The 72,089-nt window shown below is 34.5% G+C and overlaps 1 protein-coding gene across 1 annotated transcript; it reads left to right on the top strand.

Annotated features, from left to right (window-relative positions):
* The first annotated feature begins 40,877 nt into the window (after nucleotides 1-40,877).
* HNF4G (hepatocyte nuclear factor 4 gamma) lies at nucleotides 40,878-67,225 on the top strand. The gene is made up of 10 exons (XM_078071676.1): nucleotides 40,878-40,995; nucleotides 43,766-43,937; nucleotides 48,494-48,588; nucleotides 51,834-51,940; nucleotides 53,792-53,947; nucleotides 57,011-57,098; nucleotides 59,516-59,668; nucleotides 59,799-60,035; nucleotides 60,964-61,086; nucleotides 64,893-67,225. Exons 1-10 carry the CDS (start codon nucleotides 40,878-40,880, stop codon nucleotides 65,012-65,014), a joined length of 1,371 nt encoding a protein of 456 aa, XP_077927802.1. The 3' UTR covers nucleotides 65,015-67,225.
* Nucleotides 67,226-72,089: the final 4,864 nt, after the last annotated feature.

Genomic DNA, 72,089 nt, shown 5'->3' with positions numbered 1-72,089 from the left:
CATCAATCGTGTTTTAAAGACACATGTTTTATTTATTACAAGCATTAGTATTCAAGATAAACTTAGCTTTCAAAAGTTAGTTTTGTTCCTGAAAACCACCAAGGTAACATAATTTAAAATTTACATCTATAGTTTTCATCATACTTTTTCTTTTGACTTCCCTTTCCATGATTGCTATCTTGAAATAGATACAAATGAGCAAGGACTATAAATAACAACAGGTTCCTACCACTCTACTTGTTAAATACTTTTAACAGGAAAGGATAAAGTATCTTGGGATATAGCATTTGATAGGCATGGAATTAGGTCATGCTGCCTAAACACAGATCCTGATGATTGTCATAGCTGCTGGCTCCATACAAGTCTACTTCAGCTGCGCTTTATACACTGGGTCCTAAGTGATTACACAGGGCCTATTCTTACATATTACTTACCAGTCTTGAATGAATGAATGAATGAGTGAATGAACGAACAGCCTGTACCCTAACTGGATTCTTTATTTTTAGCTGTTGTTTCTTGATGATCACATTGGACTTTTTGGCCCTGACCTTACAGATGAACCTGATTATTCTTCCCTTGTACATTGTCCTTAAAGACCAGCCTTTGCCAAATTATTTCCCCTTAAGCCCTCTACATGTCTTAAAGTAAAACTTTCATTGCCCCTCCTAAAGGGGCCCCAGCATAATTTCTCTCTGAACATTGGCAGGAATTTTAGTGTATTTTAATAACTAGATTTAAATAACCTGACTTGGCTTTCCTTTCTTCCTTCATTGATCATATGCATGTTGAGTTTGTGTTATCTGAAGAGGAGTGAGCTAAGCCTTAAGAGGGAAGACAAAATACACTTAAACAATAGTCCTTGCCTAACAGTATTGTATACGTTGGTTAAATTAGTAATAATTTGCTATGGTTCATCTGCAGAAATCAGTCTGTATCCTTTTGGATGGAACCTGGCCAAATTCAAGCAAACAACAAACAAAAACTTAAAAACCTTTTCTAAGCTTAAAATTTTAAAGTTGATTTTGAAAATTCACTCTCCAAAAGTGAATTCAAAAACTGAGTAATTTAAAATTCTTATTTAACATCTCAACAATTTAAAATATGACAAAACTTAGTTACCTACTTGTTTCTTCACTCACTCTTTTCTGAATAATGTCAATGTTATAAGACTCATTTTCAAAATCTTTAATTTCCTTCCTGATAATGTTTACCTTGGGACGTGCTTCTTTTGCCAATTCACAGAGAGACTATTCTTTTGCATGCAATTGTATGTATGGATCAGCCATTCTTTTTTTTTTTTTTCTTTTTCTTTATTTTACTATACTCGTAAAATTTATAATGTGTTCTTGGCTCCAGGACCTGCCACATTTAAGACTTCCAAGATAGATAGATATTTGATCATTTTTTTATCTTTTGATTTGTACACTGATTTGCTCAAAAAACCTTTAATGGCCTCCAGTCATTCATGGAAACAAATCTGAAAATTTCTGCCTAGCTCTCTCTAAACCTCCATACTATGATCCCACTCTAAAGGTCCAATGACATTTCTCACACATTCTTTCAAACATACATTACTTGCTTTCCTTTTACCCCAAAATCTTCTTTTCTTTTGTTCACCAATCAAAATTTGCACATTCTGTAAAGCCTAGCTTAGAGCTAATATCATTGATCACTCCAATCTTCAATTATGAGTTGTCCTCTGAATTTCAGATGTAACTAGAGTTAGAATAATGTAATTGCCCAGTTATTCATGCTAATTATTCTTATCAATTTTTCTCTCCACAAATAGGTTAAGACTCCTTGAGAGTAGAAAGGGTGTTTTCTATCTTTATGTCCTCAGACCCTAGCACAGTGGTATTCCTCACTAGGGCCCATTTGATAGGGAGTTTAGAAATTGCTTCTGTTATATATAATTTGACAAAATTGAAGATTTGGACATTTTGAACAATAAGCTTAGAATCATGCAATCTTAGAACCTTTAAGCATTAGGAATTTTAAGGATTAATGTAACAAATTCTTCATGGTACAGGTAAGACTGAGATTTAAATGGAGACAATATGGATCACACATTCCTGGTAGATTTTGTCTTTGATATCCTCTCTTACTCTGTTTCCTCAAACTTTAAGTGGAATATATGTGTTGTGATGGGTTTCGTCTGTTAGAAGATATTAAAACACAGTGTCTCATTTATGCTTTGGTCAGAAAGGCAGAAACCACTTTAGGAATTTGAAGCAGGAAGGGATTAAATTCAAGAAACACAAGGCTCACACCACCATTGGAAAACCTAGAGAAACAAAATTCAGGAAAGAAGGCTATTAGCCTTCAGGTTCACTGCTAACTTTGGAGTCAGGGAGCTGCCATCACTGATCAGACTATCTCTAACACCAAGGTGGCTGAGTTCCAGGAAAACAGCAGAGGCCTTTATAAGAACTTCTGTATGGTGAAGTTCAGGCATTTATTTGCTTCCTACTGTTGCATGAGCAATAGCATCTGCATCTCTTTCACCTTCTAAATGTTATGCAAGTGTTTCTAAATCGCAGAATCTGAACTGGAAAAAGAAATTTATTCTTCTATTTGCATCTTATTAGTTTTCTATTCCAACAGTTTGGTGCCTTTCCACACACCTCAATAGCTCACAAATGATCAACCTGCTATGCCACTGAACAGTAATTGATGTTTATAATAATAGAATTGTTAGTGCTGGAAGGAACTGGAACTAAATTGAACCCATCTTCTCATTTAAAAGATCAAAATGGGGTTGGAGAGCCACCTTCTTAAAACCTACTTCCTTGGCTAGAGATGGAGGGTTTTCCACTACATGTGGCTCTGAACCTACTCATTGCTCTATGCTTACAGTCAATTTAATTTTATGCCTTTCTGATTTAATGAGATAAATACTTCTTATGCCTGATTACTTAGTGCTAAGACCACATTTTAGTTTTTATGACACACTTCAGAAATTTTTACTCGATCTTATCCCATACGTACAGACTAGAAAGGAGTTAAGACTGCTCATTGCTGTTCCAAGATGAACCCACCATTTTATCTGATGACTTACAAACGGGAAAGTTGACCAATAAATCTATTTAATCAGATCTCTCAATATTGTGAATGATCCTCCTGGTAGCCAGATATTATAAGTCTATTGTGGCCACTTCTCATTTTTACTTGTTGTTCTGGATGGAACTTGCTGTGGCACTAGGGCTTTCTTAAGAATAAACCATTCCAAAATCACACTGTTATTATAGGTTGCTTTGTCCTCAGGCTTTCTAGTATTCCTTTTGGGCTATTGGTCTTTCAACATGCAGTTAGGGGATTAAAGTAAATCATTTAATCCATGCAGCATGTCACTCAATAGTATACTTTTGGAAATTGTTTCCACAGGAGCACCAGTGAAAGCAGCCAGTCTGAGATATTGACACTATAGAAAAAACTGACAGCTTACTCCTTGTATTGATTCTACTCTTCTCTACAAATATAGACTCCGTTCCCTACCACAGCCTTGTAACTGGTGACTGCTGAGGTTTCTAAATTGCTTTGTAAATTATTTATTACTTGACACCTTGTAAAGACCTCTTTTCTTCTTGTCTGACTTGCTTGTGATTTCTAAGGTCTCATATAGATTGAAAGGTCTCAGTGTATACTGACCACACCTTCCTATAGGTTTTTCTTATTACTTTATGTTGGAAATATGACTTGTTCTACCATATCATGATCATACCTGTTGTCATTCTTCTGTCTGCTATGCTGTCTACAGATTGTCAGAAATGCTTATATACACATGTACCCCACTGAGTGCTGGACACGCTGGTAATTTGGAGCCTGGCCCTGGGCAACTAAGTAACACATTTTCAAATTTAAAAATTTTAAAATATTTGAAGGCCATTTATTTAATATTGGAGGAAACAGCTTTTATCAGTAAAAATTGTTTGTCAGATCAGATACACATTTAATTCACGTACACTGATATAGTAGAGTCAATATTCTGAAAAAAACTTGCAGATGCTTTTTAAAAAATTTTTCCCTTTTTACTTCAGTTTTCTCTTGTGATTCTGTGTACCATAAAAATTTTAAGGTTCATAATATAGATAATAAAAAACAGACTTTTGTGTCAAGTAAACTGGGCAGTTTGGAGATTGTGACTGCCTGATTTTAGCTGACTGAAATCATACACACACATATAAAAATACTCAACAGACAAAGCTCTGTGCTTAACAGTATGAATTTCTTCCTCCCTTTCTCCCTGGTTTCCTACATTGGTAGCCTCAGGACCACTATACACTTTGTGAATCAGGACTGGAGTTACTGTAGCCCCCCTTATAGTGTGGAAGTTCAAGAAGTTTCTTGTTCCATCCATTCCTTAAAATTCATTTGATTATGTTTGAAGAGTATGGACTTTTCAAGGTCATCTCCACCACTTATGAGCTTCTGTGACTTGACAAAAGTAACTTAGGCTTTGTACATAACAGTTTCTTCTATAAAATGAAATAATAATAATAACAACTACCCAAAGGGTGATTGGAAGAATAAATGTGATAATATAAAGTCTCAGAACAAGCACATATTAGGTCTATATCATGATTATGATATAACTGGTACATAATTTTTGCTAAAGAATTTAATTTTATGATGTTTATATTTTTATAAAATACCAATAGATACTTGTTGAGAATAAAGAAAATATGCAGTGAATAATGGTACATTAAAACCATAGCATCTTTTAGGAAATTTTTTCTAATTACAGAAATTTAAGGGGCATGAAAACATACTTGTAAGATCACTGTAATTCTCAATGAAATCAGGAATACAAATCTGCTGGAACACACAGGTTTAGATCCATTGTGAAGATTTATAAGCAGAGGAAGCCAGCTATTTCCAGACAAACTGCTGTGGGCAAGAGAGAACACAGGAAAAGCAAAGCTGGAAACCAGCAAGCATCTTTAGAGAATGAGGCCATCATAGCCATTACACATCAAGTCTGTTTCAGTGATATTCTTCGAGGCAAAGTTTGGTCCAGGGCAATGCTAATTTTTTTGTCCACTGTTTTGTGCCAACATACATTGTTATGACCTTGATTCATTCTTTCCCTGCATACTTTAATGGAAATTGCTTTTTTTTTTAAATTTTATTATGTTATGTTAATCACCATACATTACATCATTAGTTTTTGATATAGTGTTCCATCATTCATTGTTTGCATATAACACCCAGTGCTCCATGCAAAACATGCCCTCTTTAATACCCATCACCAGACTAACCCATCCCCCCACCCCCCTCCCCTCTAGAAGCCTCAGTTTGTTTCTCAGAGTCCATAATCTCTCATGGTTTGTCTCCCCCTCCAATTTCCCCCCCTTCATTTATCCCTTCCTACTATCTTCTTCTTCTTCTTTTTTTTTATTATATATAATGCATTATTTGTTTCAGAGGTACAGGTCTGTGATTCAGCAGTCTTACACAATTCACAGCACTCACCATAGCACATACCCTCCCCCGTGTTTATCACCCAGCCACCCCATCCCTCCCACCCCCCACCACTCCAGCACCCTCAGTTTGTTTCCTGAGATTAAGAATTCCTCATATCAGTGAGATCATATGATACATTTATTTCTCTGATTGACTTAATTCACTTAGCATAATACCCTGTAGTTCTATCCACGTCGTTGCAAATGGCAAGATTGCAATTTTTTGATGGCTGCATAATATTCCATTGTATATATATACCACTTCTTCTTTATCCATTCATCTGTCGATGGACATCTTGGCTTTTTCCACAGTTTGGCTATTGTGGACATTGCTGCTATAAACATCGGGGTGCACATACCCCTTCAGATCCCTACATTTGTATCTTTCAGGTAAATACCCAGTAGTGCAATTGCTGGATCGTATGGTAGCTCTATTTTCAACTTTTTGAGGAACCTCCATACAGTTTTCCAGAGTGGCTGCACCAGCTTGCATTCCCACCAACAGTGTAGGATGGGTTCCCAGTTCCCTGCATCCTCGCCAACATCTGTCGTTTCCTGACTTGTTAATTTTAGCCATTCTGACTGGTGTGAGGTGGTATCTCATTGAGGTTTTGATTTGGATTTCCCTAAGGCCGAGCGATGTTGAGCACTTTTTCATGTGTCTGTTGGTCATTTGGATGTCTTCTTTGGAAAAATGTCTGTTCATGTCTTCTGCCCATTTCTTGATTGGATCATTTGTTCTTTGGGTGTTGAGTTTGATAAGTTCTTTGTAGATTTTGCATACTAGCCCTTTATCTGATATGTCATTTGCAAATATCTTCTCCCATTCTGTCGGTTGTCTTTTGGTTTTGTTGACTGTTTCTTTTGCTGTGCAAAAGCTTTTTATCGTGATGAAGTCCCAGTAGTTCATTTTTGCCCTTGCTTCCCTTGCCTTTGGCAATGTTTCTAGAAAGAAGTTGCTGCGGCTGAGGTTGAAGAGGTTGCTGCCTGTGTTCTCCTTTAGGATTTTGATGGACTCCTGTCCCACATTGAGGTCTTTCAACCATTTTGAGTCTATTTTTGTGTGTGGTATAAGGAAATGGTCCAGTTTCATTCTTCTGCATGTGGCTGTCCAATTTTCCCAACAACATTTGTTGAAGAGACTGTCTTTTTTCACTGGACATTCTTTCCTGCTTTGTCAAAGATTAGTTGACCATAGAGTTGAGGGTCCATTTCTGGGCTCTCTATTCTGTTCCATTGATCTATGTGTCTGTTTCTGTGCCAGTACCATACTGTCTTGATGATGACAGCTTTGTAATAGAGCTTGAAGTCCGGAATTGTGATGCCACCAGCTTTGCTTTTCTTTTTCAGTATTCCTCTGGCTATTCGGGGTCTTTTCTGGTTCCATACAAATTTTAGGATTATTTGTTCCATTTCTTTGAAAAAAGTGGATCGTATTTTGATAGGGATTTCATTAAATGTGTAGATTGCTCTAGGTAGCATTGACATCTTCACAATATTTGTTCTTCCAATCCATGAGCATGGAACGTTTTTCCATTTCTTTGTGTCTTCCTCAATTTCTTTCATGAGTATTTTATAGTTTTCTGAGTACAGATTCTTTGCCTCTTTGGTTAGATTTATTCCTAGGTATCTTACGGTTTTGGGTGCAGTTGTAAATGGGATCGACTCCTTAATTTCTCTTTCTTCTGTCTTGTTGTTGGTGTATAGGAATGCCACTGATTTCTGTGCAGTGATTTTATATCCTGCCACTTTACTGAATTTCTGTATGAGTTCTAGCAGTTTTGGGGTGGAGTCTTTGGGGTTTTCCACATAAAGTATCATATCATCTGCAAAGAGTGAGAGTTTGACTTCTTCTTTGCCTATTTGGATGCCTTTTATTTCTTTTTGTTGTCTGATTGCTGTGGCTAGGACTTCTAATACTATGTTGAATAGCAGTAGTGATAGTGGACATCCCTGCCATGTTCCTGACCTTAGGGGGAAAGCTCTCAGTTTTTCCCCATTGAGAATGATATTCACTGTGGGTGTTTCATAGATGGCTTTTATGATACTGAGGTATGTACCCTCTATCCCTATACTCTGAAGAGTTTTGATCAAGAAAGGATGCTGTACTTTGTCAAATGCTTTTTCTGCATCTATTGAGAGGATCATATGGTGCTTGTTCTTTCTTTTATTAATGTATTGTATCACATTGATTGATTTGCAGATGTTGAACCAACCTTGCAGCCCAGGGATAAATCCCACTTGGTCGTGGTGAAGAATCCTTTTAATGTACTGTTGGATTCTATTGGCTAGTATTTTGGTGAGAATTTTTGCATCCATGTTCATCAAGGATATTGGTCAGTAATTCTCCTTTTTGATGGGGTCTTTGTCTGGTTTGGGGATCAAAGTAATGGTGGCCTCATAAAACAAGTTTGGAAGTTTTCCTTCCATTCCTATTTTTTGGAACAGTTTCAGAAGAATAGGTATTAATTCTTCTTGAAATGTTTGGTAGAATTCCCCTGGGAAGCTATCTGGCCCTGGGCTTTTGTTTGTTGGGAGATTTTTGATGACTGCTTCAATTTCCTTAGTGGTTATAGGTCTGTTCAGGTTTTCTATTTCTTCCTGGTTCATTTTTGGTAGTTGATACATCTCTAGGAATGCATCCATTTCTTCCAGATTACCTAATTTGCTGGCATAGAGTTGCTCATAATATGTTCTTATAATTGTTTGTATTTCTTTGGTGTTGGTAGTGATCTCTCCTCTTTCATTCATGATTTTGTTGAATTGAGTCATTTCTCTTTTTTTTTTGAGAAGTCTGGCCAGGGGTTTATCAATCTTGTTAATTCTTTCAAAGAACCAGCTCCTAGTTTTGTTGATCTGTTCTACTGTTCTTTTGGTTTCTGTTTCATTGACTTCTGCTCTGATCTTTATTATTTCTCTTCTCCTGCTGGGTTTAGGCTTTATTTGCTGTTCTTTGTCTAGCTCCTTTACGTGTAGGATTAGGTTGTGTATTTGAGGCCTTTCTTGTTTCTTGAGAAAGGCTTGTATTGCTATATTCCCTCCTCTTAGGACTGCCTTTGCTGTATCCCAAAGATTTTGAAGAGTTGTGTTTTCATTTTATTGGTTTCCATGAATTTTTTTAATTCTTCTTTAATTTCCTGGTTGACTCATTCAATTCTTTAGTAGGAGGCTCTTTAGTCTCCATGTATTGGAGTTCTTTCTGACTTTCCTCTTGTGATTGAGTTCTAGTTTCAAAGCATTGTGGTCTGAAAATAGGCAGGGAATGATCCCAATCTTTTGGTACCAGTTGAGACCTGATTTGTGACCTAGGATGTGATCTATTCTGGAGAATGTTCCAAAGACACCCCCAGATTGAAAGTGAGGGGGTGGAAAACGATTTACCATGCTCATGGACACCAAAAGAAAGCTGGGGTGGCAATCCTTATATCAGACAAATTAGATTTGAAACCAAAGACTATAATAAGAGATGAGGAAGGACACTATATCACACTAAAGGGTTTATCCAACAAGAAGATCTAATAATTGTAAATATCTATGCCCCTAACAGGGGAGCAGCCAATTATATAAGCCAATTAATAACAAAAGCAAAGAAACACATCAACAACAATACAATAATAGTGGGGGACTTTAACCCCCCCCCCCTCTGAAATGGACAGATCATCTAAGCAAAAGATCAACAAGGAAATAAAGACTTTAAATGACACACTGGACCAAATGGACTTCACAGATATTCAGAACATTCCATCCCAAAGCAACAGAATACATGTTCTTCTGTATTGCCCATGGCAATTGCTTTTAAAATGAGTTGTCTATACCTATTTTTGGACTTTATTTCTGGCGTGGAATACTTGTTTCTTAAAATTGTTTCAATGTTTCAAGGTCCAACTAAAGTGCCACCTTCCGTATAATCTTTCCCTATAGTTCCCACCCACTTGTTTCTTTTCTTTCTGAAGTCTTTCGGCCTCAATACTATGAATCGCCCTAACCATTATCTGAGATTAGATACCATCCTATTTGGTTAAACAGGTATTTATTGTAAAACTATTCTTCCAGCTAGAAATATGTAAGGCAAGGAAGATACTTTTGCTGTCCCTTCTGTAGCTATATAATGAAAGATTAAAAGGAGAACTGAAAAGCTGGTGAAACCAGAGAGTATTTTAGATAAAATGCACATTCTAGCACTAAACTGGAGCTTTCTAGTAATCCTCTATGTTGTACAACATTTTACATATATATCCTACTGTCACCTAATAATAACTGACTTTACCACACTACTTCAGAGAGTACATAAAGCTTTCACATAATTTATTTCATTTATTTTTCAAAACAATTTTATGAGATGAATATATCCTCATTTTGCAGAGAAGAACCAAAGCCCATATGAGGTTATATGATTTGTTCTGAGTTGCACTGAAGTCCCTTGCTTTTCTGTTAATCCCAGCTGACCTTACATAGTGGCTCCTTCATCCTCATGGTAACCACATGAGGAAGGCCAGAAAGACATTTTCTAGCTTTGATTAGTAAGCAATGAGGTTGATTTCTCTTGAGAAAAAGTGAGAGAATAACTACCCATCCTAAGCAGTCTCTGCCTGTTCCCTCTTGGAGGCAGGAGAGGTGGGGGCAATTCTCTGAATAGGACTGATTTGACACAAAAAACAGGTAGAAGCCTGTAGACTTACTATCTGCAAGAGATGCATGACAGAACAGAGTTGGGACATGATTTAAAATGTATATATATAATATAATATAATATAATATAATATAATATATATATACACACATAATAATATATATATACACATAATAATATGTATATACACACACACACATGCACATATACAGATATATATGAATAATAACATATTAAAATATATGTGAAAACATGTATATCTATATTTCTATTGTTAAAAATAAACTGAAGCATATTAAATATCTTAAGAGTTTATTTGAGCAAAAATCAGTTCTTTGCTACTAATTTCTTTAAACCTGATTATGTTTTTATTGTGATTCATTTCCAAAAGAAATTTGAAAATTTGTCCCAAGTAATTAGGAGTATGTATTCTCTTATGTTCTGTTACTACATTTCCTATTTCAAGCAAATTTGCAGACGTAAACATCAATGCCAGATAATAGAATGACCATCCTCACTATATTAATATTTTACAAAGGTGAGTTTTCCAAGCAGCATCCCATTGATATTTAAATTATAATACTCATTAGGATTACTAACTAAATGATTATAAACTTTTGAGTTCATTCATGAAAATTCCTTGAGTCCATACTTTGTTGAAAAAATTGTGGGAAAATCCAAGTCATATAAAGCATTGAACCTTTCTACAAAAAACAGAGTGCAATGAGGCTATGAACATGTATTCAGTAAATTAACAGACAGCGTGAAAATAAATGATATAATAAAGTCAGATGAAGTATTTTTGCAGGGAGTGAGGAAAAAGCATTCCCTGTCTTTCCAGTACACACACACACACACATACATGCAGCTGACAATGTAGAAGGAGACTAAGGAAAAATCATGTGGTAGATAAGTGAAAATTTAAGTCATTTTTATTGCCCAAAATAATGAGACAAACATTAATAAGGTTTTTATTATAGTTGCATAAATTGGGCTTTAATTTGTGACCATTGAAAATACTGCCACTGACTGGAGATTGAATTTGTTTTTATTGAATGTAATAAATAAAGATTGTACATCCAGATATCATGAATCATGTGTATTTAGAAACAATTTTATCAAGGGCAGGTAGTATGACTTATTAATCCTTGAAATTATTGCCTAGATTAGTGCCTAGAACATAAAAGTGGTCATTAATTTTTTTTGAATTAACAAATGATGGTAAAATGTAATATTTGAAAGGGCCAAATTTAAGATAATGTCATTTAACTCAGCATATGTAGAAATAAACATGCACTCAAATACAAAGTCCATAGAAAAATGTTTTAGTTTAACAATAGTCATCTACCTTAAAAGGTGACAATAGCAATTTTTATTTAAGTTGATTATAAATTATGGCCTGCCAGTTATGTACAAGGTAATGTTTTTGGTGGTAAGGAAACTACATAGTTTCATGAAGTTTCATCTCCATCAAGGAATAATTATGATCCAGTAGGAAATTAGTACATGTCATCAAATAACAAAAATCAAGGGCAGAATGAGATGAATATCATAGAAGAGGGGGGAAAGGCAGTGATTTTGGAGCAAAATGAATTTATGCTCAATTTATTCATACTTGTGTGACTGGCACAGATTATATTTTTAAGATTTAAAGATAAAACAGTGTCCTCCTACCCCCTCATCTTGTCCTCTTCTTTGAAATTGTCAACAATAGTATTTCATATCATGCAAAGTCATACAGAAAACTCTAATATAATTATAATGTCTCTGAATCTCCATTTGTGATATCCCCATGTGGTGGTGGCATTCACTATTATCACTTTTGTTACAGTTGTTAAGAATAGGAAGAAAGGACTTTAAGGTATTAACCATTAATATGAGTGTTGGCCTCAGAAATCACTATGCTCAGGAGGTGGCAGGTCCCTGAGCATGCTGTCCACTTTGGAATTTGTATAAGGCAGGCACAATAACTTACATAAAGAAAAAACATTTCACGTTTTTCATAATGAAGTAATATGTACAAACATATTTTATATATACAGTGTAAAAAATAATACTAAAATAGGCATAGGAAGCCATCTCCTTACCTAAGAAATAGAACATTATCAATATTTTTATATTTTCCTCTTTGCCCCTTTTATTTATCAATTGCATACTCCCTTCCTCCTCAACAAAGCCTTTGAATTTTGTGAACTTATATATTTATATTTATATTTATAAGGATGTACTATTAATAATTTATAATTGAAAGACGTATAAATACCCACAGGAAAAAGAACAAAATATCAAAACTAACATGCAAAATCTGTTACTTCTTCAAAAATAACTTCATATTTAAATCCAATTTTAATATTGCAAGTGATAATGCAGAAGATGTGGAAGGTACAGAAAATTATTCACAGGATAAAACTAAATTGACAATAAAATATACTTAAAAGTAATTGTTTTTGAAAATATTATTCTAATCACTGTTAGTCTTCATTCTTTTGGTTTTTGTCATGAACTCTACCTGACAGTTACTGGTGGGGTTCTAGAAGCTTCCGGAATGTATCTTAGTATTCTGATTTCTTTTCAACTTTGTTGATGTTACATTACCTTCACAACACTTGGCATATTTTTAATTTCCCTGCAGCCTTCAACTATTAGCTAAAAATGTTTGCTATTACTATAGTTTCTCTTAGAACATTTATAGCCTCCTAATTATTTTGAACAGCCTGTGCCAGAATTCTCCATCACTTAACATTAAGAAGGGATTTATTTTCAAATGTTAGAATTCTTAAAGACTCTCGTACCTGTCATTACCATTTAATTTATAAAAAGGGAGAACCTCCCCTGAAAAGTTCAAAATTGGTGTTATAACAGTTCGTAACTGTCATGAAAGAGTTCCTGCAACATTTGGCTTTTGTTTCACAAAAATCAACAGGACTTAATGTTACTGCAATCAGAAAAGTAGGGAAAAGATACAGAAAACATAGAAACAATGGAAATTATACTATAATGTGGAAATTATACTATAATGGAGCAATATCAAATATATCATTACTACATGTGTAAATGACATTAAAATAAGTCTAGAAAAAGTTTTGCTTGTCTCAGATAATCTGCATAATGTTTTATGATTATGAGAATTGCAGTTTTAGGGAAAATCTAAAGTAATGTCTACTAGATTTTGACATGTTGTCTTATCAACCAAGTATAAATTTTGTTGTAGAAAGTATATGTCCTCGGTTCCAGTGACCTATGATTCAGAATAGCCTGGTTAAGTAGAGTCCACAGCCCTTTGCTTGCTTGCTACTAGATTTGAATGAGTATATAAATGCTGTGTAGATGAGAAGGGTTTAATGACTGAGAACAAAACAGAGCTGTGTATTTTTATTTGAATCCACATTAAAGCCATCCAAAGTTCCTTAGGTACATAAAAAGACTATTTTAAAATAAAATCTGTTCCCTCTATCGGCAGAAAGAAATGCTTTTGTGTTTGTGTGTTGTTAAAACCTATTTAACTTTAGGCGCACCTGGGTGGCTCAGATAATTAAGTGTCTGCCTTCAGCTCAGGTCATGATCTCCAGGTCCTGGGATCAAGTCCCACATCAGGCTCTCTGCTCAGCAGGGAGCCTGCTTCTCCCTCTTCCTCTGCCTCTCCCCACCACTCATGCTCTCTCTCTCTCTCTCAAATGAATAAATAAAATCTTAAGAAAAAAACATTTAACTTTATTAGGCATAGGACATCACATCTGATTCGTTATAGAAAGAAGTCCTAACTGTGGACATAATAGAGAAATTAAAAGAGGAATAAATCTCAGTACATAATATACCTAATAAATAACACAGAGGCAAAGATAGCATTGTTTCCTATAGCTACTGAAGAGGAGCACATCATTATAAATTCAGGGCAGAAAATCTTTATTTCATCTTAATTCCTATTATCAAATCTATTTTCCTCCTGGTTGTTCCCTGATCTTTCCTAGGTATCCTCATTTTCATTACAGCACTGAAAGAATCTCTCCAGATACTTCTGTGTTTCTAGCTTTTGTTACTATGTGTTTGAATTTATTCATAGGATTCCTTAGAAATTATTGTTTTAGTAAAAGAAGATTATGCTATGATATGCCAAATCAACTTAGAAACTAAACTTAATTGCATTTAATATTAGACTGGGGTCTTTGTTTTTAGTTATAAAAATTTTCAAAAAATGTACACTTTAATATTTTAAATATACATATTAAAGGAGACCTCACTGGAAATTTCAAAAGAAACTTAAATTATTCATACTGCAGGCAAACACTAAGACATTTGGGAACCACATAGGATCCTTAAATTCCATCACATAATTACTTCTATCAGAGCATCAATACATAACTCTTAGAAATATCATGCTTAACGCAAGAAATGCATATATACTCTTATTCAAACAACATTGTCTATAAATCAAATTTCTCCAAGAGAATTGTATTTTCCCAATTATGATTATTTATTTTGGAGTATACTATTCAAAAGCCATATCTACCTTCTGGATCTTCTGTGTCAAGATAACAGATAAGAGAGAAAAAACAATGAAACTCCACTATGAACAATTACATGCCAACAAATTTAATAACCTAGATGAAGTAAATAAATCCCTAGAAAGACACCAAGTATACAAACAGAGTCAAGAAGAAATAGCAGATCTGAACAGAGTTACAATAAGTAAAAAATTGAATCAGTAATTAAATACTTTCTACAAAGAAAGCCCACAATCAGATGGCTTCAATGATGAATTCTGACAAGGACTTAAAGAAGAGTTAACACAAATCCTTTGAAAAAGCTTCCAAAAACTGAAGAGGAGGGAACACTTCTGAATTTATTCTATGAGTTCAGTATATTGCCTTTATAACAAAGATACCACAAGAAAACTACAGACCAATAACTCCATGAATAGATACAAAAATCCTCAACAAACTACTAGCAAACCAAATAGAGCAACATAAAAAATGATGATGCATCATAACCAAGTAAGATTTATCTCAGAAATGCAACAGTAATCCAACATACAAAAATCAACTACAATCAATGCATACAAAAGGATAAAGGACAAGAACCACATAATCATCTCAGTAGACATAGGAAAAGCACTTGACAAAATCCAACACCCTTTCTTGAAAAAAACATTTAACAATCTAGAAATAGAAGTGAAGTTCTTCCACCTTATAAAATGCATCTGTGAAAAGCCCACATCTATCATCATATTTAATGCTTGAAGACTGAAAGTTTTTTCCTAAATATCAGGAACAAGACAAGGATGTATGTTTTTGAGACTTCTGCTTAACATTTAATTGGGGCTTCTAGCCAGGGCAAATAGGAGGATGGAAGGAAGGAAGGAAGGAAGGAAGGAAAGAAAGAAAAGAAAAAAGAGAAAAGAAAAGAAATGAAAAGAAAAGAAAAGAAAGAAAATGCATCCAGGCTGAAAGGGAAGAAGTAAAACTATCTCAATTTGCAGATCATGATATTGTATATAGACAATTCCAAGGAATCCCCAAAAAGCTATTAGAGCAAATGTGAGTTAAATAGGATTACAGGACACAGGACCAATATAAAAAAAATAAGTTGTGTCTTTATGCACCAGCACTGAACAAACCAAAAATGAAATTAAGAAAACAGTTCTGTTAACTCTAGGATTAAGAAAGAATAAATATAAAGAGTAAATTAAATAAAAGAGTATAGACTTGTACACTAAAAACTCTAAAGCATGATTACATGAAATTGAAGAAGACCTAAATAAGTGGAAAGACATCCCATGTTCATAGTTAAGAAGACTTAATATTATTAAGATGGATCAAATTGATCTACTGATTCAACACAATTGTAACACATTCCAGTTATCTTTTTTTCTGCAGAACTAGAAAAAGTGATTCTAAAATTCATATGGAAATGCAAGGGACCTAGACTAGACAATCTTGACCCATGCTTTCTGACTTCAAAACTTACTACAAAGCTACAGTAATGGATAAAGAAGATGTGGTATATATACAATAGAATATTATTCAGCCATATAAAAGAATGAAATCTTGCAAGTGGACCTAGAGGGTATAAAGCTAAGTGAAATAAATCAGTCAGAGAAAGACAAATACCATATGATTTCATGCATATGTGAAATTTACAAAACAAAACAAAGGAACAAAGAAAAAAGTGACCAAAAACAAAACAAAGCAACCAAACAAAGTAACCATCTCTGTTAAATACAGAGAACAAATTATCGATTGCCAGAGGGGAGGTGGATGAAATAGATAAAGGGGATTAAGAGTGTTATCTTGATGAGCACTGAGAAATGTATAGATTATTGAATCATTATATTGTACCCCTGAAATTAATATAACACTATATGTTAATTATACTTGAATTAAAAAAATGTTAAAAGAAAAAAAAAGACTGTAGATACTGGCATAAAAATAGATATATGGATCAGTGAAAAAGAATGATGAGAGTCCAGATAAAAACCATACATTTAAAATGGTCAATTGATTGTGACAAGGACACCAAGACAATTTAGTGGGAAAAGAATGGTCTCTTCAACAAATGGTGTGGGGACATTTGGAAATTCATATGCAAAAGAATGAAGTTGAAACCCTGCCTAACACTATATCCAAAAATTAACTTAAAATGATCAATGCCCTAAGTATAAGAGCCAAAACTATAAAACTATCAGAGGAAAACATAGCTTTACATCTTCATGATCTTGGATTAGTCAATGTATTCTTAGATATGACATTAAAAGCACCGACAAAAGAAAAGAAAAACAAAACAACCAACAAGAACAAAAAATAAATTGGACTTCACCAAAATTAAAAACCTTTGTGCTTCAAAGGACACAAGAAAGTGAAAAGGTAACCCACAGAATGGGTGATAGTACTTACAAGTCACATATCTGATAAGGGTTTAGTATTCAGAATAAAGAACTCTTATACTACAGTATATCATACAAAAGCCAATTACAAATGGACAAAGGATTTCAATAGATGTTTCTACAAAGAACATATGTAAATAGCGAATAAGAATATGAAAAGATGCTCATCGTCTTTAGTGATGACGCAATTAAGGAAATGCAGTTTAGAACAATAATGAGAGAAAATTCACACCTACCATAATGAAAAAGACAATAGCAAATGTTGGCAAGGATGTGGAAAAATTGAAACCTCATACACATAAATGGATGAATGTAAAAAAGTTGCGGTTGCTCTGGGAAGAAGCTTGGCAGTTCTCAAAAAGTTAAACGTATGGTTACCATATCACTCAGCAACTCCACTCCCAGGTATGTCCCCAAGAGAATTTAAAATATATATTTGTAAAAAAATCATAAATCAATGTTCATAACAACATTATTCTTAATAGGCAAAAGGTGGAAACAATTCAAATTTTCATCAACAGATGGATGAATAAACAAAATGGGGAATATCCATTAAGAGTATTATTAAATCATAAAAGGAATGAAGTACTGATATATGTTACAGCATGGATGTATCATGAAAACATGCTAAGTGAAAGCAATAAGACACACACAAATATTGTATAATTCCATTCATGTGAAATGTCCAGATGGGGAAATCTAAAAGAGAAAAAAATGTAATTAGTGGTTTCCTGGGGCTGGTAATGAGTATGAGTTTTGGGGTGTGATAAAAACGTTCTGGAATTAGATAGTGATGATAGTTGTACAACCTTTTGAATATTATGGAAACCATTGATTTATAAATAAATATACATATATAAAATATAGATTCACTACATATGTATACACATATATATTTATAAAATTTAATTATATATAGGTGTGTGTATGTATGGACAATACCTGGTCTATTCAAATAACTAAAGAAATGCAAGTGTAAACAAAAACATAATATTTCTAGTGTTCAGTTTAGCAAAAACAAAAGTGTCTGATAATATTTGATGAGGTTGTGAGAAAACAGGTATTCTGTTACCATATAGTGTTGGGGTGAGCATAAATTATTACAGTCACTTTGAAGTAATTCGACCTCATCTCTCAAAAAAAAGTCTCTGCCTGTCTCTACAGAAACACAAATTGTTAGGAAAGATGTTTGTAGTTGTTCATGATAACATTATCTATAATAGGAAACCCCTTGGAACAACCTAATTGTTCATTGGACGAGTGATTACCCACTAGAGGATGATATGGAAACATTTCCTGGATATATTCTCAAGCAAAATAGACATTTGTAGACATAATGTATATTTATTTATTTGTATTTTTTTTAAGACTATTTATTTGTCAGAGAGAGAGAACACAAACAGAGGGAGAAGCAGACTCCTCGCTAAGCAAGGAGCCCGATGCCAGACTCGATCCTAGGACCCTGGGATCATGACCTGAGCTGAAGGCAGATGCTTAATTGACTGAGCCACCCAGGTGTCCCTATTTATTTGTATTTTTAAAGTACACAAACATACTACACACACACAGTTTGTTTTTTGTTTTTTTTTTTTTTTTTATTTTTTAAAGATTTTATTTATTTATTTATTTGAGAGAGAGAGAGAGAGAGAAACAGCATGAGAGGGGATAGGGTCAGAGGGAGAAGCAGGCTCCCCGCCGCGCCGGGAGCCCGATGTGGGACTCGATCCCAGGACTCCAGGATCATGACCTGAGCCGAAGGCAGTCGCTTAACCAACTGAGCCACCCAGGCGCCCCACACACACAGTTTTGTATGCATAGACTTTCTCTGGACAGACACACAATAACTCAAAAATAGTTGTAGAGCCACTAGGAGGGGCGATTTGGGATCTGGAAGGAGGGGGAGATTACTTTCATAAAGAAAACTTCATAGGTAAATAATTATCAAATATCTGAAGGAATTTCATGTGGTAAACGAAAGTGTTGGTTAAGAGAATAGACTTTGACATTATGTAGCCCTATATTTGTGTTTGATTTTGTCACTGAATTCATTTTGGGCAATTACTTAAACTCTCTATGCCTCAGTGTTCTCATAAAATAAAGATAAAAATGATGGTCACCTACAGAGCTAATGTAAGTATTAAATAAATACAGAATGTAAAGTAACACCAGGCCTGGTAAAGAGTAATCATCCTATAAATGCTATATAATATTTTTATTAGCAATAGTAGTAGCTCAAACTGATTGAATATATGGAGGTTTTGGCTTCCAGTGAGAGATGTTGTCAAAATATTCTCGCAGTAGCAGCTGGTCTAGACAGAGTTTCCTACTCATGGTGCCATTACAAGCTGATGAGTTATAATTATTGTGTGTTTTGTGAGTAATTGGTTTCTTATAATACTTTACCAAAGTTAGAGGATTGTTTATGTTAAAACAGAATCATGGCTGTGCCTATAAAGACTCTCACTCTCCTGAATTATGAAATGCATTTTTTTATTATGTTCAGTTAGCCACTGTATAGAGCATCTTTAGTGTTTGGTGTAGTGTTCAAGGATTCATTAGTTGCATATAACACCCAGTGCTCATCACCACATGTGCCCTCCTTAATACCCATCACGCTGTTACCCCTCCCCCCACCCACCTCCCCTCTGTAACCCTCAGTTTGTTTCTCGGGGTCCAGAGTCTCTCATGATTTGTCTCCCTCTCTGATTTCTTCCCATTCAGTTTTCCCTCCCTTCCCCTGTGTGAGGGAAACCATATGATAATTGACTTTCTCTGCTTGACTTATCTCACTCAGCATAATCCCCTCCAGTTCCATCCATGTCGATGCAAATGGTGGGTATTCATCCTTTCTGATGGCTGAGTAATATTCCATGGTATATATGAACCACATCTTCTTTATCCATTCGTCTGTTGAAGGGCATCTCGGCTCCTTCCACAATTTTTGAGTGGGATAGAAAGGGAATTTCTGAGAGCTCTGGGTGTGCCAGTGGGAGTGTATGGGAACATATGGGAAAATCATGTCATCACAAGCTGTAATCCTTTGCTATGGATAGGAACTAGTTCAAAGTCAGTAAACACAAAGTTCCAGGTGATCTAAAGATCTAGGAATCATTGTAGACTATTTTCAGAATACATGAGCCTGTGTTGCCTCCATAATCCTAAAGGCCAATAAAATTCTAGGCATGATCAGGGAAGAACACAGAAAATATAATCTTACCCTTTATATTAAACAATACCGTTTCTGCTTTTAAAATACCAGTGTAGTGAGGAGCACTGGGTGTTATATGCAACTAATGAATTGTTGAACACTACATCAAAAACTAATGATGTACTATATGCTGGATAATTGAACATAATAATAAAAATAATAATAATAATAATAAAATACCAGTGTAGGGGCGCCTGGGTGGCTCACTCGTTAAGTGTCTGCCTTCAGCTCAGGTCATGATCTCAGGGTCCTGGGATCGAGCCCCACATCGGGCTCCCTGCTCGGCGGGAAGCCTGCCTCTCCCTCTCCCACTCCCCCGCTTGTGTTCCCTCTCTCGCTGTGCCTCTCTCTGTCAAATAAATAAATAAAATCTTAAAAAAAAAAATACCAGTGTAGTTCTGGTTATCAAATCTCAAGAAAGGCACATTCTTAGAACTGGCATTACTAGGGCAAAGGTTATAAGCATTTTAATAGCTTTTGATATATACATGTTCATATGCATATACATGTTTGGGGGAAGGCAGTTTACATTGTTATCAGCATTGTATGAGTCATATTGGTTATCTGCAGCACATAGCGTTGTCATTTACCAAGTAAGCTAATTTACTAGGCATAAAATTGTATTTTGAGATGAATGTCCTTTGATTATTACCAAATTTGGACATTTTCCCATATTTTAGTTTTCTATTTACATTTCCCTTTGTCTAAATTGTATATTTATGTTCTCCTGATGACTATTATTTATTAGGTTCTTGATATTTTTATTACAAATTTGAATGATCTCTTATTACTTACATATAAATAACCCTGAGATCTTATGAATTGTGGGAGCTAGTTTGAGTCTCTTATCTGCCTGACCCTATAGTGTGGTGATTTTGAATTACACCTTATCATATTTGGTGGGCTACAAGTGGAAAGGAGGGTAGATGTTTCTTAATTCCATTCACTAATGAAAGTGATTATAGAATTTTACCAGAACCTGGGATATACTCAATGCTTAACACTTACTATGATTATCACTGAGTAATTTTCTTTTCAGAGTATTTTATTTTAGGGTTTAGAGTATTTTAGGGTTTAGAAAGAAGGAACTAGGATCATAACCTGAGCCGAAGGCAGACGCTTAACAACTGAGCCACCCAGGCGCCCCGAAACTAACCAATTTTAAAAGTGCAATTTTACCTCCAAGAATCTTGAGCTCTGGGGATGTCTTTTCCCAATTAAAAAAATAATAATAATTAAAATGCACCATGTTAGTTATTACAGACTGTCAAGGGTCATTCCACTTAAATCATTGAGTAGTAAGCAGAGTTAATTATTTAGAGTCTGTGTATCTACAAAATATTTAAAATGTAACAGAGCTAAATGAATTCATCACACTCTTCTTCAGAAGATTTTTAAATTAGTTTAACAAGTGGCAAGAATCCCCAAATATGTATATTTGCAACTCTTGTATCATGTATTTTCTGCAACCTGTCTATTATGGAGATTGCAATATAATTCTCTCCTGCATAAGGCATGTTTGTGTTTATGAGTAATAAGACAGTGAAACTGACTCAAAAAGACTGCAAGATAAAAAGAGTTCTTACATATTTTGCTTTAACTTTGTCCATATTTTAGTGAATGAATATAATTTCAAAACATTGTGGTTTTTGAGTTCCAAACTTCTGAAACCTTTATGCTACTTATCTTGTGCTGAAAAAGGGATTAAAGAATTAGATAAAAAGAGAAGCCAACTCATGGTAGACCATAGGCAATCCTAAATTCATTTGGAATTCCAAAGGTGTATTTGGGAGCAAGAAATGGGTAGTATAAATCAATCAGAAAGAATCAGCTAGCATGGAGCTTAGAGACATCTAAGACTAATGCTTCATTTGTGCTTGAGGAAACAAAAAGGTTAAGTGACTTGTCAAAGGTTCACCAACAAGTTAGCAGAAGAATCGGGTTTAGCAATCAGTAACTACATCAAATATTTAGCGGGTAAAATCAGTACACCCAAAAACTAAGATCTTTTTAGAAAATGTCACCCTACAAAAACAGAGACCTTCTTTCCTATTTTTTTGTTTGTTTGTTTCATGTTTTTATTTAAATTCTGGTTCCTTGGGATGCCTGGGTGGCTCAGTCGTTAAGCGTCTGCCTTCAGCTCAGGTCATGATCCGAGAAGCCTGCTTCTCCCTCTCCCACTCCCCCTGCTTGTGTTCCCTCTCTCGCTGCGTCTCTCTGTGTCAAATAAATAAATAAAATCTTAAAAAAATAATAATAATAAAATAAATAAAATTGGTTAGTTTAGTGATTTTTCTCTCTTAATGAAAATGAGTGTTCTGCATTTTAAAAATGTGGGTGTGCTTTAAAAATGATTATGTAAGTAATTCAAGATCAGGCATCTATTACAGGCAGTTGTACCCTTTCTTTCTACTACAGCATACACGTCTTCTAATGTATTAGAAACTGTATAGCCTGAAAGTTAAATAGGTCTGAAAGTAGATTTAGTGATTTTTATATAGTGATTTTATAGATTTTTATATATATTATAGATTTAGTGAACTGAGTTTGAAAGTTCAAACAAATACTAATTTTATAAACATAAAAGTTAAAGATAGCAAAAATAAAATCTATCATAAAATTTACAAGCAGCTTTGGTAGTTATTAAATACTAGGTTCAGTAAGCAGGGAACTCCTATCTTCCATTTTAAGTGCTTGTTTATCTTGTACTTGAACTCTTCCCTCATTTATCCTTTTGAATAACACTGTACTAAAGTGGATCTCTGATTAATATTTAAATGTACACGGGGATAAATAGGTAACCTAATCAGAGAAAATAATTAACAAGCCACCTCATTCTCATATCCTTTAATTCCTACAAGGGAGCATATATCCTGATTACTAGAATATCATTCCCTTTGACCTCCTTTTTAATTCAAAGTTTAGTAGGTTTCATGATTGAACTGGCTCACTAACACTTAATTATAGTTCCTAAATATTTTCCGAATATGCTGCTTGTGCACTTTCTTTCCCAAATTTAACTTTTCTCCTCCTATATAATATCAAGAAATAATCTGTAAGGATTATTTTCCCCATCCGATTATGCCAATTTTTTTGATAGGATGCAAGGCCACACAGGAGCTTAGGTGGGAACCACTGAAATATCTTTTTGGCAAAAAATAATTTTATCTGATGATTAAAAATGAGATAGGTCTCCATGTATCAATGTGGAATTATATTCATGTCTTGATGATTGAACATTACAGTTTTATTTGGGCTAAAAATTTCTATAGGCATATGAAAAGCTTACATGTATAGAAAATTCTACACGTATATGTGTATGTTGTATAGGAGAATGAGTGTTCATGAAATATATATTTCATTTATTTATATATAGATTATCTGTAGAAATGATAATTACCTGTTTTTATATATAACCCATTACTTGCCTTCCTACCTATTTTATTACAATCTTTGTCTCTATAATTCTATCACTGGGGAGTGAAATTGGGAAGGGGAAGAATTAACTTTTAAGTTTTAATTTACATACATTATAAAATTTGCTTTTTTTATGATCAGTCTTATAAGACTTTTATAATTAAAGATGCAAGGAAAATGATAACTATTTTTCTAGAAATATATTTTATAAAATTATTTAATATTTATTTTATTTTATTTTTTTAAAGATTTTATTTATTTATTTGACAGAGAGAGACACAGCGAGAGAGGGAACACAAGCAGGGGGAGTGGGAGAGGGAGAAACAGGCTTCCCGCCAAGCAGGGAGCCCGATGCGGGGCTCGATCCCAGGACCCCGGGATCATGACCCGAGCCGAAGGCAGACACTTAACGACTGAGCCACCCAGGTGCCCCAAATTATTTAATATTTATAATAAAGTTTCAAAACTGGTTCAAAAAGTAATAACTAAGTCCATTAAAATTTAGTAATATGTTTTTAAAATACATGATGTTTGGAAATAATTGTGAACAGAGGTGCATCAAGTTTAAGATAATTATATTCTTAAGTGCTTTAAAAGAAAACATAATAAGTAATAAATGGAATTACCAGGTTTTTGGGTAAGGCAACTAAAATGTGTAAAGAATTCAGAAGCTTTTGAATTGATTTACAGTTTGGGTAAAACTTGTCAAAAGGATTCTAAAGTTAATTTTAACATTATAAACAGAATGAGATAGTAATTTTGAAAAAAAGGACAAAAATGAATGGGGACTAAGCATATTGATGTTAAACAATATCATTATAAGGCTACAGTGATGGTGTTAGTGGTAGGAATACACAGAGAGAATATTGTAACAAATAGAGAGACCAGATGGAGACTCTCTTCTATAGATAAGAAAACTTACTCTCCTGTGGTAAGTAAGAAAATTAGGGTGGAACATCTATGCTACCTTCCCTCCCTAGCAAGAATTTTCAGACACTCTGTTTGAGAAGGGGGCTGGACAGAGGACTTGAGCCATTTGCTAATCTTATAAATTCCAATAGGATATGTTTTCACAGGGATTTACACACACAGTATATATAACATATAATATGAATTGTATATTTATTATATAAATACTAATATATTTATGAAAATATTTTATATAAACAAACATACATATATATAACAGCATTTATTTAAATCCAAACCAAAAGGAATTTAGATCCCCATCTTATACCATATCCCCCAATAAATTCTAAATATATTAAATAGTTAAATAAAAAAGTAAATAAAATAGTTAAATAAAAACAAATTAAAAATAGTTAAATAAAAATATATTAAATTGTTAAATAAAAAATGATGCCCTCATAACTTCAAAACAATTTTAACTTTCTTGAGGAAGAATTTTCTAGGTTTAAAATTATTCAACTATTTAAAAATTGTTTATTGAAAACCTATTTTTTCAGGTATTAGGTATACAGCTGTAAGAAGACAAAAGTACCAGTTTTCCAAGAGCTTGGAGTCTAGCTGAAAACACAACCCAAAGTAATTACAATAACAAATGTTGATCTTATACTGGAAGAACAGTGTGATGAGGGAAAGAGGGAAGCTGTAAGCATGTAAATAGGCATGGAGGCAAGACAACACCTGAACTGAGGAAGTCCATTAATACTGAAGCCTAGAGGGGAAGGGGTGAGTGAAAAAAGATGAAGGTGAGGAGGGAGACCAGCACTGAGTTTGAAGTGTCTTGTAATCCATGTAGAGGAATGTGAGCTCCATTTTAAGAGCAGTGGGAAATCACTGAAGACTTTTTAAAATTTTAATTTATTTAACCTGAAACAAAATAAAAACAAAACAGTGCCCCCAGTTTTCCAACCCCCTGCCAATGGCAACCACCCATCTCTTCTCTTCTGTATCTATGAGCTTGATCTTTTGTTTTTTTGTTTTGTTTTGTTTTTTTAGATTCTGCGTATAAGAGAGAACATACAGTATTTTCTTTCTCTGTCGGACTCATTTCACTTAGCATAATGCCCCTCACAAATGGCAAGATTTCATTCCTTTTTTATGGCTGAATAATATTTTTATAACATATATATATCTGGCAGTTTCTTTATCCATTCATCTATCAATGGACACTTAAGTTGCTTCTATATCTTGGCAACTATAGATAATGCTGCAGTGAACCTAGGAGTGTGTATATCTTTTTCATTTTGGTTTTTTTGTTTTCTTTGGATAAATGCCCAGAAGTGGAATTGCTGGATGATATAGTAGTTCTATTTTTAATTTTTTAAGGAACCTTCATGCCATTTTCCATAGTGGCTATACAAATTTACATTTCTACCAACAGGGCACAAAGGTTTCCTTTTCTCCACATACTCACCAACACTTGTTAATTTCTTGTCTTTGATAATAGCCATTCTGACAGGTGTGATGTGATAGCTCACTGTGGTTTTGATTTGCATTTCTCTGATGATTAATGAGGTTGAGCATCTTTTCATTTACTTGTTGGCCATCTGTATGTCTTCTCTGGAAAATGTCTTTTCAGATCATTTGCCCCATTTTCTTATTGGATTGTTTGTTTTTCATTATTGAATTTTATGAGTTCTTTATATGTTTTGAATATTAACCCCTTATCAGATGTATGATTTGCAAATATTTTCTCCCATTCAGTAGATTGTCTTTTCATTTCCTCAATAGTTTGCTCTGTTGTGCAGACTTTTTTAGTTTGATATGGTCTCGCTTGTTTATTTTTGCTTTTGTTGCTTTTGCTTCTAGTGTCAGATTAAAGAAAATCATCACCAAGATCTATGTCAAGAAGCTTACTGTCTGTGTTTTCTTTGAGGAACTTTATGGTTTCAGGTCTTTAGTCTATATTGAGTTAATTTTTGTGTGTGGTGTAAAACAGTGGTCCCTGGGAACATGACCTCACTATGGATCAATGTAGGAGATTCAGAAGGGCAGCAGCTGTGGCCATTAGTCAGTATCTGTGCTTCCCAGAGCAGATTCTCCGGGCAACACACTTCCATGACCACTAGCATAGAAAGGATAGAATGAAGTCAATGGTTTCAAGAGGTGATTTTGAAGTAAATGTGATAGGAATCGATTATTGAGTAGATGAAGAGCTGGGAAGAAGGAGAGAACTTGATAAAACTTAGAATTTTATTTTGGGCTTCTGAGCTGATGATGGTGCCAATTATAGGGTAAGAGAATGCTGGAGAAGTAGATTTGACTCAGGAGTGTATCGGTAATTTATGAAGACAATTTCCATTTAGGGCATGTTGAGTTTGAGCTACCTGAGAGACAACCAAGATGAGGCTGGATGAGGGAAGAGGCCTGTGTTAGTCTGACTATATCTCTGTCTTTCTCTCTCTGCCTATTCTTATCTATATCTATATGTTTATATATTGTGTGTGTATTCATATATATATATATATATGGTTGCAACCATGAGAGAAGATGAGATTGCCAAACTTTAGAGTGTAAGACCTGACAGCTAAGACAGCAAAGATACTATAGAAAGCTGAGTATAAGTGACTATAGGGCTGACAATGCACTTGACAAAACATACAAATAGAAAATTCAAAGAGAGTATACTAAAGGCATATTTTTAACAACATTAAAACATGCAGTCATTATCTTTTGAATGAAAACCATCTTTTAAAATGTCTGTTGTATATTTATTATAAAGTTACAGTTCACTTCTATCTCCTGCTGTTGTACGTCTCCCTTACCAATAATTGGTTATTAAAATTAACTTTGGAGGCAGCAAAGCTCTTTTTCAGTGGGAAAAAAAATAAGCTATATTTGTTAGGCTTCTTTGTAAAAGATTCTGCCCAGGAATTACAATTGTTTTTGGGTTTTTTTTTTTTTTTTAAGATTTTTATTTATTTATTTGACAGAGAGATAGACAGAAGAGCACAAGCAGAGGGAGTGGCAGAGGGAGAGGGAGAAGCAGGCTCTGCACCGAGCAGGGAGCCTGATGCGGGACTCGATCCCAGGACCCCGGGATCATGACCTGAGCCAAAGGCAGACGCTTAACCATGTGAGCCACCCAGGCGCCCAGGAATTACAATTGTTATGCTAGTATATGAGTTCATTTATTAAACAGACATTCTAAAAAAGATTTTATTTATTCATTTGAGAGAGAAAGAGAGAGAGCACAAGCTTGGGGGGAGATGGAGAGGGATAGAGAGAAGCAGACTCCCCACTGAGCAGGGAGCCCAAGGCAGGGTTCGATCCTAGGACCCAGAGATCATGACCTGAGCCGAAGGCAGAAAATTAACCATCTGAGCCACCCAGGCGCCCCTATTAAACAAACTTTTTATGTATGTATTACTATCAGACTATGGAGATACTGGGGTTATGATGATGTACAAGAGGCTGTGTCCGTACAGCTTAGAGTATACCACAATATATTTATATGAACATTTATTTTTATAATAATAAATTTAAATAAATAAGCAATGATTAAGCAGTTCTTTATAATTTCCAAAGAGTTCAAGCATATGATCACGGTGGATCCTTGTAATTTTCAGAATGCTTAACTACATTATTACTATTGATTCTCATTTAAAATATTTTTAATATTAAATGAGGACACAACCCAGGTATAGGTCGAGATTTCCCAACCTCAGCATTATTGACATTTGACCTCGTAATTCTTTGCTCTGAGCCACCATCACTCTGTCATTGTAAGGTATTTGTAGCATCTCTGGCCTATACTCACTAGAGATCAGTAGTGATTCACTCCCCACCCCCACCCCCAGTTGTCACAGCTTCAAATGTCTCCAGACATCTTCAAATATTTCCTGGGCTGGCAAAATCACCCTTCACTGAGAACCACTGCTATAGTGTGATGATTTTCCTAATATGCCACCTAAATGTTAGTGAGGTGGTATTTCAAAAGGGATATTTCTTTTTTTTCAAGAGTGATATTTCATATAAGTTAATATAAAACTGGAATTATGCCATGCCTGTATAATGCAAATACTTTCACTGGAGTTCGGTTCTTGTCTTTAAATAGGTAGACAAAGTGAATTGAAGAAGAACACGAAATAGATGGCGTAAAAAAAGGAAAGCCTTTGGAACCAGAAAGACCTGGTTTGAATTCCAGCTTTCTGTCAAAGATGCAAAGGAATAATAACATCCTTGAATCCACAGGATGATGAATATCTTCTCCCTCATGCTTTTTCTAGATGCTAATTCAGCCTTCTAGAATCAAGGATTTGAACGTTATATCTCCATCATTTTCTGATAGGCTCTCTAAGTAGCCCCTAAGTCCCATTACTGCAATGGCTTCTTCTTGTAGGAAAAAAAAAATTCATTTTCTTCTTCCCTAATTATACAAACAAAACACATTGATCCCAATGCTAGATATATAATAAACTAATTGTCCCAATATTCTGGACCCCAATGATGAACAATAAATAAAGAAGTGGAGAGGTATCTATGTGAATCTTCTTTGAGTACACTGAATGTATGGGAAAACTCATATGTGCAATATCAGTATACAAGAAACTAGTAGTATATAAGGAACTAGTGAGTTATTGAAGTTTTTTTTTTCACAGTAGAGAGATTCAATGGATTTTTTAAAACCTCCCCCAAATCCATAATACTGAAGAGTGTATTAAACTTAGTAAAAAGGTTCCCAAGACATTTCATTAACAAAATGAATTGATTATAACTGACCAGAAAAAATAACTCTATATATTTGCTCTTCTGTAATTTTCATAAAACTGTCAATAATTGTCACTTTTCTAAGAATATTCTTAAAGGGCTGCTGTGTCTCTATAATGAAAACATTTAATAAAAACACTTTATATGGGCTACCTTAAACTGCTAGAAATAGTAACACTTCCTTAAGATACAATCCTACAGCAGATTAATTTTTATACTCTTTATTGAAGTATAATACAGATACATAAGCATAGCTTGATAAAGTTTTGCAACTATACACTTCCATGTAACCACAGATTAGAATTTGAACACGGAGATATGAGCACCTTTTAGAAACCCATGATATACACACATTTCATGTGGGTTGACTTTCTATTAGTATATTCATTAAACGACAATTTATGTTATATGTATTATATGCATAGTATTGTGCTAGGTAGAATAAGGAATATGAATGACTAGGTAAGATTATAACTCTGGAAAGAATTGCTGTGAATTTGGAGACAGTAAAAGGAAACGTTAGTCACCAATTCAAAACATTCTGTAATTACATACCCCACCTCATCTTCCCCAGTGAGGAGAAAGGACTCCAGAAATTACAAGATCAGTCTGTCTGATTAAAATGATTGTCTTGAGAAACGTTTCACGATTTAGTGTTGTATCATGAGTAGTTTTGAAAACCTACCTTATATGTTTATGTCCATGTTATATGCTTTTTAAGTTGTTAGAATCATTATATTTTTTTATCAGAACGGTAACATTATAAAATACGTATTTTAGGAATAGTTCCCTGTATACAGACTGGAATACACATAGTGAAATGGATGAGGGAGAGAAAGGAACAAGTGAAAGATTGGGAGGCTGTTGCAATAGCTCACACAGGAAGTGATTGCGTCTTGAATTAGGAAGACTGGGAATGAATAGGTAGGGATAAGTGAGAAATGTGTTATTTAGGATAAATCTGACTTGGTCATTGAATTGATAAGATTAAAGGGGACGAAATTTGCTGTTAATTGTTAAGATTGTGTGTGTATGTGTGTGTATTACTGGAAGAATAATTATACCAAGATAAAGTTAGGAAAATCAGAAAGGAAAGCTTTTTGCTTGCTGTGGGTAAATGAGTTCCACTTTATATATAAAACTTCATGTGTATATGTATATATATGTATATGTATATAATGTGCAATGACCTGTTTCACAATAATAAGAGCTTGGGGATAATACTTTTGGCAATTCTAATATTCTTGGTGTAATTCTAACCAATGACAATATCCAGAATCTTCTCCATTAATATTTCAGCCTTAATAGACAAATGTTACCATGTGCAAACTACCTCTGAAACCTGGAAGGACTTGGATTGAGCCACCTGACATTTCACCTCTAAACCAACTAGTTCTGTAGGCTCACCTGGGTCATTCTTTTAACTTCACAGTAACCAGATTGAAGTTTTTGGTGTCCACTTATAATACTGTGGAAAACTTTTACTGTATATGACAGAAAAGCTTTCTAAGGTGAAGAGGATTAATCAAAAATTAAGGTTATAGGGGCGCCTGGCTGGCTCAGTTGGTAGAGGATGCGACTATTGATCTCAGGGTCATAAGTTCAAGCCCCACGTTGGGCATAGAGCTTAAAAAACACTGAGGATATAAAATTATATTTTGCAAAGGAGTAATCATTGTAATAAAAATTTGGAATTATATTTCTAAATAGTGATGGTAATTTTAAATGCATGAGATTCCAAAAGAAAATAAAATAGCAGCAAGCTAAAAAAATGAACATTTATGAGGTGGATGAGGAAGAGAAAAAGAGGGAGTTGCCCCACAGGGAAAGGAAGAATCAGGATAATATAATTTTAAATAAAAACAGTTACTGTATTTGCTAAGTCAGGGTTTGATTTCAAGGGAAGCTAATGAAACTTCAATTTTCAAAGCACATCCCTGTGTATGAGCCCCTTCTGGGCCCTTGGCAGTGTGTTTCTAGAAATTTATTTTTCTTCAAGAGTCCCGTCAAAACTGTATAAGCTTCAGCTCTGTGAAAAATAGATCAAATACTATACAGTTTTACTATATAGTTTTTGCTACTTGATATTAATTTTTACTCATTTTCATTTAAAATATAGTAGTAATACCATAAAAAATTATTATGGTGTGCTCTTAACACTTAATCAAAACAATTTTTTGCCCCTAGTATTCTGATACAAATACTCATTTATTTAAATTTTACATATTCATGGTTTAAATTTTTCTAGAGGTCCATATTTCTAATCTAAGTTGTCTGTTCTTTTTCATTTTCTTTTCCACAACTGAAAGGAGAACAGTTTCTGCTATCATGATGTATATTAATCGCTGAAAAATGAAATTGCCCTAATTAATGTTAGTGTAACAGTGTTTGCCCCAACAAACATTCCATTTACTATCATAACGCAGTATCATAGTGAAATTACTGGCTGATTTTTTTTAAAGATTTATTTATTTATCTTGGGGGGCAAGGGGCACAAGGAGAGGGAGAGAGACTCTTAAGTAAACTTCGAGCTGAGCATGGACCCTGACGCTGGGCTCGACCTGAGCCGAAACCAAGGGTCAGACGCTTAACCGACTATGCCATCCAGGTGCCCCTGGCTGGTTTGTTTTTATTAAAGATTTAGAAATAGGGTTCTTACTTTTAGTGGCCCAGAATTGAAAAATTATTGTTTGGTTTCTTGTATCAAATAAAATGACTTATAAACATTAGGAGGTTGGGTCAACAAAAATGGACAAGCCTCAAAGAGAAAGGATTTATTAATATATATATCCATTGTTTCTTCACATTTAAACCCAAATGCTAATAACAGAAACATAGTCACATAGCTTTTTTAAAATTTAATTTAAAAACTATATATATATTATATATACATGTATATATAATATATATATATATGAAAAACTACAAAGGACTTTGTAATTCTCAGGAAGTTTTCTTTATTTTAATGTATAATTATGTTACACGGCCAATGAATATCTTTCTTTTTATTGCATATTGAAAACCTCAGTAATGCATATACATATATATAGTGGATCTTCATTATTTGCAGGTTCCGTGATTGCAAATACACCTACTTGCTAAAATATATTTCCAAACTCAAAATCAATACTCAAGGTCCATTTACAGTCATTCGTGGATTTGCTGACTGGTGAAAAGTTTGAGTTGTTCAATGAGCATGTTCCCAGTTGAGATCATACAAGGCAATCCTCTGCCTTCTTTTTTTTTTAAAGATTTTATTTACTTATTTGACAGAGAGAGACACAGCAAGAGAGGGAACACAAGCAAGGGGAGTGAGAGAGGGAGAAGCAGGCTTCCCGGGGAGTGGGGAGCCCAATGCGGGGCTCGATCCCAGGACCCTGGGATCATGACCTGAGCCGAAGGCAGACGCTTAACGACTGAGCCACCCAGGCGCCCCAGCGCTCTGCCTTTTTGTTTCAGCTCTCATACCAATAAATATCCTTTTCACAACATATTTAATGCCAAGTTTTTCTCATTTTTGTGTTTTTGTTGGTGATTTTGCTATTTAAAATGACCCCCAAGTGTAGTACTAAAGTTCTGTCTAGTATTCCTAATTGCAAGAAGGCTGCGATGTGCCTTACAGAGAAAATATATTTTAGATGAGCTTCATTCAGGCATGAGTTATAATGCTATTGGCTGTTATATATATATATATATATTATATATATAATATATATTAATATATATAATAATATATATATTAAATAAGGGGTCTTTGAACAGAAACCCACCTAAAGCGAGGTTGCAAATTCATTGTTTTATAAAAATGTGATCAGAGGCTCACAGGAAATTTACCCTCTATTTCTCCTGGGAGCAAAAGTTCTATTTGCCAATTCAGTTTTTGCAGCATTTTCCCTCTGAAATACCTAAGAATAAACAACAGTGTAAAATAAGACAGTCATTGAGGAATCAGTGAATAGGAAGGTTTATACCTCTTTCTATTTACCTGCAAACCAGTAAGTTAGCTATTTCAAGGTCTAAGTATATAAGATACTAATTATATTTTTTAGTCCAGCTCTGTGGATCCAGTGGAAAGTGGTTTTAATTATCCATCTCTTTATAAATGATGATGATGATGATGATGATGATGTGACTATAAGTTTCATGTGGCCAGGGATTTTCTCTCTTTGTTCATGTAAAAATACTCAGTGACTAGAAAAATGCTTGGCATAGAAAATGTACTTACGTGCGCAATATAAATGATCTCCCATGTCAAAGTTAATTGTTTGCATATGTATTTTATTCATACCTTCGATAAGTATTTGGGGAGTTTACCTCGTGGCAGACACTATGCTAGGCCCTAGGATTACAATAATGAATAAGGAATATAAGGTCTTTGCCTTCAGGAACTTACAGCTGAAAGCAGTGGTTTCTAGACTTTCTTGCACATTGGAATTACCTACAAATTTTTTAAAACTCTGATACCTGACTCCACCCTACATTCTAATTTAATTAGTATATGATGCAACTTGGGCCTTGAGGTCTTTAAAACTTTTCCAGATGATTCTAATGTGCAGCAGAATTTCTGAATCACTGGCCTAATGTATAAGTTAAACATTAAACAGTTACAAATTACTTACTTGAGAGTGATAATAGCCTGTTACTTTAATTTTGAAATGCAATCCGTTGCCAAAAGCCACGAGCTTACCTATTAATACCATTTTAATTTTGTCCTGTATTTTTATCCCAAAAGGAACACTTCATTATGGTATTTTCAAAAAACCAATTGCTTTTTTCAAAAAGAAATTTATCTAAAAGGAGGTGAAATAAATTTAACATTTCAATTGAGTCAGTCACATACCTACCTTTATTAAATGGAGAGGCAAATATTATTTAGTTTTCTCTAAATCAAATATCACATTAATATGTTGTTCTTCCTATGTATATAAAAAAGCTTTAAGGAGGAATGTTGAGCATTTCTTTACTCTATGACTATGTGTATGGTCTGTTACTACCTTTTTTGAATGAAAAAACAGTAACTCTTATGTATGTATTTATGTAGGTAGGGGTGGATGGATAGATGGATGGATGGATGGATGGATGGGTGGATGGACAGATGGACATCTGGATGGACAGATTTGGCTCCCAGGTGCTAAAGTTTACGGTCACAATACATTTGTTCAAAATGTTCAAGTCTAATTGCGCTCAGCATAGTAAAACTGCTGCTATTTTTATTAAACATTATATCTCTTCAGAACATATTTGAAATAGGTGCTGGCCCAAACTGGTAACTTCCTTCCCTTCATTTTGCATAATGCAGCAACTTTGGTATCAGAGTGCCACCACAATCTTGAATATTCTGACTAACCTTGCTGAGTTTGCAGTGGCGATAGTTAATACCCATTGTAAAAAGGCAATGCAGAAATAAGTGACTGTCGAATCCTAACGTCCCTTATATCCAGACTTTTTTTTATTTTCCTTACCAGTATAATCTATATTCCAGTTAATAATTTAGTACTAATCAGCTCCTTATCTTCTGAAAAGGAGAGTCTGTTTTGAATCACAAGGCAACTGACCTTGAAGTAGGTTTAATATATGCAGATTTCTCCTATCACCTCTACGCTGTTCCTCAGAATACTTTCTTGGTTACATTTATATCTGGGCTGTGCAGTCCCCCTTGGTCTATCCTAACAGTAACTGATTTCATGCTAATACAGTCTCCACTCTTCTTTAGTTTTGGGTTTTACATTTATTTTTACATTTACATTTTACATTTACATTTATTTATTTTTATTTATATAACTGCTTTTAAATAATAATCTGATGTTTTAATGAGAAAATAGGAAATATGAGTAGTTGAGGTAAATCATGAATATTATAAAGAATAGTAACATTTTTAAATGAAGTCAGCTATTTCGTAAGGTGCTATGTATCTCTGTCCAGTGTACTTAGATTTACTATAAAATGGCATTTTTTAGTAGTGATGGGAGTTATTTGCACTGATCAGATAAGTGATGAATCTAAAATAAGGATTTACAATTGCTTCTTTGGGCTATAGTCATGAATTAAAAAGCAATATAAATTGAACAATGAGCTATGGATAATTATAATTATTTACAGAGAATTATAAAAATATGTAAACAAAATCGATAGAAGTTCAGTTTAAATTTTAAATTTTCTCAACAATTTTAGGATAGAAGTGTGTTTCAAAAACAATAATAATAGACATTTTTAATGTTGGGAATGACTTTGATTAAGCAAGTTATGTGGTTCTGCTGTTTATTGCACGAGCGTCAGCTAGATCTAAGAAGAAAGAAAAAAAGACAAGGAAAATTGTTTTGGTTTATATAAAATGCTATGTAATCTGGACTTTAAGAAAGGATTTATGAAGCTCTTTGAAAATAGAATCCCATCATTACAGCCAGTTCCCAACTTCTTTCTTTGCATGTCAGTAATAGCAACTTGCTTTGAAGATTAAAATGTTTATTTTTGTTTGTTTTAATTTTTTAAGATGCTTGTTTTCCCTCATTAAAGTAGAGAGAAAAGACAAAATTTCTATTTCAAAAGAGGAATGATGGTTAGGTCAAGACAGTGGCAGCAAGGAAAATTATTATTATTATTATTATTATTTTTTAATGAAGTGATTTTTGAGAAGTGGAAGGTGGCTTAGCTTTAGATTAATATGTCATTTTACTGGGCAGATTCTCCATTTAATGGCTTCCTTATATTGGAGACCACACTGAGTTGATGTGGATAGTTACTCTTCTTCATCTACCTTCTAGGGATCACATCTGTGTAATCTTCATACTTGAAAAGGTAGAATATGGAAACAAGAGAAACTACTAATGTGCTTTGGGGATTAATATAGTATTTTTGGTAATGAAAAGTAACCTCAAAGAAATCAGATTACAGAACAAAGTTTATTAACTCTAATTTTAATATGAAATGTTTTAATATTGATACTAACATTCCAGATTATTTTCATGAAAACTATTTTACATAATTTAAACTTCTAGAAAACAGGCTAATAAAAATCAAGATCATTCTTTTATGAAAATAACCTTGATTTTTATTAGCCTGTTTTCTATTTTAAAACATGCTTAGAGGGAATGATTAAATCAAATATGAAATATAGAACAATTTAACAGACTTAATAGTCTTACAGGTAAGATAGAAATGTTTCTGCTATCTTGGATAGTCAATAGTGAATTGAGTTGTTGTCTTCTTCAAACACCATGTAGTTTTCATCTCTTTATGTTGCTCTAAAAAAATTTAAATATCATATTTCACATGTCGGTTTAGAAAACCATTGCTCTGAGAGAAACATTTTTCAGGAATATGAGTTGTGCTTTTTAAAATTGACCTTTTATCTAAAACCAATAATGTTTTTCTCTTTGGCGTGTTTGCCCTGAATCGGGGCTAAGAAGGTACATCTTTGCCTATAAATCATGATATCACCCCAAAGAACAGCAACATTTTGCTAAGCTTACAGAACATATACTACAAAGTAACCTCTGTTAAGAGAGATTTTCAGTAGGTCATAGTTTATCATATATATTTATATTTTTGGACCTAGATTAAGTTAATACAGTTCTACTTTAGAAAATGTATGCTACTTACTATAAATTACTGTCTTAGGAATTAGCATGAATTTTTGATGCTTTTCCCAGTTCAACCTTTAGAAGTTAAGCTTAAAAGTACTCATAAATTTATGCTGAATGTAGGGTTTAGTAAGTCCCATTTATTTAAGAATAATTGTTTTTATATCACCTAGGCATAAAATTAATATAGTTCTTGTAATAACTACTTAAGCTTTTAATCTAATGTAGCCTTAATGAATTTTACCCATAGGAAGTACTGGGTAAAGCAATAATGAAGGGCTCCATGTGTGGTGTCCATCTGTCTTTTTCCTGAAAATAGCTGAATTTTAACGTGAAAATATGCAAACAAATACCATAAGTGTTTTATGTATCTAAGGTTTATGCAGTTAAATTACATAATTTTATTTTGTCCAATTATGCCATGGACATGTTTCCAAGAATCACATTTACTAAATTATAAAAATTCAACGATCACTATTGCATGGAAAACACAAAAATACTAAAGAATGTGATACTTGCTTAGATTATGATGCATAATTAAAAATCTAAAAGTAACCATGACTAAAATTATTTCTCTGTGACATTTTCTTCTTTTTTTTCTTTTCTTTCCCATCCATCTTGTTGTCCTTTCCCTATTCTTTTTTAAGCAAATAAAAATATTCTGAACTTAGACTAATTAATTTTGGAAGTAGAGAAGAGGGATTGGTCATAAGGAAATTAATTAACAAGTTATCTCATGTTAAAATCAATACAAGAAAAACTCTAATCTCCCTTTAGCCAACTCCCTGGGTTAACTCAGGTTTTCAACTTCTTTTGTGGAACATACTAATTAGTTTTCAGGGTAGGCTAACTTCCTTAAGTAGTAGGCACCTTTTTTTTGTTTAATAGAATTAATTGTTTTATTTTACATTTTTTCTGATTACTGATAAGGTTGATCATTTTCCCATAATATAGTTTAGATTTTCTTCATAAGTCTATTTTATTTTATTTTAGTAAGAACATTTAACATGAAACCAACCTTTGAATAAATTTTTAAGTGTACAGTACAATATTATTGACAGTTACAGTGTTGTACAACAGATTATCTATAGTTTATTCATCTTGCTTAACCGAAATTTTACACTTTTTGATTAGTAAGTCCCCATTTCGCCCTCCTCCTGGCCCCTGGCAACCACCATTCCTCTCTTTGAATATATGAGTTTGACTATAGATTTCTCGTATTGTTGTAATCATGTGGTGTCTTTTTCTGTGACTGGCTTATTTTATTTAGCATAATGTTTTTAAGGTTTATCCATGGTGTAGTACGTATCAAAAGTTTATTCCTTTTTAAGGCTGAATAGTATTTCACTGTATGGCACACTTTCTTTATCCATCCATGTATGGACATTTATATTGTTTCCATCTCGGCTATTGTGAATAGTGTTGCAATGTCTCCTGATCATCTGACCAGCTACATAAAGTTATCAAAGGTCATTTGTATTTGTTATGTAGCATGGTTATGTCATTTGTTCTTATTATTTCATCATGATTTAGGTTAACATTGCATAATTTGCTGAAACCTGAGTGTTAAAAGAGATTTTTTTTCACCAATAAAAACCTAGGGGAATACTTTGGAAGTGGATAAAAGCAAGTGGATTAAAATATATAAAATATTTTGAAAAAGCATATAACTCTAGAAGGTTTCTGCATTTAGGTTTTACTGATAGCTTTGACTTTTTTCTTCCATTAAAAAAAAAAAAAAAACGACGTCAAAGGCAGTGTATGAGATTTCTGCAAACAAACGATTTAATAAAGAATCACAAGCAGTGGGTACTTACTCGAACAAAAAGTCTTGGTTATCCAACAAAACAGCAGCAGTTTACACATTTAAGTTGAATACACTATTAAGAATGGATAAACCATTTTCACAATTCTCTGTTTTATTTATTTTATTCACTAAACCAGTTCAGTAAATTACCAATCCTAGCACTTAAGAAGTCCTCTACGGTACTTTTTAATTTCTTCGAGAATGTAAAACCTAAAGAGAGTTTTCCTTTCACTGGACTGAGGCTGACTGGATGCTGTGGGTGTTTCCACATCTGAATATCATTAGGAAGACAAACTGCCCACTTGAGGAGATATGCCTGCTATTTGGATCTGCTATATCTTCTGGAAATTCTCAAGTTTTTACTCTATAAAATGTAAAAAATAATTTACAGTAACATGGATGGGAAACAGGTTTCATCTTGAAAGCCAGCTCTGATGAATTGCTAGTGACTACTTGTGCTGAGATAAGCTGTAGCCCTTCCCCCTTCAAGGAAAATGCCCTGATCCAATAGTGATGCCACCTGGGGACACAGGATGAAGTAGAACAATAAACCATGACAGCATTGTTCTCCTGAGCTATATCCACATTTCTCTTAGTGTTTTGAGCCCTATAAATGAACGACTCTCCACCTTTTTCTTTTCTTCTCTTCCTTCTGTTGGGACACTTTTATGGGTGATATTCTTCAGCCTTGTTTAGCTACCACGTAGATGAGAAAGAGTGTGAGCTGGGCACAATTCACTGCTTTGGTTCACACAGGAAACATGTCTGTGTTACTTCACAAGTGATAACTAATTCATGCAAATGAAAACCACAGGATTCGCTTGCTGTCCGCTTCTCCAAAAACTGAGTAAGTACAGTTAGCCTTCACTAAAGAGAATCAGTCCCTAAAATGTATCCCTCAGATATGATCCTCACAATTAGGAGTGCTACAGAATATGAAGGCAAGTGGACTATTCCAGTGATCACCGTTTGATTTAGTGACTCTGGTTGCTAAAATGACTCCACTATTTTCTTCACAAATTCTTCACATGGTTTTGAGTTTATTTTAAGAGGCCAGGCTTCCCAGATGAAAAATATAATAATTTTTTAAGATAAAATATTTTTATTTTATTAAACAAGGTTTAATAAAAGGTTTATGGTATTAAGAAATTGAATAAGAAATATTACTTTGCCATAGTCTTTAACAAATGTAGGAAATGAGACTCTGACTTTATAACGTAAATGTGGCTGGAATTCTTTCTTGGAAAATAAAATCAATAAACATATTCTCAGAAGTAAAATATAATCATTGACTCCTATCTTCTAAATAGTCCCCAAACTCTAAATGTTCCTTGTCACATGTGCGTGTAAAAGGTGTGCTGTGCTATATGGATGCTAGGTATTAGAAGGTTCATGATGGGAATGGATAGATCCACACACGTTAGGGATAATTTTATTTCAGTTCAGTGCCTAGAATGTAATAAGCATCAGATGTTGAAAGAAATGAAAGCTTATTCATGTAGCTGTTTTTATAGAACGCCTACAATGTACTAGTAACTCTAGTGGTTCTGTCCTTGGGAAGTTTACAAATATTCAAGGGACACAGATTCATAAGTAGATAGTTAAGGAGAATATGTTAAGCCATATTAGGGTTATGTCCAGGCTACTACTGGAATATATCATAAATCCCTGTCATTTCAAATTACAAATGTTTTACCCCAACATACACAAAGTTAGCTTTATTGTACGGTAAGAAAAATTGAAGTCGTTAAGTGCTTATGTTAAGTGTTAACTTACAGTCTTGACTTGATTCATAACAGTAAAATCCCATGTTTTAGAACATGTGGTATGTGATTTCAGCCCCTTAATGGGATAAATCATGTCACAAATACTTGAAACCTGAGAGATTCTCTTTTCTATTTTTAACTACTTAATGACATCATTTATTGTCTACTGGAAATCGATTTAGGAAATCAGGTTCGTCCACTAAGCACTTCAGATAAGGTGATTCCATGAAGCATTCCAAGATTATCACAAGGAATTGCTTTCGTATGCCATAAAAGAGAAAGAAGTGAGCAGAATATGGCCTGCAGAGGAGTTTCCAGGTTTACAGCTCCTCCCACAAAAGTCACTGTTAACAGTAACAGTTAACTGTGGATTATCACTCACAGACTGAAAGCCCAACAGCCATCACACACACTGGCCTGTGGTGGCACTTGCATGTGTGTTTCTAAGTCAATGATGAGGGTATCAGAACCGATACTGGACATGGAGATGGCAAATTACAGTGAAGTTTTGGACCCAACTTATACAACTTTGGAGTTTGAAACTATGCAGATTCTATATAATTCAAATGGTGAGTTCTCATCTGCTTGTAGACATAAAGGAAAGCAGGTATAATGGGAGGGGTACAAACTGAGCTTCCCAGGTGGTAGCTCTGTGTCTTCTTGCTGAAGAACTCGGGGCTTGCTTTTTAAGACCACGTGTCTGAGCTTTTGCATTTCCTCACAAAATTGAAATTAATAATGTTATGGCTCGTTTATGTTGAGACTTTTTAAAAGTCTAGTTATGCGTAATAAAGTGAGCTCAGAATTCTGTCATGGGCCAGTTAAGGTAAAAAAAGAACAGTTTCATCAGTTACTTTATTTACTGTAAATCACGGGAGTAAGTAATATTGGCAGACTGGCTGTGAAGTACATTTCTATGCGGTGTTTAAAATGACATACGGAACGATGGAGGCTTTTACTGGTAGCCTCCTCCTGTCATTTCAGTTCTCAATGGCTGCTGACGAGAAACTGCGTTTAAAATTACTCTAAGTTTTTGCACTGAACACAATATGAAAGGAAAGAAAGGCTTATATTATAACCTTACTACTTGACAAGCTAATGTTTAGCCTCACAAAGCTCTTGGTATTTATCTACTGTAACTTTTTAACTTTAAATAAGGCATGAATTGTTTAGAGTTCATGTCTTTATATAATACAGTTTACTGTTGACTTTGTATTTAGGTTTTTTCCAAGTAAAAATCTTGTCCAAGGTTACTTATAATTGTTAGAACACCTCAAATCTAGTAATTATATATACTTTGAAAAATGTGTGTGTGTGTGTGTAGTTCAGGATTGAGAATGTATCTTATACTCAGGATATGGTAATGTTCTGCTATGCTCCTCAGTTTTACAACTGCTGTTCTCGTTATATTTATAATAAACAATAGCTTATTAGTGGAAGATTTTTTTTAATCCTCAGAAGATGAATTCTGAAATTTTAGCACAAAGAGAATTAGTGTTGTTAACAATATGTAATTATGGCATTAAACTGGAAGCAAGAGTTGAATTTTTTTCCTGTTTCCATAAATCTAGAATACAATCAATCCTAATACTTCTGTCATATTTCTAATATCTATTTTGTTTATATTACCAAAAAGAAAAATTCCTAGCTTTAAACTCCATAACATCACATGATTAACCCTTAAACATATTCTCTTTAAGGTTTTTCTTAACTTGACGAAATTATATATGGTAATGTCTGTCTACTCAGAAGTATTAGTAAGTAAAATATGTGTGTTTTCACAGAATATAATGGTACATGACAGCCTTTAATTTTATTTTTTGTTATATTCAAGATATGTATTATTATTATGTTTATATTATCATACAATATTATGATAATTTTTAATATATTACCTATATTCAATGTCTTTTATATTCAATGTCTTTTGAGTCCATACAGATTTTTAAAGATGTAATCAATAATACTAATTCATTTAAGAAACCATTTAAATAAAAATATTTATGTGGAGTTTTTTAAGCCTCTTCCTCCAAAAGAGGAATCTATGGATTAGATGCGTACTTTATGCCAGGCACAGTTCTCAGAGCTGGAAGACAGGGGTGCGTACAACAGATCTTAAGTTCTCTAACATCATGAAGTTTATATTCTGTAGGGAAAGCGGCGTGGTAAATGAACAGACTAGTTCATAAGATAATTTTTAAAAATGAAGTAGTTATTTAAAAAATAATCAGGGTTCTAGATTCTACTTGAAGGGCAGATGAGGGCTGATTCTTAGATGTGTGTTCAGAGAATATTTCACAGAAAGTGAGAGATGGGAGCAGAAATCAGATAGCCAGCTCAAAGACATCCTTGAGGAAGAACTTTCCTTGGAGGCAGAAGGAACAGCAAGTGTAAAGATTCAGAGATGGGAGCCAACTCCAAGGGGGTTAAAAAGGCAACATTGTTGAACAGTGAACAGGATGGAAAGTAGTACCAAGTAATGGAGTCAGAGAGATGGGAGGGGGCTTTATCACACAAGGCTTTACAGCAAGCCTGAGAGGCGTAGGCTTTATTCTGTTTCTGAGGGTTAGAGACAGAAGACTAATATGATGTGAATTTCTTATTCCAAAAGCACTTTGGGGTAATAAACAGTAGGGGAGCAAGGGTGGAAACAGAAAAATTAGATAAGACGCTATTGCAGTAATCTAGGGGAAAGATTATAGTTGACTGGATAAGGGTGGCCATGGTAAAAGGGTGAAAAATTGTGGATTCAATATGTATTTCAAATATGGACTTAGTATTAGATTGGATATGAACAATGAAGGAGAGAATCCAATGAAGACCACCAGGTTATTGGTCCTAGGTACTGGATGGGACCATTGACTGACTGACATAGGGAAGACTGAAGGAAGAACAAGTTTGAGGGGAAAAATAGAAGAGTTCTGTTTTTGATACATTAATTAGCAATTTCTATTAAACTTTAAAGTGAAGTTGTTAAATAGTTATTTGGGCATTTCAGACTGATACCCATGGAAGACATCAGAACTAGAGATAAAATCTGGGGATTTTCTCTCATGCACATGATATTTAACACAATGGGAGCAGATGGGCTTTCCTTGGGAAAGAGTATATTTGGGGGGACTGAGACCTATGGTGTCCCGAAGTTTAATCTTCAGAAATATGAGAGGGAAGACTGGAACGGAGACTGGAAGAAGTGGTCGGTGGTTAAAAGGAGAGCACTGGTGTGCTCCAAGAGGTCAAGGAAATGGACTGTTTTGAGCCTGTGAATAATTTATAGGGTAATATAAATAAGAAATACTTAGTATTAACTTGAAGGCTACTCTGCTTTTTCTTTAACAGATAACTCTGCTCCAGAGACAACAAGTATGAATACCACAGACAATGGTGTCAACTGTCTATGTGCTATATGTGGGGACAGAGCGACGGGAAAACATTATGGAGCATCAAGCTGTGATGGGTGCAAGGGCTTTTTCAGACGCAGCATACGCAAGAGTCACGTTTATTCCTGCAGGTACTTGAGATGCTCCTTTTGAGAAAGTTATCTTTAGAGCCATTTCAAAATGGTGTGCAAGAAGTAAGGAAATAAAATCAGAGCTTTTGGGGCACCTGGGTGGCTCAGTCGGTTAAGCATCTAACTCTTAATTTCGGCTCAGGTCATGATCTCAGGGTCATGAGATGGCACCCCGCGTCGGGCTCCCACCTCAGCGTGGAGTCTGCTTGTCCCTCTCCCTCTGCTCCTCCCCTCACTTGCTCTCTTGCTCTCGCTCTCAAATAAATAAATAAATAAATAAATAAAATCTTAAGAAACACAGACCTTTCATAATTCTGTGACTATACAAACAAAATCTGTAAGCTGTGTTAAAAGTAAGGATATGTGGGTGTGTATGCAGGATGCATTCCTACAGGTGGTTCTTTTTTATGAAACATTTTAGACTTATAAAATGTATATAAAAATCCACATACTTATCACCCAACCTAGACCAATATAGTCTAAGCCTCTAGTGAACACACTTCTTCTACCACTTTCTCTTTCTCTCCTCTCTCCCAGAGGTAACTGCTGTCTGAAATTTGGTGTTTGTCTTTTCTTTATGTTCCTTTATTGTTTTACCACATGTTCACATACGAATGGACATATTTAAATCTATATTTAAATGGTTTCACAATCTGTATTTTTCTGCGTATTGATTTTCTTTTCAACATCTCTACCTCCTGAGTCTTTTAAACAAAATTATTAAAGTGTGGATGATTTTGGTAGCTTGTCAAAGTCAGTGAATGAAATTAAATTTTCAATCTTAAAATTTGAAATGTATTTCTCATGCCACAATTTTGCCATTGAATTCAGTGTTTTGTCTAAGATGTATTTAACTATATTGTATATGTCACATGTTTCTAGTAGACTTTTAAAAAATATCTAGTCAACATCATAGTACAAGTTAGGGTTAGATCGTCCACGTTGAGTGTTCAGAATGACAGTTCTGGAATGCAGATTACATCTATGTGAAATATGGATGATTAAAACAATGACTGATGCTAACAGAAAAATATCAAAGCTTGCTCTATTGATGAAAAGCATGTATAGAATTGCTATGTTATTCTGAGAACAAGCTGGACATTTGGGAAAAAGTTATCTCCCTTACAGTATGATGCCATTTGATTTCTAGGGATTTGGAAAAAAGTTAATATATAACTCTCCAAATATCTAACTAGTGTTCTCTAGTAATTTTTCCAGGAGGGCTTAAAAAGTTGGTTAAAAAAAAAGTGTCCATCATCCACTTTAAAACCTTCTTGGGGGCGCCTGGGTGGCTCAGTCATTAAGCATCTGCCTTCGGCTCAGGTCATGGTCCCAGGGTCCTGGGATTGAGCCCCAAATTAGGCTCCCTGCTCGGCGGGAAGCCTGCTTCTCCCTCTCCCACTCCCCCTGCTTGTGCTCCCTCTCTTGCTATGTCTCTCTCTGTCAAATAAATAAATAAAATCTTTTAAAAAATAAAATAAATAAAAAAATAAAATAAAACCTTCTTGATAAACAAGAAAATATATTTAGATGAGTCTTGCTTTTATGTACATCAAAGCTCTAGATATAAAAAATAAACCAAGTAGATTTCCCTCATTAAAAGCATTTTCTCTATGATTACATTAAATATTCAGTGCTTTTACAAAATTAACAGCGAAAATAAACACAAATAACATGTAAACAATATATTTTGAGTCACGTGTTGTTAAAGATGAAATACATATAAATGAAAGATGGTGTGATCCAAACAACTAAATCCCACAAAGACTTTTAAGAATCAGAAAATACCAGCACCATGCGCTTCCAATATTTCCTCCCTTCCTGTATGGGCAAAGTGAGAAAGGAGTGTTCCCATAACAACTTCTGGAATTTAAAAAATATTCCCACCACATGTACAGTTTAACTCCTCACACCTTCCCATCGTGAGTATTGCTGCCAACTTAGCCTTCTTTACATATTTTGGTATTAAGCAAATGCTATGATTTTCCATTTGGAAAATAGTTATTATAATGATGAAGGTGTAGGAGAGTAAAGGTTTTTTAAGCTCAGATTTTGCTGGTCTCAAATTTATCCATTTCTTCAGATATACAAATTTCATTTCCACTCTAGCTGTTCCGTCCCATTGAAGTTGGGCTTTCTGTCCCAAAGCACTTTAAATTGCTATTTCAATACTTCTCACATCATGTTTTCTTTATTATGGCTGTTTGTAAACTTGTATGTGTACTCTATTAGATTGTAGTTTCCCTGAATGGAGGAGACAGGTCATATTCCTTTGTTTAATCCCTACACCAGGATCTTGTACACAGAAGGTGCTTAATATGTTTATTCAATTTTTTCATTAATGTTAATTGGGTGTGTTTTCCTCTTGTATTGATTAGTAATCGGATTCCCTCCCCTGAAGCCATGAATTCCCAAGTGAACAATTCTTTTTCCTCATCCTAAAAATATCTCTCTTCTGGCCCAGTTCTTTTATAGTAGACTTTATATTCAGTCAGTTCAAAGTGGCTACCCATCATTTTTAAAAGAAATACCTTCTTTTATAGATCACCAGATAGGTTCTTTTATTCCCATCATTAATAATCAGCCACAAATAATCAGTAATATATCAATACATGTGGATGTGGGTAATTTTATGACACAATTTTGAAGAAATATTATTATTTTACTATATGATTGATATTTGCCCCAAAGCCAATGATTGATATTTACCCTACACTCACACAACTTTTTACTGAAAGTCCTTCCAATTTGACAGCTATAAATTAATTTGGGAATGTTAAATAACATCCCCACGTTCCATCAAGAGTGAATGGTGGACCTGGAAATCAAGCTCACATCTAATTCCAGAAGATGTACCCTTTTTTTTTAAGTGTACAATTCAGGTTTTGATTATTTTCACAGAGTTGTGCAACCATCACTACAACCAACTTAGTCTGTAAAGAGAAGTCCTACCCTTAAGCTGTTGCTCCCCATTTCCCCTAACTCCCTCCCTCCAATGACAGGCCAACGACTAATGAACTTTCTGTTTCTATAGATTTGCCTCTTCAGGACTTTTGGTATAAATTAAATTACAGACACACCTCACTTTATTACGCTTCACAGACATTGAATTTTTTTTTTTACGAGTTGAAGGTTTGTGGCAACCCTGCATTGAGCGAGCCTGTTGGCGCCATACTTCCAACAGTATCTGCTCACTTTGTGTCTGTGAGTCACATTTGGGTAATTCTTGCAATATTTCAAACTTTTTCATTATGATTATATTTGTTACGGTGACCTGTGATCAGTGATTACAACTCGTTGAAAGTTCAGATAATGGTTGGCAGTTTTTAGCAATAAAGTATTTTTAATTAAGGTATTACATTGTTATTTTAGACAATGCTGTTGAACACTTTAAGATTACAGTTTAGTGTAAACATAACTTTAATATACACTGGGAAACCAAGAAATTTCATTTGACTCACTTAATTATGATACTAGCTTTATTGTGGTGGTCTGAAACCAAAACAGCAGTATCTCTCAGGAGTGCCTGTCTACAATACGTGGCCTTTGTGTCTGACTTCTTTCATTTAGAATGATGTTTTCAAGGTTCATGCATGTTGTAGCATGTATCAGCACTCCATTCCCATTTATTGCCAAACAATAATATCCATTGTGTAGGTGTACCATATTTTATTTATCTGTTCATCAGCTGATGGACATTTGCGTTGTCCCTGCATTTTGGTTTTTAAGAATAATGGTGGTTTGGACATTTGTGTACACTTTTCTATGTGAACATATGTTTTCATTTCTTTTGGGTATATACGTAGGAGTGGAATTTCTGGATTATATGGTAACTCTAATATCTAACTTCTCTTTAAAAACTGCCAAAATTTCTTCCCAAGCAGCTGCATCATTTTATATTTCAAAAGCAATGTATGAGGGTTCCAATTTTTCCACATCCTCATTGACACTTGTTATTGTCTGGTTTATTTTTTCTGATTATTGCCATTTTAGTGGCTGTGAGGTAGTACCTAATTATGAAGAGACCATACTCTAAATGCTGTTTTCACCCGCCTCTGGATATGTAATTTGGCAGTTAGAGTAAATTTCCATTGCATGTGAGGCACATTTGAAATTAATAGAAGAATATTTAAAAAGAGAAAAGCATGCAAGTGCAGAGGAATGATGTTCTGATATATTCTCTATTACATTGAAATCATTTAGTAATAAACAATTAGAACTCACATGCCAAAGATTTTTAAACTAGGTTTGGCTTTCATAACTCAGGATAGAAGTGATAATGTATACTATGTATACTGGTGAAAAGTCAGATAAAAGTCGGTTTTATTTTGTTATAAAGACTGCATGAGAAGTAAGGCTTGTATTTCCATGTACATGCTGACCATTAGACTGGAAAAGTTGCAGGTAATTGTTCTTACACATTCTTCCTGTTGGGGCCAAATTTGACCATATTTATGCAAGGTCTATTTATCTGTTTATTTGTGCGTGTTTGGTTTTGTTTTTTGTTTTGATAAACAGTTTTCTGCAAACTAATGTATCTTTGTTTGATATTATAGGTTCAGTCGGCAATGTGTTGTTGACAAGGACAAAAGGAATCAATGTAGATATTGTCGATTAAGAAAGTGTTTTAGAGCAGGAATGAAAAAAGAAGGTAATAATATATAGTATAATAATAATAATTATTGATGGAAATTGTTATACACATACATCCTCATTTAAGCACAATAACCTTTTCACATGAATTCTGATTTTCCTCAATGAAGAATCTATAATTCCCTGAGTTTAGGAATTTACCCAAGGACACTGACACCCAGTCTTTGATGATTGTCTGATTCCAGACAGTATTACCTCTACTACTGTGTTATACCTGGAAACAAAACTATTATCTAAATAATATCCCGATATCCTGTTCAAAAGATAAATGCAAAATCTACTAATAGGTTGAAATTATAAATGTTATTTTTAAACACATACTTATTGTCAATAATAATTGAATATCTTTGCTCATCTCATAAACATTGATTGAACATTAACTTTTTATTCACTGATTTATTTATTTAACAAATATTTCTTGAGCACTTCTTTCTAAAAACTGTTGCAGATGCTAAGCCTTCAGTGGTGAACATAACAGAAAAAAGAGTCCTCCCTCTCAGGAAGCTTATATTCCATTGAGGAACAGAGACAATGGACTAGATACTCTGTTCTAGTGTGCATTAATTTCATTTCGAATGTAGTGACTAATCTTATTATATTATCCTACATTCTGACTATGGTTAATTTGGAAACAAATCTGTTGAACACATGTAAACATTGGGCAGGGGATAACCACTGCAGTATTTTATGCTTATCAGTTCACATGCTTATGCCTATTATATACAAAGAAATATTTTTCAGAACTATTTCACAAACCATAAAAGAATTAAATCAAGTTAATATACTATAGAAATGTAAAATATATCAAACTTATCTTGAACATAGCTAGTTTTTTCTTTGTCACAGTATTTTAAAGAGACCAAAATTCCATTGGTTTCATTCAGATTGCTAGTCTCCAAAAGAAGACAAAGATCACAAAATTAAAGGAGAAACACTTTGTCATTACAAAATGACTTATTTCTAATGGCATATTTAGTAGTTTATTAATTACATACTTTGTCAATCAATTTCATCTATTTCTATTTGAACCCCAGCACTACTCCTACAAAAGTATAAGGAAGTCGCAATCCTCTATTTCCTTTAAGAGTTCACAGGTTTTGAAAGAAAATTACTTTCAAAAATAGTTAAATTATGTCTCCTACCATTCATAGAATAATGCACTTGTTTTTTTTTAAATAGATTAGGAAGTAACTTTTGGGTTTCAAAGTAGATATATTTCTCTTATTTACATTAATAACATAATATCAAGGTTAGTGGGATAGAAACCTATATAAGCATGGTTTTATGTCAAAAATGATAGCAGTAAGAAGATTACAAATGTTCCCAATTTCTTCTGATGCGTTTCTAAGGATTGATCATGTAAATGAAATTCATAAAAGCATAGCTTACATTTTAATTTTTTATCTCCACATATGCATTTCCATGTGAGTCAGTTTAGGCTGAAAATCAATGACAATTTCTGTGAGGGGAAAAAAGAGTAAGCTACCAGTAAATATGATTTTAAGATAAAATATTAATGATTCATTCCCAACTTAACACTACTCACTCTTAAAGGCAAAAGTCCAGTATTTTCTCTTCCAAATTAATGAGTTGGTGGTTAATAGTAAGTTTGGGGTAGATAGTAGATTTTGGCATAGAAATTGGTGCATCTCTTTAATAAAATAATAATTGCATAAAAATTATAATAGTTTCATGTCTTCTCTCTCCAGTAGAACAGGGTAGAACATTGATCTAAATCATTTAGGGGCTACAGGCCTTGTTTTCATTCTTTTTGGTTAACAGAAGATATATTTATCTCCTAAGTTTTAAAATCTAACGTTGAGGGGCACCTGGATGGCTCGGTCGGTTTAGCATCAGACTCTTGGTTTTGGCTCATGGTCATAAGATTGAGCCCCACGTCAGACTGAGATTCTCTCTCTTTCCCCCTCTGCCCTTCCCACTTCTGTGCTCACTCACTCACTCTCTCTCAAAATGAATAAACAAATCTTTAAAAAAATAAGTAAATAAGTAAAATCTAACTTTGATATTTGACTTATAGTATTCTTTTTTTTTAAAGATTTTATTTATTTATTTGACAGAGAGATAGAAAGCACAAGTAGGCAGAGAGGCAGGCAGAGGGAGAGGGAGAGGCAGGCTCTCTGCTGAGCAGGGAGCCCAACGTGGGGCTCCATCCCAGGACCCTGGGATCATGACCTGAGCTGAAGGCAGCCGCTTAACCCACTGAGCCACCCAGGCACCCCTTATATTATTCTTTATATGACAGATATACAAGGTAATACTCCCTCTCTTGCTCTTCTTTATATTTAATATGTAGTTTTTGGGGAGCCTGCGTGGCTCAGTCGGTTAAGCGTCTGCCTTCAGCTCAGGTCATGATCGCAGGGTCCTGGGATCGAGCCCCGCATTGGGCTCTCTGCTCAGCGAGGAGCCTGCTTCTCTCTCCGCTTGCTGTTCCCCCTACTTGTGCTCTCTCTCTCTGTCAAATAAATAAATAAAATCTTTAAAAAATAAATAAATAAAATAAAATGTAGTTTTCAATAAGAACACACATTACTTTCCCTTTCCTTTCTGAAACAAGTAGATCTAGCTCTCTCCTAGAAGCTTTTTATATGATACTTAAGATGTCTTCACCTTTCCAAAATGCTGATGTTCAAACCTCAATCTCCTCAGGAGACACCCCTTCCTGCAATTTTTGCTTTATTAATGCTTGTAAACTGTCCTGAGGACATTGTTTCATAAGAGATCATGAGATTGCAAGCTTAAAATCACCTTAACTAAATAAATTCACTCAGAAATTCCATTTCTGCTAGTGTTTTAGAAAAAAAAAATGGAAGTTTCAAAATCTATGATTTGTATCTTCTGATGGTGGATATACTCTTTGACTTGATCAGTCTCACAGGCTATACTCTTCTTCTACTTATCTTACAGTTTATTAACTTTGAGAGAATGGAAAGCCATCCTATTACAGATATTGCATGGTTGAACTGACTGCCCCAACACTTTCTGACACGGCTGCATTCATGAAGTTTCAAAAAGCAATCTTTTATGAGCTCTAATGACAGGCCTGGCCTTCTACTTTTTTAAAAGTGGTACAGAATGAAGAATATCCTCAGTCATACCATACTTCCCCCTCTGCCCCTTAGCCCCTTCTTACTTTTTATACTATTACTTTTAAACTTTAAACTGTATTTCCTGAAATGTAGTGAAAAGAACTGACCAATGAATACTGTGATTTTTCTCCCCTAGCTGTGCAAAACGAACGCGATAGAATAAGCACCAGAAGAAGCACATTTGATGGCAGCAACATTCCCTCCATTAACACACTGGCACAAGCAGAAATTCGGTCTCGCCAGGTACCTGCTGCGCTCAGTATCCAGTCCTGGTCAATACCATCACATGTCTACTTAGGCATAATCCAAAAATAATCTAAGTCCATTTAAGTGGGCTCATTTCTAAAATGAATTACAGTTTTACTTTGAAAATATTAGGTGGTCTATTGACTTAATTTTGACTCCTCCTGGATAACTTCCTGTTTTTAAACAGAAAAATACAATGTATGTCAGTCTAATGTCGTTAAATGAAAGTTTGTTTACAAGGTTGGTTTAAAATACTGAATGCATAGCACAATCCTCTGGAGGCAGTAGCCTGCTTTACTGATTAAATCTGTAAACTCAGTTACTATGACTTTTGGGGAGCTTGGCTGAGACCTATCATCAGAGCTTCCTTCCTTGAAAATGGTTTCTGAACTCAAGAACTCACCTTGGCATCTGCTTTGGAAACAAGTATTTAAGGGAAGAGCCAGAATCCAGAAACCAATGGAGAAGGAGTTTATTATTTTAAATTTCTAGAATGAGAATATCAGTTTCAAAGTTTAAAAATGTTTGGGTGTGGAGCCTACTTAAAAAAAAAAATTTAAAAAGACCTAAAATCCTTGCAATTTCCTGAGTGATAAGAGAGCCTTTTGTTAGTCATAAAATCTCCAGCAGACCTCTCCAGAGTTCATGCTAATGAGGTGACATAGGGCGGGTCCCAGAAATCAGTTTGGGGCTGGTCACCAGAAGGACCAGATTGGGATTCAAGGATAGGAAATTTCAGCCCCACCCACTGGCTATCTGTGAAGGGAGGGAGCTGAAGACTGGGTTATAAAAACTCTTGAACAACAGGTTGGTGAACACATTAATATTCTCAAAAGTTATTTCCCCAGAGAGGGCCTGGAAGCTCTCTACCACTCCACACCCCTACCTACCTACCTTGTTCTATGCATGTCTTCCATTTGGCTTTTCCTGAATTGTATTCTTTATAATAAACTGGTCAGTGTGAAAAAAAAAAAAAAAATCAAATGAGGAAACCTTTTGAAGACAGTTTATTTTAGCATTGCCCCATTAGAAAAGTTAATGATATTTTTCTATTATAAAAAGTTATGAAATAGCTAACTATTAATCAGGTTCTGTATGAGTCAGTGCAACTACTTTCATTTTTGATAGCATGAGGGTGGTATGATGAGGCTAACATCCCCATTATCATCAGTCCTTGAAGATTACTTGATGATCCTATCGAGCATTTACAAAATGGCTTAAGGGAAGCTGTGAAGAGATAAACACATAGAAAGACACACGCATACACACACTTGCATGCTCAAAAATTAAGTTCATAAGAACTTTTAGAAAGCAATTTTTAGCAGAAAAGCATTTTCAAATCACTTATATTTTATCTAGTTCAAAATTATATATAATTTGAAAATTTTTTCATTACAGGTTAAGCTTTTCAATGTTGCTGAGTCAAAAGTTGGTTTCTTAATTTTACTTTGATGGGCTTCCATTTCATGCAGCAACATCACTAGTTCTGGCTTCTCTTCTAAATCTTTTTTCCTCAGTTTGATGAACTGTATGCACTGGAAACATTTTCTTCATAAAAATAAAATCACAGAGCATATTTCATGTGACTACGGCATATCTTTTTGTATAGTTATTTTGAATTAGGAAAATGCTGAAAGTTGAGTCAGTTATTTTGCGGTTTTGCCAGTAAGAAAAAGGTACTGCTCCCAGAGCATGGTACTGTGCAGTGAATGTTTCCAATTTAGCTTGTACATATAGGTATGTTTTTCTCCATTTTAAAATGTTCTGTGTATCTCAAGATACTGTGGCAATGGGAGTGCCCACTTCAAAGCTTTAAATGATAAATTAAGGCGATCTTCTTCATGCTAGATCTCAGTCTCAAGCCCTGGCACAAGCACTGACATAAATGTTAAGAAGATTGCAAGTATTGGTGATGTCTGTGAATCTATGAAGCAACAGCTCCTAGTCTTGGTGGAATGGGCTAAATATATTCCTGCCTTCTGTGAGTTACCGCTGGATGACCAGGTATAGTTAAAAGATGTTATGAATGCTTTCGGAAATGTTTTTTGAACTTGGCTACGTTTTTGTGTTTTTTAAATTACATCTATAATAGATTGACTGTATTTAACAATGGTTCAATTATGAGGAAAAAGATTGGTTTTCTTGTCCATTCACCTTGTTCTCGCAAGAGGCACAACTGTTTAACTTCTATTTTAGGGGCCCTGCAAATTTATTTCTTGGGTGAAGTTGAGGAAGACACGGTTCTTCCCTCCTGGAGTTTAAAAAGCTTAAGTGAAGAAGAAAAACAGATAGCAAGGAACCGCCATTGTGAGAAAAGTATTGGCAGAATAAATATGTGGGAGGCAAGTTGTATACTGTTGGGTCTTGGTGTTTATGGAAGGTGCCATATAAAATTCCACTGAAATCCCAGGCCACTCCTAGACAGAAACCACATAGGTTGTGTTGTTGTCTTTGTAGGCACTCTATACAATTAACATAAAATTTTGCCCTTCATATTGTCAATTTTATTCTAGCATTTACTGTATAAAAATAATAGGTCTGGCAAAAATGTCTCTAGGATCATACTCTGAAATCTACAGAGAAATAGAATTCAGATACAATGATCTTTTCCTAATACATATATTTTCATATTTTGTCATATATATACCTTAAGACATTTTAATTAATAGCTAAGAATTTTAATTTCCTAGTCTATGAAAATTAGATTATTAGCTTCAGATTAATTTTGAATGCTTCCATCTAAGTAGTTAATATATTGTAGATGCAAGTAATTTGAAAATTTTTAATTACCCACATTGAGTAAACCATGGTATGTATTATACCCAGTGTATATTTTTACACCCTCTGACTGGTGCTCTTTACCACTAATACACAAAAACAAAGAAACAATCAAAGGGAAAGGTGCATGATTATTTAAAAATCCAAGAAGGGCAAAGTATTTACACAACCAGAATGAAAAGTGATCATAGGAAGTCAGCAGTTATATTTCCAAGACAGCATTTCACATGGCGACCAAAAAAAAAAAAAAAATGCTATGAAATCTGAAATCTGTCTTTTTTTTTTTTTTTTTTTTGAAATCATTCTTAAAATGTTCTGTAACTGCCTTCCTGGTGTGAGTCATGGTTATTGACATATCATAAAGATAGCTTGGCTCAGAAGGTTATTTCAGAGTGAATAATGCTAAATTGCTAAAACATACGTGTCTCACCCCAAGCCATATAAGTAGGGTTATGTTATTTATCAGTTTTATATTTTTATTATCACTCCTCCTTAAAAGTTGCTGACTTGTGGTATGAAGACAATGATTTAAAAATTGGAAAATTAAAATTCAGTAACCTGTCAAAAAGAGTTTTTATTTACTAAATGACACTTGAATACTAACAATATAACATTAATAGCCATGGATTGGCAAATGTCCATTGTGGTTAAGGCACTAGCGAGGTAGCCTTCAGTTGCGTTATATATTACATTATTTTATGTAATCCTCTCAGGAGCTCTGGCATAAATGTTATTATCTCCACTTAACAGGGTTTAAAACTGATCCTAGATCAGTGAAATTCACTCAGAAAATTCATTAAACAAATATTTTGTAGGACTGCATTTCAGTTTTAGGAACCGTGAGGATTTGGCGATAATAATACAGATTGTGTCACTGTTCTCATAAAGTATGCACTCTATTTGGGAGAGACAGACAATAAAAAATATACAGATTATGAGTAAGTTAATTCTAGGTGGGGATAAGTTCCATAAAATAGAATGAAATGAGTTGGAGAATGACTGGGGTGGAATGGTAAGACATACATTAAGCTGGAGATCAGAGATTTTTCCTGAGACCTGAATGACAAGGGGCTGGGCATGCCAAGATCCGAGGACAAAAGCATTCCAGGGACAGGAACATCATGTTCAAAGGCTCTGAGGCAAGTAGGAATAACGTGCCTGGAGAAAAGTGAGCAAGGGATGTTGCAAGATGAAACCAGAGAAGTGGGTGGGGGCAGAGCATTGAGCTATCAACCTGTGAGGCCACGGTTAAGGAGTTTGGGTTTTACTGTAAAGACAATAAGGAACCAGCGAAGAGTTTTCAGCAGAGGAATGATATTAAGTGATTATTATTTTACAAATATTTTCTGGGAAGCTCTGTCAAGAAGGATTTAGGATGGAGGAACCAGAAAGGAAGCAGGAATACCTATGAGCTCGGTGGAGAGCATTGCGGCAGGCAAGATGAAGAATGACAAAGGGCCCCACTGGGGTGGAGCAATGGCGAAGCAGCACCCCGATTTGCTATAATTAGAAAGGAATCAAATGGACTCTTGTTTCTGACATCAACAAGCATTTTGAATGATGGGGCCATTTACTAAGATGATGAAGATGTTGGAGACACATTACTTTGATGTGTTATATTTGGAATGCTCCCTATTCTTCTTGATGGTGATGTTAAGTAGGCAATCGAGTATATGCATAAAGCTCAGTTGAGAGCTTAGTGCGAAGAGTTAGAGGTTCAATCTAGAAAGTATCAGCAGGCCAATCACCCATCCTCTTCTCAGAATGTCACAAGTCCTTGCTTTGCTTTTGTTTAGTCAGTTTATTATGTGTAACAGAGTGTGTTTTACATATATTTTCTTATGTAGTCCTTATGACTACACTTTGAGATTTTTATCACTGCCCCCATTTGAGAGATGAAAACAAAAGAGTCCCAAACATACTGGTTGGCTTATCTAAGGTTAAACAGGTAGTATGTGGCCAAGCCAGGATTTGAACTCTGATTTGTTTGATTCTATTTCATTCCAAAATGCTTTCTTTCAGCTTTTTTTGTTCTGCTTTTTGTTTGTTTCCACTGTATTGACTTAGAACTTATAGAAATTTTGAAAAGTAAAACTCTATTGACATGCTAAAATAGAAAAATAGAAGGCTTAATGATGGCAAGTATCTATGAATATTGTAGTTTATTAAAACAAACAAACAAAAAAGGTCCCAGGCTTAAAGAACACTGAGTTAATCAGACACATATTATACCATCTTTTAATCATTATATTTTATAATTAATTGATAAACTTGAAATTTTTCATTAAGGTGGCACTGTTGAGAGCTCACGCAGGGGAACATTTACTGCTTGGAGCTACGAAGAGATCCATGGTGTATAAAGATATTTTGCTTTTGGGTAAGTTTTGTTTTTTTTTTTTTTTTAATTTAAGAAGAAATTATGCATGCTTTATCCTTACACTGGATCTATTCTGTAGGTACCAAGCATTCATAGACACTGTCAAATGGTACTCTCACTTCACAAATTGGATTTAATTGATTGTGTCCTCACTCAAGGCCCTATCTTTCCTTGACTTGATCGCAAGGAAGTTTAGAGGGCATTGAGGGCATTGAGACGTTCAGGGTGCATTAAGATTTAAAAATAAGAATTGGAGGGGCACCTGGGTGGCTCAGTCGTTAAGCGTCTGCCTTCGGCTTAGGTCATGGTCCCAGGGTCCTGGGATCGAGCCCCGCATCGGGCTCCCTGCTCCGCGGGAAGCCTGCTTCTCCCTCTCCCACTCCCCCTGCTTGTGTTCCCTCTCTGGCTGTCTTTCTCTCTGTCAAATAAATAAAATCTTAAAAAAAAAAAAAAAAAAAATAAGAATTGGAGAACATGGTCACAAGGTACAAACTTCCAGTTGGAAGTTAAATAAATACTAGGGATACAGCATATGATATGGTGACTAGAGCTAACGCTGCTCTATAATATGTGGGCAAATTGTTAAGAGAGTAAATCCTAAGCATTCTCATCACAAGGGGATTTTTTTCCTTCTCATTTTATTGTATCGATGAGAAAATGGACATTAGCTGAACCCGTTGTGGCAATCATTTCACAATATGTGTAAGTCATACCATCATGCTGTACACCTTAGACTTATACAGTGATACATGTCCATGATTTCTCACTAAAACTGAGGAAGATTTAAAAAATAAAAAAGAAATGTTGCTCAATAAACGTAATATTGAATTATGTTTGAATCATATCAGGACAAAGAATTAGTGACTTGTGTAACCACTTTATTGGAGTCTCAGTGTTGTTTCACACTCCTTCAGTGTCTACTTAATACTCGTAATTATATTGTTTTATGCACTTTCAAGGACATGTTTATTTCCTATGATATCATTGCTTACGTATGATGCAAAATCCCAAGTTAAAAAAAATAATTTGGTGACTGTGTCTGAAAATTCTGATAGTGAAGTAGCAGTGCTGGAAGAGGCAAAGTAGGATGGCAGGTTGAAGGGGGGATAAGACAAAAGGGAAAGCTTTTGTTTTCCTCAAGTAATTGCTCCAATCCCCCCCACCCTGTACTTTACCTTTTAAATTAGGTTTCTTGTTGAGAGAGTTGAGATCCCTGTAATGATTATTACTATTACCTCCACCTCTCTCTGGCTGTATGAAATGATGACCAGATTATTTATTCTATTTTTGTGATAGATGTTATGTCCCAAAATAGATATAAATTGAATGTAATATAACAATAGCTAATATTTGTTGAGGACATACTATGTAAGATGCATTGTTCTAAGTGCTTTACATGTAAATACACACTATCTCTTGTAATCCTCATGATAACCCTAAGAGGTAGGTACTATTATTCTGTAGGTGACGAAATGCAGGCAGAGAAAGTTTACCTAAGGTCACAAAGTTAGTAAGGGATAGAGCCAGGATTCTAAACCACATGTGACTGCAGAGACTATGCTTTAGATTCTGTTAAACACTCTCTTGCATTTAGAAGACTGCTATAATAATGTTCTCATTATAGATGAATACTATATACGTAAAAACCCAAATGTCTTTGCTACCTAATTCTAAATTGTTTTACCTTGAATAATTAGGTAAACTAACTTTTCATAAGAGGAGCAAGGTTACATTTTTTGAGTTGTTTCACACATGTTGTTACACTGAAGATTATCTTTGCCTGCAGTGAAAGAATTCAGAATGTTCTGCTTTTTATAAAACCAGAAAATAACAATCTAGCTGTTATCGTAGGAGCTTTTGTCATTGTTTTCTGTTATAGCCAGAGACTTTCTAAATTAGAGTGTCCTTAGGGATTAGGTAGTCTAGTCTCTATCCAGTTTCTGGACTTCCTTGAATTCATCTACTTAGACTTGTTAAAATTGTGTCTCAAGAGTTATTACAACTACATATACATAGACCACTAAAGGAGTCCTATTTTTATCCAGTGTAAGCAAGAAAGTTTCTTTAGGTTTTGTGTTACGCTCATTAATGAGTAAGACACTAATAGATAACTGACATAGTGGAGGGCTAATCATTATATTTTGTTTCTCCCCTGTCAATTATTAGCTTGTTATTGGTCTGTACTTTCGTGTTATCACTGGTGACTGAGACTGTTAAAATGCATGTGATCATATTATCAATGTCATTGATCCTTGACGTGTTCTTAAGTTTTTCTAACATAACTAACCTAACACTACTGAAAGGAAGTACTGTTACTACTCTTTCAAGGAAAGAGGCATTTAAAACATCGATTTGTAAAAAACTAATCACATCTGACGATCTTTTGTTGGGGGGCGGCTGACCTTTTTTTTTCCTAGGGAACAACTATGTAATTCACCGCAACAGCAGTGAAGTTGAGATCAGCCGTGTGGCCAACCGGGTTCTAGACGAGCTGGTACGACCATTTCAAGAAATTCAGATTGATGACAATGAATATGCTTGTTTGAAGGCAATTGTATTTTTTGATCCAGGTTTGTTTTCAGAATTCCATTAAAAAAAAATGATAATGAAAAGTAAACTATTATTTCATATTAGAATGTTTACTCTCACACTCAAGTAAGATTCAATCTTTAGATTGCCCTTTTTCTTCCTTTTTTATAGATGCAAAAGGGCTAAGTGATCCAGTAAAGATTAAGAACATGCGGTTCCAAGTGCAGCTCAGTTTGGAGGACTACATCAACGACAGGCAGTACGACTCCCGGGGGAGGTTTGGAGAGCTACTTCTGCTCCTTCCCACGCTGCAGAGCATCACTTGGCAAATGATTGAGCAAATACAGTTCGTTAAACTTTTTGGGATGGTTAAAATTGACAATCTACTTCAAGAAATGTTACTGGGTGGTGAGTACATTTAAGAATTTCCATTTTATTTATTAGCATCCCACTCTGTACAAGGTTGACCTACTTATTTTTTGTCCGTGACATAATGAACTCAATTTTTTACATTTAGAAAGTCTGCAAAACCCACTGGATGGAGACAAAAGTACTTGAATGTATTGAAATCCTCATTCTTCCTGGTCTCCACCATCTTTGTGCCACACAGTTCCTCTTGCCGTAGTTTTTATCCTTTCAAATATGGTAAATAGAAATATATTTCCAATTTTTAGTACTCCTTGGGGTGGATTGTATTTTTCTAAGCCTTGACTCCTTTAAAAGCTCAAGGATGCCAGCATTGCAACATAACCTAAAAATATTTATAGTAAATACCTTAAAAATAAACACTTTGCTCCTGAAATAATTAATTGACATAACACAATGAGAAGGGAAAAATAAGATTTTGTTGAGGCAATAAATGTCAGGAATAAGTTAAGAAATCATTTATTTTGTGTTCTGATCTAGATTAAATTTCCTTGTAAAATCACTTTATTTTATTTTAGTTTAGTTTTAGTTTTCTGGTGCTTAATGTGTTCCTAATGACATCTTTCTGAAATAAAAGTTGTTTATGCTATTAGTGTGATCCCAAATACTATAAACTTGAGGTAAGTGATTCTTGGAATTGCCTTAACAACAGGCAGCAAACCTAATGATTCCAGGAAATGGCACACAAGGTCCATTATTAATATACCACATAATATGATACAACATTAATCTAGCCAATGCACAGTGAAAGCTGACATTGTCCTTAATATGACAGTGGTTCTATTAATTTCTTTTTGAAATCCCAAAAAGCACTTTGCAAAAATAGCAATATTTAAGCTGTCAATCACATTTGTTGCAAGGTAAACTTGATCAAATATCACTAACGCAAGCATCTTTTTATCTTCTGTAGGTGCTTCCAATGAAGCTAGTCATCTCCATCATCCCATGCATCCACATTTGTCTCAAGATCCATTAACTGGACAAACTATACTTTTAGGTCCCATGTCAACACTGGTTCATACGGACCAGATCTGTAAGTATCTGGGCTACTTTTCAACCATATTAATTTTTAAACTTAATTACCTGAGAAAAAGTGGAATTTGGGGAAAGAATCTATCAGTGTCCAGAAGTTGCAAAAATTAAGTACAGTTTCCTCTCTAGGACTCAACTGTGGGAGATTGTGACGTTCAGCAAGTCACTTATTCTCCTTAGGCATGAGTTTGCTCCCTAAAATGGGTTGTGAGTTCGTAAATGCTTCTAAAGTACAACAGGATGTATGGGCGGTCCCAGTTTTGCTTGGTAGTGCAGGACCATATGAAGGACTGTGCAAGCTGGAACCGTGCAAAGAAATCTTAATAATCAATAGGAAAATTATAGTTTGCTTGTGACTTTTAAAAATGTTTGCCAAAACATTAAGAACTCTCTTAACTACAGGTTATAAATGTAGAGGGAAATTAAAAAATAATAATCCTGATATTTATTTAGTACACTGTAATGTAAACATTAGATTCACTGAGAATTATCGTATTTTATTTCTTCATTAAAAATATTATGAAGTGTAGGGGCGCCTGGGTGGCTCAGTCGGTTAAGTGTCTGCCTTTGGCTCAGGTCATGATCCAGGAGTCCTGGGATCCAGCCCCACGCCCGGCTCCCTGCTCAGCGGGAGCCTGCTTCTCCTTTTCCCTCTGCCTGTCCCCATCACTTGTGCTCTCTCTCTCTCTCTTTCTCTCTCAAATAAATAAATAAATAGTATTTTAAAAAATTATGAAGTGTAGCTTGAACAGTGCTTGCCACCTTCTCCTCCTCTACCTTGCAAGTGGAAGTGAGCATCTTTTCTATGCCTTGATCAGTTTTCCTCTTTTGGAAGTTTGGATCAGCTTCCAACATTTTACCCTTTGCACTTTCCATGTCTGAAATGTCCCTGAGAGGGTCCCCGGTAGCTTGCCGTGATCGTATAGTGGTTAGTACTCTGCGTTGTGAAATGTCCCTGAGAACCCATTTAATGTGAAGGTTTTTTTTACAGGTTTCACTTCCTCTGGGACATCTTCATCCTTTTCAACACAATCAGTTTCTTCACTAATGTCCATCAGTTTTCCTTCACTAAGCTCCAGAATGCAGATTTAGAGACTCAGACAGCAGCAGTGTCCGCATTCCCAGGGGCAGCTCATTCTGTAACTCCATCATGCTCCATTCACTTCCTGCGTAATCACTTTTTCTTTTTTTGGGTTTTTTTTGCCACTTTTGCTTTATCCATTTTTTGCAAAATGTCATGAGAATATGAGAATTTATCACTAGGAGACAAGGAGGGAACACAGCTACACACTTAAGTTGTCAGTTACATGAACTGAATAAAATATATTCAGTGACCAGTCGCAGACAAACTTAAAGATGTGATGTGATTGGTCACTGATCATAATGCACCTCTGTTATCGAGGTAATTAATGTAGACTGAAGAGTTAGCAGTGAAGTTTGTATGTATGCAGTTACTCGCAGTTAATTGTGAGTTACCATGCTCACTGAAATTCGAACCATGTTTTCGCAGGACTGGTGCTATTTAGCCAAGCTGTGATAACTGAAATTTGTGCATGTCATTTTGCAAAGTGAGGGCCTCTGGGAAAGCTCTTTGGAACTAAAATGATTATATAAAGTAGGGGTTAGTAGCTAAGTTAATCTGATAGTATTGCAGATTTAACACAAATTCTATTTTTATAAGCTACCCCCGAGATAAAAATCTCTATTTGACAAAATTTCTAGAATTGTTTCTCAATTTATACTAAGTAATCCCAGATTTGCCTTTGATCTATCTCCTCTTTTTTAAAAAGATGTTATTTATTTATTTGAGAGAGAGAGAGATCGAGAGAGAGAGCACACAAGCAGGGGGAAGGGGTAGGGGAAGAGGGAGAAGCAGACTCTCCGCTGAGCAGGGAGCCTGATGCGTGGCTCGATCTCAATCCCAGGACCCTAGGATCATGACCTGAGCCCAAGGCAGACACTTAACTGGCTGAGCCACCCAGGCGCCCTGATCTATCTCCTCTTAACATTAAACCAGCTAACTCACCGAGATTCCTTGAGCTATTGTCATATAATTGTGATGCATACCTGTATTATCTACTGACTTTATAGTAGCCCTTAATAACTAGTTTTATGTGTTTTCATGGAAATGTTCAATGAAATGTAACCAATTTAGTGAGTGTGATCTCACTGCTACCTAGTGATAAGAAAAGGAGAAGCCACAGAAATACTTATTACCACTGCTATCCCTTAGATACAAGCACCGGGAAACCCATGTGTAAATTGTGTCTGAAACACAAAGTTCTTCGAATATATGATAGAGGCAGAAGTAAAATTGTTAGAAAAATATACAAATTATGGAAAGAGTATGACATACTTAACCTGTGGACATAAATGTACTTGAAAGACATTAATTTGGGACCATCCTTGTGAAGCAAATGTTACCATTTTCATTTCGTAGCCAAGAACAGAGAGGCAAGCCCATTACCATCTCTGTAGAGATCAGTTATTCATAAACTCAGAAAATAAAACACATTAACAGCATATTAAACATTATAGGCATCAACTGGCAAGAAAGTTTAACAATTCTGCTGGTGGTTGAATCTTTTACTTTTTAAATGCTAGTTTTCTAGTATTTTTTAAAGCATATTTACTGACCCTAATCTTTTTAAAATCTATCCTATTTTTCATTTTTATTCTCTCTCTTTCAACATAATATTTATAAGAATCATTTGTTTCATGCAAAGCAAAACATTAAACACATACACACAGAAAAATTTAAGTTCATATGTGTTTTCCTGGCCTTTTAGAGCAGGCCACTGTAGTCTTAGATTCATCCCAAATATCCAGAAATAATTTTTTAAAGGAAATATGATTATTCTTTTGTCAATTAAACTGTATCTAAAAATGTTGTTTCTAATAATGAAAATCAGGCAAAAGGGAACTTTTCTTATTTTTATATAGAATTTTTAAAAGATATTTTGGGGAAAAAATCTATAAAGTTTGAAATGCCTCAGTATGATCATCAAACATTTTCTATTCTATTAAATATGTGGAATGATAATAAATGTGAATATTAAAATATTTCAAGTTTTTTAAAATTAAAAATCTAGAATAGTTCCTAGATTATTTTATAATATAGTAAAAGTTTGCAATAGGAGGATATACTATTCTAAACAATGAAGTATTCAAACTGTAACTTTGTTTTTCCATTACTTGGGCTTGCTCTTTGCGTTGATGGGGAAGAGACAGATGAGCTCAACAGTAACAATAGTTTTGAAGCAAAAAAGCCAGTATTTTCAGATGCCTTTACCTACGATACAGGTTTCAAAGCACTTGAAAAGTATCTTAACTTTTTATGTCATATAATATGTTTGAGTTAGTGGAATCCAAACCAAATATATTTTATTTTATGTGCATTTTTTATTGCAAAAAATGTGAAGTTGTTTTCTAAGATTTGAGAAAAAAAAAAACTAGCCTTCTGTTAATTCTTTGTATTGACTTTTTTTCTGCTAGGTCTGTAAGAGAATGAAATGCTCATAAATGCTATTAAGAAACGCAGGAAGTGACTTTTAAGGGACTATTAAGTGACTTTTAAAATGTTCAAGCATGCTCTATTCCATTTGAATGCTATCTGGGAGTTCAGAAGGCAGTGCAATTCCAATAGGACCTCAACGAGCTCATAACGTATTAGATAATCCTACTTTATATATGATCTTTTAAAAATACCTCCAAAATAAAATAGTGCATATTGGTGTCATGCAGGACTTCCTGGGTTGAGCCAGGGTGACAGTCACCATCATGTACAATTCTCTGTTTCTTTTTTAGCAACTCCTGAGACCCCACTCCCTTCCCCACCACAAGGCTCTGGACAAGAACAGTACAAAATAGGCGCCAACCAAGCTTCAGTGATTTCACACCAGCCTCTCTCCAAACAAAAGCAATTGTGAGAATGTGTTTACTTCTGAGCGGCATTGCGTAAATGTGAAAACTTGTTGGTCTTGAAATAACTCAGGATAGTACTTTCGGCAAACTCTTGGCCAAGGTTTCTTCATGGTGCTGTTATAAGATGGTATCCTGTTTTTTTTTTGTTTATCGTTTCATTTTGTTTGTTGTCACTATTGTTTAAAACTTTCCAATACAAGCGATGTATATCTGAGTTCCCATATGTTTGTATAGTGTATTTTTCCATCTTCCCTTGCACTGTTCCTGAACTAGTTGAATCTTGTGTACTACTTTCATTTGTTGTCTTGATATTAATTTAAATCTGTAAATAATTGCTTCATTGTGATGTGATGCGAAACTAAGTGTTCTTTTTTTGACCAGAACAGTAGATCAGCAACTCCAGATTAATGTAAAATGAACCAAGGTGTTTTTTTTTTTTTATCAATTTTAAACTTGCATATTAGAAAATTAAAGCAGTTGCTATAGAACAGGAAATATTTCTTTGAAGAAGAATCGCTTCTGGATAGCCTGTGGCTAAGAAGCATCTTTCTGGCTCACAGTTAAATATGCCTATATTAGCTTAGGAAATCATAAATAGCCATTCCAAGGATGACTGGCTAGTCCTTGTAATCTGCCTCTATTTGAAGATGTATCTTGAGATAAAACATGTTTGCTTTACCAGTTAGGACATAGGATAAATGGTAAAAAAAAAAAAAAAAGGAAAACCTTAAAACAGTGGCTCGACCAAGAGACATTGATTTTCTGTTCTAAAACAATCTAGAAGTAGTCATCCATTGACTAGAACTTAGCACATGCTTGCATCCAGTTCCCAGGGAGGCTGGGAAGCAGGCTTTAGGTGGCAAGCTTTGTGCCCACTAAACTGCACCACTCTGGGAGACTGCTATTGGGAGACAAGCCACCATCTGTCACACGTGCGTTGCCTTACTTAAGACTCACAGGATCCCTATCAAAGAGCTATTATTATCTTTCACTTACAAATGAAGAAACCAATTGCTTAGAGGGTACATAACCAACGTTCATAAACCTGAGGAGTAGGAGAGCCACCAGCTTCATGCCCAGGTCTGCTTGACTTTAGTGAGAATAAAATCTTTGAGGTGGAATGAAAAATGTGAGCTTTTCACTATGGTTTTTAAATGTATGCAATTGAGTGATGACCGAATCCTATCCATCTTGTTACCTTAGCACATATTTACCTGTAATCAATGAGTGTAAATTTGTTGCAGCACAAATAAGAAACCACTGTTGTAGTTTTAATGTCTTTCCCCTAAAAAAAGAAAAACTTGAAAACAAATTAAAGAAAATAAAAGATAGAATCCCAGATAGGTTATGATAAAAAAAAACACAAATTCAAATCACTGACTCAGCAGATTTTTCAAAAATCCAGTGGACTGAGGAGTTCATTGGAACCCTATTTGATCTAAAGCTGAAGCTTATTTAAAAACAGTGATGGACCATCTGGAAAACAGTGATATCTCTCTCTCTCTCTCACACACACACACACACAACATACACATTTTATTTCCAGAAACAAAGAAAAACTGGTTGAGTAATTATCAGTGATATAAAAAAAAAAAATAGTGTCCCAATCTGTAAGAGACTGAATTCAGTGATTTTTACAGAATCTCAAAATTTCTGAAATTCCATAACCCCCACATACCCTACAAAGAAAAAGGTTCTGTTAATGTTAACTTATTAACTCAGAGTAGGAAAATGGTTAATTAGAAGGTATCATTGATTTAATAAAATCAAAATTCCTTCAATAGCTGGTACCTGAAAACTATAAAATATATCTTTGAGAGTGAATGAGGGAAGAGGAAAGTTTACTTAACTCTTATTTTGTGGAAATTTACTCTAGCGTCTCAGTTTCATGCTTTTCATCTTTAAGGATGAGCCCTTTAACTTATCTGCATATACTTACTAAACAACTTTATTTTGGAAATTATTGCTAACGATTTTGTTTTAATAACTATGGTCAGGGAATTTTTAATATAATATTTTTGTATACTTAACTGCCAAAAATGCTGGACAAAGAGGAATGGAAGTTTTCAGCATATTTTCAAAATATTGATAATGAAACTTACTGCTTTTATATAGCACAAAACTTTTTTTAGGTAATAAATATGAATAATTTATTGTGAAATAGTGATTCATTTTATAAATGTAAAATTATTTTTATAAATTTTATTGTTGAAAATCAAAACTTACTAAATTTTGTAAGTGTTAAATTATAGTGAGATTAAAATATTTCTAAACTGTGATATGTTGTTTCACTGAACTTTCTAAATAAAAATTGAGAAAAAAACTGAAGTAGGGTGCTTCATTATTGTTTAAAATGATTTTATAATTTTAGAGCTATTGATAATATCTTTTATATGGACATTTAATTAAATTCATATAGAGTTCACCAATACTGGTGTTTAGAAGCTGGAGCAAAATTAATTAGCACATCTGCAAAAAGTCGTAGAATTGGATGCTGATTGAAGGGCGCATACTCATATTTGCACTTTATTATGTAGTTTTTCTTGACAGTTTTGTGACAGTAATTAAAATAAATGAGCGAGCCTGGCTTACATGTTGTATACATATACTCTGGCAATACCTTTTGTGGTGCTTGTTTGGTTTTTGTTTTTTTGTTGTTATTGTTTTTGGCAATACCTAGATGTTTTAATTGTCTTTGTCCTCCATTCATATTTAAAGCTTCTTTGTAAAATTTCTTAAAATATGAAGACCAGTAAATTTTTTTTTTTTAAAGATTTTATTTATTTATTTGAGAGAGAGAGAGAGAGCACATGAGAGGGGGGAGGGTCAGAGGGAGAAGCAGACTCCCTGCTGAGCAGGGAGCCCGATGCGGGACTCGATCCTGGGACTCCAGGATCATGACCTGAGCCGAAGGCAGTCGCTTAACCAACTGAGCCACCCAGGCGCCAAAGACCAGTAAATTTTATTTTTATGAAATTCTACTCTTTTATGAAATTTCTACTCTTATCAGGGTAATGTGTCTACATCATGTAAAAACACAAATTATACTTAAGGTTTATTGTGAAAACCTGCAGTACTCCCATTTGACCACTGCTGTCTTCCCCACATTCTATCCTTCAGTAAAAATACTCAAATATTGTGGCTGTTTTATCTGGTATTTTTCTCCATAGTTTGAAAGCATTAGTTTATATCATATTTTTTCAATTTTTTTTTTCAGTTTTAGACCTTATCTCTGTGCAAACACTCAACTCCTACCATATTCTCCCCATTTTTTATAAATCAGTATTTTTTAAATTGCTTAGTAGTTACTACTTAAATAATCGCCTACCCTATTTTAAAATATGAAACATATAATTTTTATATTTTTGTGGAGAATATAAAAAATATACTCTAATTTTATAGAAAAATTCAGAAAAGAAAGAAGAGTTCTTGCTCTAGGTCACAGGAGGATTGCAACTTAGAATAAAGAAAAAACGTTGCATGTATTAATAAGTTTTATTGTACTCTATACTCAAGTGCAATTTGACATCTATTTCAACTTGCGCATTTGAGCAAATCTTTTTAACTTACGTCCCTTCCTTCCCTCCAAAATCTTGCTGAACGGCCCAGAGAAAGACTTTTTAAGACTAAGAAAAATCTATACATGTACTGAAATTTTCAATTCTTTTTCTGCTAAATATGAGGCAGATGACATCGGAGTAAAAGAAATGCAGACTTGTCCGAGATTAACCACAAGCATAATGGTGCTTCAGTGAAAGTGATACGAAATTCCATAAATAGGGCCCTCAGAAACTTCAAAGTTGTAACAGGAGAGGCTAAGACCAAGAGAAGAGCACGTGACAATCAATGAAAGTCAAATCAAAGGACATAAGGAGCTAGAATAGTGACCCACTGCAGGGGGCTCATGGTGTGAGTCACCTGATTTCCCTTGAGGCAGATAGGTTCATCAGTGAAAGAGGGTCTGGGCCACAGCAATTTCCAAATGGGGAGAGTTGTATTCAGTTACAGAAGAGATAGGAGAGATAGAGAGATCTTAACTTCAGAGTACTGTAATAATTATATAAAAGAAGGGACTCAACTCAATAGTAACTTCCCCCCTACAACATGCCCTCCCCACCATCCCCCCACCCCAGATTCTTCCTTACATATAATTGAGGTTGTGAAATACATAAGCATATCTAAGTAGAAGGCAACACCTTGGGTGGGGAGGATGCAACTGGATAGGAGGGACAAAGGCAATTCTATCTACCTACCCAGACATGGAAACTCTGAGAAGCAACAATTACTGAATAAATCAGTGAACTTTCCTACCGTGACCACGGTAACCAAGCGCTCCATTTCATATATCCAGTCTGATCCCTTCTTTGGAAAAATAATTATTTGGAAAATATAAAATTTGCCCTATAAGACAAAAAAGTACTAGGTGCTTCAAAGGGGGTGCAGGGACAGATGAGAGGGAAGAAGACACTGTATATTAGGGCTCTAATTTTATGCAAGTTGCAAATAACAGGGTACAACTATATATGTGTGTGTGTGTTCCTTCTTGATGTTTCAGAAAATAAATACAATTAAAAATTTATAGATAATCATTAATAGAACTAAAGTAGGATTCATAAAATATACCATTGTAGAAAAAAAAGAAAAAGAAAAATTGAGCAGTCTGGTGAGAAAGTAGTTTTAAAAAAATACCAAGGAAACAGACAACTGAAAATAATATGGGAGCTATATGACAAAACTAAAATACCTCATTAAGTTTTATAGGTTAAAAAAAATCACCTACTGCAATATAATTATTTTTAGATTAAAATTTCATCTATTGTCTTTATTACCTAATTCTTTAATACATAATTCTTACAAAGTGATCCAGGAAGCGACATTTATGCATTATGCAATATGTATATATTAAATCCCTACACTTTGCCACAAATCCGTAGGCACTGGAGCTCTCGAGTTTCTAGGAGAATTTTGAGGAGGGAAAACATTAAGCCATAGTCATACAAATAATTACAGAGAACCAATCATTACTTTGTAGTCCAATAACTGGATGTTCTGAGAGAGTTTCCTAGATGAGTTTACTTCTAGATCAGGAAAGAGCTCTCAGAAAAAAACTAAAAGAAAACTGTATAGGTAAAGTCCAGTGAATAAGAACGTTAGGGCCAAAACCTGAGGGTGTGAAGGGGGACAGAAGCCAGATGACACAGTTCCTAATGGACCCTGCTAAGTTAGATTTTAGTTTAACTCTATTTTAGTTTAATTATTTTATCTCTAATTTTAGTTTAATTCACCAACTGGTTTGAAGTAGGGCAGAACATGATCCAAATTTATTTTTTGAAATAGATCACTCTGCTAAATGGGAAATGAGTCAAGTTGGAGAAGAAACATTCTCATTGAAAGGAAGTAACAAGAGAGACCTGTATTCTGGATTAGGGTGAGAGTACCAAATTTGGTACCAAATAAATGCTACCAAATATATACCATTGTATATATGACTATGTTTTGGAAGCAGACACAGTAAGCTTTCTTCCAAACTTGATAATGGGTATGTACAATGGTACAGCTGCTTTGAAAAGAATTTCATATTCTTACATGGATTAAACATACAATTGCCAAATTAGCCTGAAATACCAGTCTTAGGTATTACACAAAAGGAATGAAAATATATGTCAAATAAAGACTTGTGCAAAGTTTTTTATTCAGTATAGCTGAAAACTGGAAGCAAACTAAACATCCAAAAATGTCAGTGGGGAAATAGATTGTGGTATATTCACACTGAGATTACATTAATACAGAAATTAAAAGGTGAATTGCTGATACACATTACAAAATGGACAAAATTCGAAAACATGATGAGCAAATGAAACTGGACAAAAGTATATACCGTCAAAAAAAAAATAGCAAACTAGTCTATAGTGAGAGATAGCAAATCAATTATTGCCTGGGTTTGAATCTGATTTCAAAGAGGCAGGAGGACACTGGGGGGTTGGAGGGGAGAATTTGCAGCTTGATTTTGGTGGTGGTCATATTTGTCAAAATTTGCCACACTTTACATTTAAATGTGTGTATTTTACTGTATATAAATTATATCTCAATAAAGTTCACAAAAATGAAATGCACTATATTATTTAAAAATTACAAAAAGAACAAGAAATAAACCTAATTAATGCTGTAGAAAAGAATATGTAAACAAGAAAGTCAAAACAAATATAACTTAAGAAATAGAAAAAATACACAATTTGTAATCAATCCAGTTGCCGGTGCTTTGAAATGACAAATAAATTAGATGAAATCTTTGATTAAACTACCCAAGAAAGATGGAGGGAGCACAAGGAAACATACAGGCCAATAAGTCTTATGAATGTCACTGCAAACTATCTAAACAAAATACTGGAAAATTAAATTCACTGCTATAACGAAAGGATAATATATTCAAGTGGGCTCTATTTCAGAAATGCATGATTGGGTTACCATTTGAACATCAATCATTAATGGCAGGACCATCTTTACTGGGTGGTCATCACTGATTCTGCTCTGCCAAAGTTGGCCCCTGTGCCCCCTATCCTCCCTGCTAATCTCAGAGTCTGATTCCTAGGAAATGCAACCTGAAACAAGAATTCATTTATTTATTTTTTAAAGATTTTATTTATTTATTTGACAGAGAGAGACACAGCAAGAGAGGGAACACAAGAAGGGGTAGGGGGAGAAGGAGAGCAGGCTTCCTGCAGAGCAGGGAGCCCGATGCAGGGCTCGATCCCGGGATCATGACCTGAGCCAAAGGCAGACGCTTAACCGAATGAGCCACCCAGGCGCCCCAACATACAGAATTCATTTATATTTATATGCTATCACAGGCAACTGTAAAATGAAATTAATTGACTATATAGATTACAATATCATCAAAAACAAAATTGGTAAAAATCAGATTTATGAAGTATAGATTACAATACCATCTGTAATCAAACTTGTAAAAAATAACCTAATGAAAATTATTTATGTTGAGATGCTGTAAACTATGAAACGTTTCTGAAATTTATCTTCAGAGAAATTAAGGCACCGATTAAGGCATGGACGAGGAGGCAAAGG

Source organism: Halichoerus grypus, chromosome 5, assembly GCF_964656455.1.
Source record: "Halichoerus grypus chromosome 5, mHalGry1.hap1.1, whole genome shotgun sequence".
Classification (NCBI taxonomy): Eukaryota; Metazoa; Chordata; class Mammalia; order Carnivora; family Phocidae; genus Halichoerus; species Halichoerus grypus.
This window is presented reverse-complemented; position numbering and strand designations above follow the sequence as displayed.

Bases quoted from the DNA above. Each gene is read 5' to 3' on its own strand.
- HNF4G (XM_078071676.1), top strand. From the start codon at position 40,878: ATGATGAGGGTATCAGAACCGATACTGGACATGGAGATGGCAAATTAC. The intron at 60,036-60,963 runs GTGAGTACATTT...TATCTTCTGTAG, and splicing joins TCAAGAAATGTTACTGGGTG to GTGCTTCCAATGAAGCTAGT. The intron at 61,087-64,892 runs GTAAGTATCTGG...TTTCTTTTTTAG, and splicing joins GGTTCATACGGACCAGATCT to CAACTCCTGAGACCCCACTC.